At 40.5% G+C, this 72,089-nt stretch overlaps 3 protein-coding genes across 4 annotated transcripts; 2 read left to right on the top strand and 1 right to left on the bottom strand.

Moving 5' to 3' along the window:
* Positions 1-4,091: 4,091 nt before the first annotated feature.
* Positions 4,092-5,051, top strand: LOC128505241 (olfactory receptor 49-like). Its single transcript, XM_053475583.1, has one exon. It carries the CDS (start codon positions 4,092-4,094, stop codon positions 5,049-5,051), a length of 960 nt encoding a protein of 319 aa, XP_053331558.1.
* A 16,711-nt stretch (positions 5,052-21,762) lies between these two features.
* LOC128498515 (immunoglobulin superfamily member 1-like) lies at positions 21,763-31,312 on the bottom strand. 2 transcript variants are annotated; one of them, XM_053468489.1, is made up of 9 exons: positions 31,180-31,312; positions 30,769-30,913; positions 29,522-29,812; positions 28,301-28,588; positions 27,308-27,598; positions 26,586-26,888; positions 25,880-25,981; positions 24,007-24,050; positions 21,763-22,048 (listed from the first exon to the last, which is right to left on the bottom strand). In XM_053468489.1, the coding sequence occupies exons 2-9, from the start codon at positions 30,836-30,838 to the stop codon at positions 22,004-22,006; spliced, it is 1,434 nt and encodes a 477-aa protein (XP_053324464.1). In that variant the 5' UTR covers positions 30,839-30,913; positions 31,180-31,312; the 3' UTR covers positions 21,763-22,003. The 2 variants fall into 2 exon arrangements, with proteins under 2 accessions (XP_053324464.1, XP_053324465.1); XM_053468490.1 differs by having other exon boundaries at positions 27,383-27,598.
* A 20,126-nt stretch (positions 31,313-51,438) lies between these two features.
* LOC128505142 (uncharacterized) lies at positions 51,439-64,631 on the top strand. The gene is made up of 7 exons (XM_053475479.1): positions 51,439-51,793; positions 53,004-53,282; positions 54,902-54,985; positions 56,062-56,145; positions 58,645-58,743; positions 60,205-60,236; positions 64,368-64,631. The coding sequence occupies exons 1-7, from the start codon at positions 51,574-51,576 to the stop codon at positions 64,629-64,631; spliced, it is 1,062 nt and encodes a 353-aa protein (XP_053331454.1). The 5' UTR covers positions 51,439-51,573.
* Positions 64,632-72,089: the final 7,458 nt, after the last annotated feature.

The following is a 72,089-nucleotide window of genomic DNA, read 5'->3' as shown; positions in this document are numbered from 1 at the left end:
TATATGTGTACGTGTGTGTGGACAGTGTATATGTGTATGGGCAGTGTATATGTGTACGTGTGTGTGGACAGTGTATATGTGTATGGGCAGTGTATATGTGTACGTGTGTATGGGCAGTGTATATGTGTATGGGCAGTGTATATGTGTATGGGCAGTGTATATGTGTACGTGTGTGTGGGCAGTGTATATGTGTATGGGCAGTGTACGTGTGTATGGGCAGTGTATATGTGTATGTGTGTGTATGGGCAGTGTATATGTGTACGTGTGTATGGGCAGTGTATATGTGTATGTGTGTATGGGCAGTGTATGTGTGTATGGGCAGTGTATATGTGTACGTGTGTATGGGCAGTGTATATGTGTACGTGTGTATGGGCAGTGTATATGTGTACGTGTGTATGGGCAGTGTATATGTGTACGTGTGTATGGGCAGTGTATATGTGTACGTGTGTATGGGCAGTGTATATGTGTACGTCTGTATGGGCAGTGTATATGTGTGTGTATATAAGGAGTGTATTTGTCTTATAGTGTATACGTCTGTGTAAGTATGTGCAAAGGCAGTGTATATTTATGGGGAGGCGTGTGTGTGTGTGAGCAGTTTATGTATGTTTGGGCAGGCGTGTATAAGGGTAGTGCATATGTGTGAGTACTGGCAAGTGTGTATGTGCAGGCAATTGCAGTGTATGTGTGTGTTTTTGTGGGCAGGCATGCGTAAGGGCAGTGCATATGTGTGTATGGATAGTGTATATGTGTGTATGGATAGTGTATATGTGTGTATGGATAGTGTATATGTGTGTATGAGCAGGCATGTCGTACTTAAAGGGAAGATTATGATTCCCTGTAACACATGTTTAACTCAGGGGCACCTAGGGTTAAATCCAGGCCTATTTCTGGTTAAAATGAGTATGTGTGTCACTGTATGTCACAGCATTCGGACACAAGAGAATATTTCGGGGTGCTACTTGGTCTAGGGCATCACTAATACAAAGCACCACGAGTTAATCTAGGGGTAGGCAGAGTAAGTGAAGGATGTGTTTGCGTGTCTGGGTGTGATAGCGTATGTTTGTGGGTTTGTTATTGTGCACATCTGTTTTTATGGGTATGATAGTATGTTTCCAGGTGTGTTATGGTGGGCATGTGTCTAGGTATATTAGGGTGGGAATGTTTTGGGGTGTATTATTGTGTGCGTGTGTATGTTATTCAAGTGTTTAAGTGTGTGGATCTGTTCCTGTGTGCATGACGTGTTAGGAGTCTTAGATGGATCCTTCAATACATCATAGTAGTCTCTGTGGCCGTGTCCAGTGGGGTCCATCTGTGGTTGTAAGATTTTTCTGTTTCTGTGGGAATTTTCTCCCATTCATCCAGTAGAACGTTTTATGAGCTGTAGGTGATATACCTTTTTGGACAGCACTATGCTTCTAACTTTGTGGGAACGGTTTTGGGGAAGGTCCTTTTCTATTCCATCATGACTGCCCCAGTGTACAAAACAAGGCCCATAAAGGCATGGCTGCAAAAATTCCCCACAGAAACTCTCCAAAATCTTGTGGAAATCGTTCCCAGATGAGTGAAAGCCGTTATAGCGGCAAAGGGGGACCAACTTCATATTAATGTCTATGTATTTATAATGTGATGTCATAAAGTCCCTGTTGGTGAAATGGTCAGGTATACCCTACCAGAAAAAATGCTATCCCCCCAGATTTTTAGGGGTTCCTACGCCCATGGCTATGAGGCATATGGATGAATTCAACATTTCTTTATTAAGTTTTTGAAGACAGTGACAAATATCCTCTGACTGTTACTTGAGGAGGATCGAACCTAAAAATAACAAGTGAGAAACATATTTCTGGCTTTAACTTTAATAATAATACATTGCATATTTGTAACCCTACAGAACTGTGAGTATCATTGAATTTAGTGTATGTAATATTAAGGTACCTCTGAGTTTTGAATGATATCCTAAAATTGTTTTAGAGAATTATGATACACCAGGATGATTTAGCTATATTGAAGATGTAAGGTGGTTTAATTGTCAGAGTGTTACTTCTATTTAATGATGTGCCTCTGCTAATATATTACAATAAAAGTAATATAATTATTACTAAATGCAGATCAAATGGAAACGTATTCTATGTTTTTAATTCTTGTTTTCCCATGTTTAGTTAAATCATTATCATCTGTTTGTAGTAAGCTTTTGACAGTTAAAATTCCCCTCTCTCCGCTGCACAAAACTTCCCCAGACTCATTCCCAGACTGCATTAAGGTGACTAGATTGTTCGTCAACCAATATCGGATGCTATTAGTAGACATCAATAGAGCAGAACTTTGAATTTCATAACAAAATGTCTGAACAATATAAAAATTATTTATATGTGTGCAGTTTACATTACAATAGATAAAATCATTATTATTTCTAATTTAAGGAAAACAATCTATATATTATCTCTATTATTAATAAATAGTCAGCATCATGCATAACAATGCAGTATTTTTAAGCTTTTTTACTTACAGAATTCAACAAAGTAATAATTGGACGTGCAGGAATAATTCTTCATTAATACTTATGTGTATGTACTGAAGCTGTAATGAATTCCTATTCTTACCCTACTGTCTACCAATGCAGGATTATGAAACTCATTAAACCAAAGAACAACAAATTTAAATAGATGCAGTAGTACAGTATTTTGGCCAAAACAAATATGCTTACTGGTCATGTTAAATCACAGATACCTATGGTGTGTGGCGATGTGGCAGATGAGCTCATGTGCTTTGGCTAAAATACATGGGCATAGTTTATATTAGACTTGGGCACTGGCCAACTCTTCGTGTTCGTCTTCGTGTTCGCCTTCGTGGGGGAAAAAATCTTCGTATTCCGCGAATATTCGCCCGTTCCTGTTTTTAGTTCGGGCAAATATTTGTGTACATTCTTTGTGTTCGTTTTTTTCTTCGCTCTTTGTAGAAGGGGTTAATACGGGGTTAACGCGGTACGGACTACGCAGCAGCTTTGGCGCCAGGATTTTAAATATGTGTACGAGCAACACCTGTACTTCATTGGTTGATGGCAGATGAGCCCCCTGCGACCAATAGAGTCGTTCGCATGCAGGGCCCCTTAACCACTGCCGGTGAACCCACGGATTTCCGCTTCCACCAACCCCTGCAATGCTGTGTAGATAAGGTAGGCTAGATGGGGAAGGGACCAGGGAGATTTGTAGACCAAGACGAACATGAAGATTCTTTGTGTTGTGTGTCTTTGGCTTCATTTACGTTTTACCGCCTCCACTGTCGTTTCTTAGTTTTTCGGTTTGAACGATGAAAACGCACTATTCGAAAACGAATGCACAAGTTTATATAGCTACTGCTAGGGGAGGGAAGATTGACAAACACAGAAAGGGATTAAACAATTAATACATATTACAGGGGACCATTCAAGCAACTATGCAGACATCATTGGTGCCAGACTAATCACCTCACACATTGAATAATGGCAAATACACAACAGAGGTGAAGGGATTAGGGAAGAAATAACACTTTTAGGTAGACTAGGCGCCGAAGCATTCTTAATATACAGAGAACTGGAAATCAGGGTGAAAATACAAAATGTTACAGTCCCAATAATACTTACTTACCAACATTATAACTACAACCAACTAAACAAATACACAGTAATTTATATGCCACCTTGAACTGTTCTGTTGATGTGGAAACCCAGCATTCTGAATCTCGTACGTGTGTGTGTAGAGATGTCTATTCATTTAAGGACAAAGGTGATGAAGTGCTTACATCTGTAAATTTACACTAATGCGTGACCATGTGTGTATGTTTGTTTGTTTTGGATGACCGTTTTAGTATTATGAAACCAGCAGTTATTAATACATCTTCAGGAAAACAGCAATTCCTGAATCATACCGTGGAGTAGACTTACAGTCTTTGTAGTTTTGAATATATATATATTCATATTTTCTCAAGGCTATTATTCTTCATTAAGCAATCTCAAATTATTTTAGAACATGGTCATAAAGCTGTTTAAGTAGATTACTAAAATACAAACACCTGATAATAATACTAATTCATATTTATGCCTAGGTCACCTTTTAAGGATGGGCTTTGAAAATGTATCATTGGTGACAGAATTTATACTGTTGGGGTTACCTCTCTCCTATCAACTACAAACACTTATTTTCGTGATTCTTTCTGTTTGTTATGTAGTTACTTTAGTAGGGAATGCAACAATTATTATTGTCAGTCTGAGTAATGCTCAGCTTCATACTCCAATGTACTTCTTTCTCAGCAATTTAGCATTACTGGATATCAGCTTTACCACGGCCATTGTCCCCAAAGTGCTTTTGAATTTAATCAGTGGGAATAAAACCATCTCTTTTCATGGATGCCTTGTACAATCGTATGTGTATTTTCTCTTGGGGACCACAGAGTTTCTGCTGCTGGCGATCATGTCTTTTGACCGATACATGGCTATATGCAATCCCTTGCGTTATGGGACAATCATGAGTTCGAAGCTTTGTATGAAGCTGATTGCTTGTTCCTGGATTGGTGGATTTATGGACACAATTGTCCAAACGGTCCTCACATTTCGGTTACCATTTTGTGGCCCAAATGTTATCAACCACTACTTTTGTGATGTAGCACCTTTACTAAAGTTGGCATGTGCTGAGACACATCTAATTGGGATGCTGGACTTTATACTTGCTTCTTTTTTAGTTTTGGGATCTCTCTTCTTCTCATTAGTATCATATGGTTGCATCATATCTGCTATTACAAAAATCTCATCAACTGCTGGACGAACAAAAACATTTTCTACATGTGCCTCTCACCTCACTGTGGTTTTTATTGTTTATGGCAGTTGTATCTTTATGTGTGTTCGTCCTGCAAAGAGCTCCAAAATAGATTCCACCAAAATTGTTGCGTTACTTAACAGCATCCTGACCCCACTTCTTAATCCCTTTATCTATAGTTTTAGGAACAAGGCTTTTAAAGATGCTCTTAGCCACAAAATGAATTCAAAAATGCTTTGGAAGAATGAGAAAAATGTTAGATTGTGAATGAACGTTATTCACTACAAAGGATAAATGAACAATGGTCCAAATCTTGTACTCAACTGAATGTCATTGACTGTGTTTAATCCAGAAAACCCGCTCTTACCTGAAAAGTAAACCTGATTAACAGAAATGCAGAAAACAAAGTGCTGGCTGCCCTATTAGGCAAAGGAATACAGGTTTAGCATTTTTCGGCAATGAATCAACTACAGAAATAGGAGAAGAGATCACATTCATAAAGAACCTGCGCCTAGTAAAAAGCTATCATCCTAAGTGCACTTACTATACCATTATAACTATCGTATGAATGCTTAGAGATCTGGATTAGTTCATTGCTAATAGAGTATACAGTTAAAATATCCTACCAATACCAAGGTTACTTTTGTGTTTAAGAAGAAATTTACATCCATTCAGAATATTTCCATCATCAAATTTTAGAGTAAAATTGTTTAGAGGCTCAGTTATGTCAACATTGTGTAATTAGCTGTAGGTTTTGCTGTATGTACTGAAGAAGTGGCCTTTAAATCGAATGTCTTTAACAGCTCACATCTTTCAAAATGACCAGTATGGTATGTTTGGGTGACTATAATAAAAGCATTTTAGGATTTGTGGTTTCAGAACATCTGGTGAGCTATGAGCTTTTTTGTGTACACATACTGGTCACAGTTGCCTACTTAAAAAAAAAAAGAGTTAGACCGGCCCTGCATAGACTATAGTTTAAATTAGTAAGATTTCTTCAATCTTTTCACCCTTTAAAATAAATATTATGGAGGATCAGTTCAGCCCTTCTGGCTAGAGGAACCTGCCATTGTTTTCCCTTCATAATGAATAGTGAAGTGAAGGAGTTGAAAGCCCTCCATTTAGTGAATGGATCCTAATAAGTCTCACATTCCTCTAGATATAATAAATCATCATGGATTCAATTAATTGTATCTAGCAAGTCAAATTGACATACACTTACATCAGGTATTATTTTTCAATAAAAAAACATGAGTATCCATTTAATTTAGATGATTAAAATGAGACACATGAACCACATGCTATAGGCTATTTACACATATTTGATTAGATTAAAAACTGGAAAAGGGACAGTAGAAACTGCTGGAATATTACTGTAAGAAAAGCATGGTTACTAAAATGAATTTGTTTAGTCATTATACAGAATGCATCATCAACATAAAAATTTGGCACAAGCAGTCTGTTTCAGGGGCAGATGCAGAGGTCTCCACCCCCCCATCTCCCTATTTACCCTCTCCACCCCTCTGTCTCCATATCTACCCTCTCCACCCCGTCTCCCTATCTACCTTCTCCACCGTTTGAAGTTCACTTACCTTGTAGAAGTCCTGCATGGGATCGTGAGGCCCCTGTCTCCCTGCTCTGCCGCGGCACGCGCTGCTTCACTGCTGAGTGCCCTCTCTCTCCCATTTCACTATCTCCCCTCTCCCCTCCTTGAAGTTCACTTACCTTATAGAGATCCTGGGTGGGAGTGCGAGGCCTCTGTCTCCCTGCTCTGCCGCGGTGCGCGCTGCTGAGTGCTGCAACATGACATCATATTCCGGCGCTCAGCATGAAATGCTGGCACCACGACCAAGACAGAGGCCTCGCAGAGGAGAGTGAGAGGCGCCGATCTGTTGCTGACAACGTAATCATGACCGACCGCTTGGCCCCTCTCTCTCTCTCTTCTCCGGCTGCGCAAAAAAAAAAAAAAGAAGATCGTGTTTCAATTGAGGGGGCACACGGGGGGCACAGCATGATGTAGGGGGGGCATGGCCCCCTCTGCCCAGCCTGCCGATGCCACTGGTCACCCCTATGGACCTCCTTCTGTACCATATACATGCACACAAAGTTACATTGACACCCAGTCACAAATTGTACATCCACATAGTCACACACACACAGAGACAGTGACACACAGTCCGTCACTGCTCCATGCTTGTGTAGGGAAGGACAAATTAGGTCACCAGAACAAGGCTGCTTCGGGTGCCACCTGGGCCAACCTAACCTGCGCTAAGTTGCAGGCATAGATTACAGCCTTACCTTAATGTTTCATGAAAGTACTCACCTAGCTCTGATCTCCTGGAGATCAGCCCACTGCAGCATCACATGCGACACAAGCAGCTGCAATATGTGGCTTCAGGTATTGGGTGTCTGACATATTTCCACCTCATCAGGTCCAAAGTCCAACTGGGAGAGGTGCAGCTGAAGGGCTATAAAGAAGCATGTGTATAAACTGTACACATGAAGGGAACCAGAAAGGGCTGCGTGACTGAGCCTGAACCAGGGAGACTGTAAATAAGGGTCCGAGGGTTGGGTATGTGCCAACAGTGCGGCCGGGACAGAACCTTTTGGACCCTAAGTGGAAGAGGAGGCCTGAGTGACATATATAATGGGGGGGGTAGATCCCAGGGAAGATCCTCTTTGGATGTAGAAAGAGAAGAAAGGTGTCCTGCACCTGAGCTGATCGTTGGTATTTAAGGGTGGTTCTAGTGTTTTTTTTCTGGCAGAGTGGGTCCTTCACAAGAGGAAGAAGTTTGACTGTTAAAGTGGGCATTGTCTTCAATTGGAAGGTGACATGTTGGTGTTTGGTTTCCGTACAGGCCGGGTCCTGAGGGAGACTTTGTTCTAAGGCAGCCCATGAAATTGCTGGTGTAGACTTTATGGCTCCTTAGTGTTATGATCATTAATATTTTTTATGATCTTGGAATCAGTTTAAACGTTTATGTAATGTTGTCATACTGGGTTTTGATGAAGCATAATAAAAGTACAACATGGATGTCACAATTAAAATGTTTGCCTCTGTATTTAGTTTTTTTGATGAATTGCAGGATCCATTCAGCAGTGCATGGTCATGCTATTCATGAAAAATTTCAGATACGTTTTAAAGAACACTGCTTCATCTAACGTCATTTATCTGTACAGGTTTTCTTTGAACTGGATGATATTCACTTGCCGGAGGGCTGGATACCCATATACTAGAGACACCACAGGTAGATGCTTAGGATACCAAGTCAGGTACACAGGACAGGTAGTAAGTTCGATACACTAATCATAGTCAGACATAGCCAAAGTCAATACACAGAGCAGTTAGTCAGGGAAGCAAAGTATGGTACACAGAATAGGCCAGCAAAGTACAAAGATGCTTGGCAGAGAGTAGTCACACAGGCCAGGAGTGAAACACAGCTACAAGATACAGATTTGCCAGGAAACAATCAGAAGCTGCGGCGGTACAGCCATAAGCCCGTCTAGACACCCTCTGCGTAAAGAACTCGCTCTGGCCAGCAGCAGCTTGGCTGTGGGTAGAAGATCTCTGTTATGTGACAAATGCATGTTGTATGTAGTGTGAATTGTAAAGAAAATTAGACACCAGGTAGAGAATATATATAAATTTATTTTATATTTTATAATATAGGAGACAAGTGGAGTTTGAATGATACCTTTATTGGCTGAGTAAATATAGATTGCAAGCTTTCAAGACCTCTCAGGTCCCTTCATCAGGCATGTTATACAATAATGTGAAAGACCTCTCTTTAAGTATCAGTCAAATAACATGGTTAAGAATGGGAAGCAGATAACATCAACATGTCTAAGGCAAGGTTCTTTGATTATATAATATATAAGAAACAGACTTTACTTAAATAATTTCATCCATTCTTATATTTTTTCTGTTTCCTGAAATACCAAAATCCTTAAATTAGTTATAAGAAAACATCGTGGAAGTCATAGAACAGGCACCTAGCACGGTCTTCAAATGCTCTAAGATGCAAATCGCTAACTAGTATTTTACCTTTAAACTCGTTATCTCATTACAACTATAACAAGGTGGCCAAAGTTGGTTCTCAGAAGCCAACGGTACACCATCTAATTCACCAAGGGTGGACTGGCAACATTCAGTGTGTGCGCCCAAAATACATTTTGCAGACATCTGGCTCACTGTGCGATAAAACTACTCCTGCACAAATCATGCTTAACCCCTTAACGACAATCCCCGTACATGTACGGGGTTGCCGTGCAACGTGTTAACGATAATGCCCGTACATGTACGGGCTGCCGTTAAATAGCTGCATCGCCGTTTTCGCCACGATCGGCGGCTTTGCAGCATCCACGGAAGCCTCACAAGTGAGGCTGACCGTGGATCCGGGGAGGGCAGCCCTTGGCAGCCCTCCCCGGAAGAAAAGTGGCCGCCGCACCGATCATGAAAGATCGCGGCGGCGCCCGGCTAAAACAGCTTAGGAAGCGATCGGAATCGCTTCCTAAGCATAAACTGTGTTGCTGACATGCCTCAGTATCGAGGCATGTCAGCAACACTACCACCCTACCCCAATCGCCTTGTGATTGCTCCGAGGAGCAACCACAAGTGCCATCCTGTGAATGACGTTGCCGTCATTCACAGGATGGCATTAACAATAGATCTGAGTTCACAGAGGGTCTATCCAGACCCTCTTGTGAACTCTCGAGCTCCTCCTGCAGGTTGAATGCAGGTACTGCATCCAACCATGCAAGGTCAATGGAGCCCAGCTCACTAATGAGAGTGACTGGTAATAAAAAAAAAAAAAAAAATTGGTCAAAAATGTTTAAAAAAAATTAAAAAAATATTGTAACATGTAAAAATCCCCACTGTCATCAAAAAAAAAAAAAAGTTTTTAATAAGCAAGTCCTAAAATTCTTTATCATTACAAAAATTCCAGCATGGAAAGAGTTAAAATATTGGCATTACAAATGCCCATAGGGTGTCTAGTATTAAAAAATATATGATTTAATGGGGTAAATTGATTTGGCCGGGTTCAAAGATGTCCCAAATATGGGACATGGGGCAGATGTCTAAATGGCAAAAAAATACACACCTCACAAAGGCGGCATTTTACCTCCCAAATAACCCTACAAACCCATGCATGGGGGGTATCACTGCGCTCAGGAGATGTTACTGAACACATATTGGGGTGTTGTTTGACACGGACATAGACCAGGAGCGATAAATTTATACCTGAAGTACAACATGTGTGAAAAAAATACAAAAAAAATTTACTACCATAAAGTTTCACTAAGGGTGGTGGTAAAATGGGTGCATGGAAAGGGTTAAAATACCAGCATTTCAGATACCTTGGGGTGTCTAGTTTTTAAAAATATATGATTTGATGGGGTAAATTTCATTGGCCGGCTTCAAAGATACCCGAAATGGCACATGGGGGGAATAATGACCAGATTTGGAAAAAATGGTTTTGAAATGGCAAAACGCTACCTGTACTTATTGCCCCATAACGTGCAGAAAAAAAGCAAAAAAACATAAAAACATTGGGTATTTCTAAACTCAGGACAAATAGTAGAATCTATTTAGCAGGTTTTTTCATTAGTTTTTGCAGATGAGTAAAAGTTTTCTGTTTAAAAAGTGAGAAAAAGTAATTTTTTAACAAAAAATCCCCATATTTTATCATTTTTTTTATAGTAAATTAGATGATATGATAAATGAATGGTATCTAAAGAAAGCCCTGTTTGTCCTGGAAAAAACAATATATAATATGTGTGGGAGCACGAAATGAGAAAGAAGAAAATCACAGCTAAACAGTAACACTGAAAAACGTCAAAAGAGCCATTGTCCCGCAATATACTACGAGTAAAAACCGCTATTGTCCTTAAGGGGTTAAAGAAATTAAATGCACAGAAAAAAATAACCACAGAATGTATATTTAACTATGCATTATGTATGGTAAACTCTGAAAGTTTCATTTTCCAGAAAGGGCTGAGCTGCACTGGAAAGTGTATTGTTCAATAGGAGAGGGTATTGTCCTCACTGATTTAACTGTGCATTATACCGAGTTCATTTGTCCCTTCTTGTAGCTCTTCATAAACCTTAGAGAAATTGGTATAATGTTACTGCAACTCAGCTGCAATCTCCCACTTTAATGAAAAGATTTTTTAAAACGTTAAGTCTTTTATGTACTTATCTATAGTTAATTTTTGTTTATTTTTTTCTGCTTATGTTTTACCATCACTTAAATAAAGCAAAAAATCAATATATTAAATTTATCAAAACTCACTGAGATCATGTTGATTTTTGCCAGATCGCCTTGAAAAGATATCAACATTGTTGGTAATTAATAACTCTGTACTAACCAGCAGGTAAATGGTATCCACAGTAGAGAAATGTTATGGAAATCCTCATTAACAATCAATTGGTTTTTTTGGTGGTGCTGACTGCTGGAGTGTCAGAGTGATACCAGTTACCAGACTCTGTTACCATTATTATTCATTATTTGTTGATTTATATAGCATCACCATATTCCTCAGCACTGTACAATTGGATAGATCTGCAAATGAAATATACATACATGATATATACCGTATATATATATATATATATATATATATATATATATATATATATATATATTATATGTCATTTAAAGACGTTGTCAAAGTGGCCATTGATCTTAATTTGGAAAAATATTCACAACAGCCACCATTTGTTAAATGTGTAATTTTGATTTAAATTAACTAGACGAATTAAACTAAATTAAGCAAGAAGGCATCATGGTTATTTATTTATTAAGAATGAAACAACCCAAAAGAACAATAGATCCCAAAGACCTTGTAGACAAAATTAAAGTTTGTTAGAGCTTAGTAGAAGAGAAAAAATTCACATATGATCAACAAGTTGTAAAATGATGCATATAATAGTAATGTTTTAGTATCTTCTTAGCAAATGTTAATTTATTTTTCTTTTTGCTATTTAGTGTTATTGCCTACTGCTCAGGACTATTTACTTCTATTTTATGTTTTAATATTATTTTGTTTAAAAAATGATTTAGACATATATTGTAATAAGCCCAGCGTTGTCTTATATTATGCCAAAGTGTTTCATTACTGTTCTTGTAAAGTAACAGTTGTTTTTAGACAACATTTACCTCTTAAACTTTTCTGGACTATGTTGTTCCTCAAGGTATATATAAATGGATTCAGACATGGCCCTAAAATACTATTTAGGATGGCCACAGACTTCTGTAGACTGGTAGCATTAGTTCCTGCAGGTCGAACATAGATGCAAATGCAACTTCCATAACTAATTAAAATAACTACAAGATGTGAAGAACAGGTAGAGAATGTCTTGTTTCTGCCAGTGCTTGATGAAATAGAAATGATTGTTAAGAGAATAAAACAATAGGAACAAACATTTGGAATAAGGGAACCTAATATAGCAAAGGAAGCAAAACTGAAAACCATCATTTCGGCCACATTTGTATCAGAGCAAGACACATGCAAGAGTGCTGACCCATCGCAGAAGAAGTGGTTAATGAAACTGGGTCTATTACACCATTTTAACTGAGTTGTCAGATAGATAGCAGGAATAAACTCCACAAATCCAAATATCCATGAACAGATGATAAGTCTTCTGCAGAGAGGACCTGTCATAATTGCAGTATAGCGTAAAGGATGGCAAATGGCAAGGTACCGATCAAGCGACATTAGAGTTAAAAGGAAAAACTCTGTGCCACCAATATAGAAATAGAAGTAGAATTGAAACATGCAAGCATATAGAGATATAGCGTTGTTACCACTCAGTAACATGTAGAGAAGGTTGGGAGTAGTGACAGAAATTAAGAAGATGTCCAAGGCTGCCAGATTACTGAGGAAGAAATACATTGGGCTCTGAAGTTGCTGGTCTAAGCAGGTGACAATAATAACGAGAAAGTTACCTAAAAGTGAGATTATATAAACAAAGAATAGAGCAAAAAACACACATAACTGTGCATGTGGCGTAAGGTAAAACCCAACAAGGAAAAATCGTGTCTGGTTAGAAAAAGTCATCTCTGGAGCACCACCTTACAATTAAATAGGAGGAAATGAGAGCCGACAGAAAACATCTCCATTTAATCCAACACATTCTCTTAGTGAAAAAAAGACGTAATAGAAAAGTTCAGCCTCTCGATCAGCATTTTTGTATAAAGAAAACATAATTTGTACATGAATATTTGAATTTAAGTTGAGTTGTCTTATATTATCTATGTAAACCCTCTATTGGGAGTATTCACAAGTTCTTTTAGGCACCCCCTAAGGACTTGATAAAAATGGCAACAAAATGTGATTTGTAAATATATTTAGTATTAGTGTTCATTTTTCACCTATACCAAGATTGTACCACAAATTTGAAAACAAAACCCTTAATTTATAAAAAACATATATGTATAGAAAAAAAAATAAACTATGTAGGATAGTACTAAAAAGAATGGAAAATCAGGCATATTAAAAGCAACAAGGATATATGACATAATGATAGTGTATGTGCACCGACTGTCTTCAGACCATAATGTTTGCATTAGTAATGCACTCATGTGATGGCACCCGTACCTCCCCATTATTATACTGTAACTTGTAAAGCATTTGTTAGAGCTATATAAAATGCATACATATTTTTACACATACACTATATGGACAGGGACACCTGGTCATTACAACAGGATCTTTTTCTAAATACATAGATAAGATTATGTGATCCTGTCACGGTCCCGGGTCCCGTCGCCGGCAGGCAGGTATCTACTCGCAGACGACTCCTGCTCAAGTCTCCACCACCGGCGGTCAGAAGTCCTCCCGCCGGCATGGGAGGATACTTACTCGTTCTCGGTCAGGAAAGGCTTCTCTCTGGCACCCTGTTGTGGTCCATTCTCGTGTTGTGGTCCATCAGCCTGTACTGCTGATCTCTGATGTTTTGACCCTTGGCGTGTTTGACAATTCTCTGCTTAGCGAATCTGCACCTTTGCCTGGATTTCTCGTGTACCAGTCCTGCTCGTCCGACTACCTGCTTAGTGTTTTTACCTCTGGCTCGTATGACTACCCGCTCTGTGTACCAACCCGGCTATCCTGTTTGTGTTAACCCCTACTGTGCTGACTACCTGTGTGTATCCTGTCTGAAACTGATCCTTACCTTGCTGCTTGACTCAGTACCTATATTACCTGCCTGCGCTAGGCCTCCTTGGTGTTGGGATCATCTAAGTCCTGGATTATCATTACTAAGGGCCCCTTTCTTGGTAGTGGTATTCTGGGCAGAACAACTTCTGTGGTGAGTGCCATTATTGTGGGTGCATGTGACAGTTCCTGTGGGAATATTTAACCATTCATCCACTAGAGCATTTGCAAGGACAGGCACAGATGTTGGAAGAGAAGACCTGGCTCGCAGTCTCCAATCTAGTTCATCCCAAAGGTAGGGATGAGGCCAGGGCTCTGTGCTGGATCTTCCACAACATCCATCCAACCATGTCTTTATGGACCTTGCTTTGTGTACTGGGACAGAGTCATGCTGGAATAGAAAAGGGCCATCCCTAGGGCCCCTCAGTCATGGGTCCCTGCGTCCATTTCTCTCCCTCCAGGGCTGTGCTTATGTAAACACACTTACACAAATTACACACAGTTACTCATACTCACTAACATACACTCCATCTCACCCTAGTTACAGAATTAAACATCCATGCTCACACACATACACAAGTACACATCCATGCTCACACACACAAGTACACACAGAAGTACACATCCATGCTCAAACACACACGCAGAAGCACACAAGCATGCTCACGCTCACACAAGTACACATCCATGCTCACACACACAAGTACACATGCATGCTTACACACACACAGAAGTACACATCCATGCTCAAACACACACACAGAAGTACACAAGCATGCTCACACCCACACAAGTACACATCCAAGTATATATATGCGACCCCTGTAGCTAAGCCAGTGCATGAAACACATCATTAAGACCCGCTCCTCCCTGAGCCTTAAACACAAATGCCTGGGTCGACATCCTATGATTTGGACACTGAAGCCCCAGATGTAAATAACCATAACAAAATCTCCAGGCTACCTCGTAGGGACTCTCAACTTGCACACAGAAATCACACTATTCATGCCAAACCTTTCTTAAGATCTTCTAAGTTGAGGGCTCTGTCCACCTTTAAGTCCAGATAGTAAAATCACTCCCAATGCAAACAAGCTGATTTGCCAACTGTTCACCTCGGATTTTGACGTCATAATGCGGTGCTCGGCAGCGAAGCGCCGCGCGCCGCGGCAGAGCAGGGAGACTGAGGCATTGTGCTCCCACCGCAGGACATCTGAATGGTAAGTCCAAAACCTGTTTACCTTTAACAACAAAGGGGAGAGGGTAGATAGTGAGAAATGAGGGAGAGGGGGGTAGATAGTGAGACAAGAGGGGGATAGATAGTGAGAAGCGAGGGAGAGGGGGTAGATAATGAGATGGGGGTAGATAGTGAGAAGGGGGTAGATAGTGAGAGGGGGTAGATAGTGAGAAGGGAGGGAAAGGGGGTAGATAGTGAAAAGGGAGGGAGAGGGGATAGATAGTGAGAAGGGAGAGGGGGTAGATAGTGAGAGGGGGTAGATAGTGAGGGGGTAGATAGTGAGAAGGGAGTTAGATAGCGAGAAGGGAGGGAGAGGGGGGCAGATAGTGAGAAGGGAGGGAGAGGGGGGTAGATAGCGAGAAGGGAGGGAGAGGGGGGTAGATAGTGAGAAAGGAGGCAGAGGGGGATAGTGAGAAGCGAGGGAGAGGGGGCTAGATAGTGAAAAAGAGGGTAGTAAGTATATTGAAATAAATAAACACTGAGAATGAGTGAGAGAATGAATGAATTAATGTGTGGATGCATTGTGTGAATGAGTGAGAATGAAATAATAAGTGGATGAATTGTCTGAATGAGGGAGATAATTAATGAGTTTGTGAGAATGCATTAATGAATGTGTAAATTATTTGTGTGAATGAGTGAGAGAATACATGATTGTGTGAATTAATTATGTGAATGAAAGTGTAAATTAGTGAGTGACTGTTTGTGTGTATCATAGATGTATAATTGATTTGTGGAAAGGTAAAGAGACCAAGATGACACAGGCAGGGTGTTTATGGTAGAAAGATGGCACTTTGTTATTGTTAATTAATTATTTTGTCCAATTTTGATGTGTTACTTACTTAAGTAAGTAAGAGAGAATTCCCTGCAGCGCTGCGGGGAACTCTCCTCTCTGACAGCCGGGGAAGGTCTGCGCGATGGACTCAGACAACCCCCGCTGCTAACCGCACCTCCTTCTGGCTGCAGCAGAAGTTCCCTACGCAAATCACATAGACGTCTACCCGCTGCCCTGACTACACACCAGGGAGTCAGAAGCACCGGGGAGGGGAGAGTGTTAAATGGGGGGCATAAGACAGGAGGATCCGGGTCCCCTGCAGCGCTGCGGGGGATCTGGATCTTAGTCTCATAGTCAAACCTCTATTTGAGGTCTGATTATAAGATGACCCCGATTATAAGACGAGGGGTATTTTTCCGAAAGAAACCTTGTCTTATAATCGAGCGAGTACGGTACTATGTTACTGCATCTCTGTGAGCTGTTGTCCAGCCTCTCCAGATAAAAGCTTTCAGGTCCCAATAACTTACCGGGTCAGCAGTAGAAAGCAGTGTCCATTCTTTAAGGTAGGCTTTAATAATTTCTGAGGAGCTCGTTTGACTTTGGGAAGCTTGGGTGGTACCCACCAAAAATCATGGCTGCTGCTGTGGTGAATCAAGCAATACTGCTCTAAATGTGGAGCTACTGCCGCTGCTGGGAGTTTCCATTTACAACTTCTATGTCATGTCCATCCAATTTTTAAACGTATTACTTTTGAGGGACGTTTTACCATTAACCCTAACAGTGTGTGACAGGCTTAAACTGGCAGTCATTGAATTCTTAAATTCTAAATTAAAATCTCTCAATGTCTTCATGCCTTCACTATCTGCCCCATTAATGCCCATTCCCCTCTGCCCAATTTACTGGACACTCCAATGTTCTGCTAAGAGGACATAAAGTGAGGAGCCCGCTTCTGCCCTAGGATGCTCTCCATCAAGTCCAGGATGGAGTTGCAGCGGGAGATTATGTGCTGATGTAGACCGTGCTAGTGTACACAAGGCAGTTGTTGTGCTCTTCCCTCAGCTGGTGGCTTGCCTTCATGCCTTCATGCTGCAGAGAAAGTGCGCAGCAATCTTATGGCACCGTTCAATGATTTTCAACAGTCTGGACTGTGAATAACTGCCCTAACTACCAGATGCAGTATGTATATACGGTATATATATATATATATATATATATATATATATATATATATATATATATATATATATATATTGTGACATTCATGTAGGATTGGTGGTGGAAGGGAGGTATGTTTCTCCTAGATTCCTTTCCTATGTGAAGTAACACCAGAGTCTTCCACCTGCTATGTGCCATGTGTTCTCCAGGTAAGCGAAGTACTGGCACCTGGCCATCCATGTCATGTAAAAGACAAAGTGATTCATCAGACCAGGCCACCTTCTTCCACTGTTCCTTGGGCCAGTTCTTATGCTCACCTGTCCATTCTAGACACTTTCGACAGTGGCCAGGGGTCAGCATGGGTGCCCAGACTGGTCTGCAGCTACTCAGCCCCATACGCATTAACTTTTTTAGCAACTTGAGCTACAGTAGTTCGTCTGTTGCATTTGACCACACTGGCAAGCCTTCGCCCCCCCCCAAGTGATCCTCAATGATCCTTGGCCGCCCACTACCCCATCCCCACTTCAACGCTTTTCCTTCCTTGGACCACTTTTGATAGGTATGACCACTGGAGACCGGAAACACCCCACAAAAACAGAAGTTTTGGAGATGCTCTGACCCAGTCATCTAGCCATCACAATGTGGCCCCTGTCAAAGTTGCTCAAATCCTTACGCTTGCCCATTTTTCCTGCTTCTAACACATTAACTTTGGAGATTAAATTTCACTTGCTGCCTAATATACCCCACCTACTCATGGGTCGGTGTATATGGCCATGTTGCTTGAAAGCTTTAGATTTTTGATCATCCATTCTTGATCATTCAAAAAAAATACCTCTATACTCTATATATGCATGTCCTTGAACGGCATCTAAGCCGATCAAGCCCTCCGGTGTCCCACTGCACAATCAGCCCGTTACATGGGATGGTTTTCATCTTCCAATCCTGCCTATTTACACCATTGGGGCAGTGCCTAATAAGTAAAAGTGATCTATCTGAGGGCACTGTGTGAAGAACTGGGACACAACCCTTAATTATTGAATTCAGGTGTTTCAATCAGACCTATTGCCACAAGTGTATAAAATTAAGCACCCAGCCATGCAATCTGCATTTACAAAATGGGTCATTCTGAAGAGCTCAGTGAATTCAGCCGTGGTACTGTGATAGGATGCCATGAAATTTCATCCCTGCTAGAGATTCCACGGTCAACTGTAAGTGGTGCTATTGCAAAGTGGAAGTGTTTAAAAACAGCAGTAACTCGGCCACAAAGTGGAAGACCATGTAAAGCCACAGGGCCGGGTCACAGAGTGCTGGGGCGCATGCTGCCTAAAAGTTGCCCACAATCTACTGATTCCATAGCTGAGTTTCAAACTTCAGCTGGCATTAATATCAGCACAAAAACTGTGTGGCGGGAGCTTCATGGAATGGGTTTCCATGGCCAAGCAGCTGCATGCAAGTCTCACATCATGAAGTACAGTGCCAAGCGTGGGATTGCGTGGTGTAAAGCAAGCCGCCACTGGACTCTGGAGCAGTGGAAATGTGTTCAGTGGAGTGACGAATCATACTTCTCTGTTTGGCAGTCTGAATGTCTGCGTTTGGCAGAGAATGTTACCTGCCTGACTGCATTGTACCAACTGTAAAGTTTGGTGGAGGAGGGATAATGGTTTGGGATTGTTTTTCAGGGGTTGGGCTAGGCCTCTTCCTGTAAAGGGAAATCTTAATGATTCATGATACCAAGACATTTTGGACAGTGCTATACTTCCAACTTTGTGGGAACAGTTTAGGGAAGGCCCTTTTCTATTGAAGCATGACTGTGTCCCAGTGTACAAAGCAAGGTCCATAAAGACATGGTTGGATGAGTTTGGTGTAGAAGAACTTGACTGGCCTGCACAGAGCCCTGACCTCAACCCCATTGAACACCTTTGGGATGCACTGAAACACAGATTGCGAACGAAGCCTTCTCGTCCAACATCAGTGCATCACCTCACCAATGTTCTACTGAATGAAAGGGGGGACCAACTACATTAATGCCTATGAATTTAAATGCTATGTCACAAAAGTTCCTGTTGGTATTATGGTTAGGTGTCCCAATACTGTTGTCCATATACAGTAGTGTGCATATCTGTGCCTGTGGCTTAAGCGGAAACCTAAAAAGAAAAAACTGTGTTAGGTTAGGAACGATCATCTCCATATGTTTTTAATGTTCATTCATTTACAGAAACAAATGCTAAAAGACATCAGCATCCAACACATTAAACTTGAAGCAGAATGTAATTGCAGTTTTTATTCGTACAGAACAGAAAATGTAGGCTTGAACCATACATATGTACCATGCAGTCAGACTCTTTTTAAGCATATACTTTATTAAATGTTTTGCAGGTTTACAAAAATGAAGACAGAATTACATTGAATGTCAGCACAAGACTAGTATGTTAATCAACAGCACTTTTCTTTTTAACCTAGTAGGTGTGAAAAAAACAACCTTCTTTAATTTACAAGGGAACAGTGTATGACACCTCTAAATTCTGTGTAGAAAACAGGTATTGCCAGTTGATCTCCACAGGGATTAAGTAAGGGTGTACTTGTCCAAGCAATGGATATGGAAACAAAAGAAAGACAAAAGAAACACCTAATACACATCAAACCAAACTAACATAATACCACCTACTCCTGGTAAAGATTTTACTATGGTAGTTCTGTCCATATGAGCCCATTTGTAAAGGTGTTAGCTCCCTTTCTCTTGTGTGTTTTTTCTAGCTCTTGCATTGAGGACACATATTATTATTATTATTATCTTAACATATATCCCCTCATATCAAAATGCTAAAATGTATCACCCAAAACCTTAAACAAGGTGTCATGCCAACGCATGAGTTGGCCTGTCTAGGCTTCTGGTAATCAAAAGTTAAGCCCAGTATGTGTCTTTTGTTGTAGTTTTGATCTAGGGGCATCCAGGATATTCCTCAATCATCAGTCTTTAACTAAGTGTCCAGTCCTAGCCCATAAATCAAATCAGCAGATAGCTTCATCAGAGCTGGACTTAGAGTGACACAAAATATACTGGGACATCTGCTCCAGTGGGTTATCCAGGGGGCAGCAACATAATATGAAATATTGAGAGTGTGTTTATATTTTGTTGAAAGGTTCAATATAAATATATATATTTAGAATACCAAGGTTTTATACTTGGATAACAAACATGCCCAATGAGATGTGTTCCTGTTATGAGTTACGAGAAACAAGCACTTAAATCTGGAGTATTTGATGTCCAGATATCCACAAAAAATGAGGTAGAATGTGATTATGCTAAAGAACACCTTTACTACTTCCAGATGAATTAAGATGCTAAGTAGCAGACGTGCTGCTAATCAAATGCCCTTGATTAATTGATCATCAGGAAGTGTGACCACCTCCATGAAAGCCGAGAGGTTTTCTGGTCCGGAGCATTCAGGTGTGTGTTCACGCAATTCCAAGTTAGAAAGACATCTGCAGTGATCTTAAAGATGCAATTGTTGCAGCCCATCAATATAGGAAGGGTTATAAGGTAATTTCCAAACAATTTAAAGTCCATCATTCTACAATGAGAAATATTATTCAAAACTGGAAAACATTTAAGACAGTTGCCAATCTTCCCAGAAGTTTGCCCCAGCAAATTTACCCCAAGGTTAGAACATGCAATGCTAAGAGAAACTGAAAAAACCCAAGAGTTACTTCTCAGACTCTACAGGCCTGTTACCACGTTAAATGTTAAAATTGCAAGGAGAAAGCCTCTTCTCTCTTAAAAGAACATGGCAGCACAGGTTATGTTTGCAAAGTTGCATCTGAACAAACCACAATACTTTTAAAACAATGTTCTTTGGGCAGACAAGGCAAAAGTTGAGATGTTTGGCCATAATGCACATTGCCACATTTGGCAAAAAACAAACACAGCATATAAGAACAAACTGTCAATCACGGTGGTGGAGGGTTGAATATTTGGGCTTGTTTAGCAGCCCCAGGACCTGGCAACCTTACAGTCGTAGAGTCGTCCAACAGCTAAAGCATGGCCGAAATTGGGCCATGCAAAAAGACAATGGAATGAAAAAGAAAAGAATCAAGGTGTTGCAATGGCCTAGTCAATGTCCAAACTTCCATCCGATTAAAGTACTGTGGAGGGACCTTAATAGAGCTCTGGATAAACAACTGCCCGCAAACCTTAACTGAAGCAAAGTTGTAAGAAGAATGTGCCAAAATTCCTCCACAACAATGTGAGAGACTGATAGTCATAAAGAAAATGATTACTTCAAGTTATTGCTACTAAAGGTGGTTTTACAAGCTATTAAATCATAATTTTTCACACAGTTTTTCACACAAGGCGTCTCCTTTTTGGCTTTATTTTTGTTGAATAACTCATAACATGGTGTAATATGTCACGTGTTATTGTTCATCTGAAGTTGTATTTACCTAATTTTTAGACCTGCTGAGGAACAAATGATTCTTATTATGTCCTGATATGCAAAACCATTGAATTCACAGTTGATGTACTTTCCTTGTTGGTGAGAGAGATGCATTGGCTTCAATATGAGTACATAATAAACGTGACATTATGATCAGTGGAATAGGAGGGTGCTCTTTAAAAAAGAGAATGTCTGCAATATTTTAGATCCTAAAAAAACTGTCAATGTATAAAAGAAATTGTGTCATTAATTAACCTGCATATATAGATTGATAAAGGCATATATGCGGTTTATAGTATGGTTTGCTGGGCAGACATCTTACTCAGTAAAAGCATTTTTACAATGTATAGTGAGATTACAAAATACAGAAGGCTCAACTTGAGGTAGTCATTAAAAAGTGTGTGTAATAAGGGAACTCTTCATTCATTGGCCAGATGTCCACATTGTAAATTATTAATACACGTTTGTCTTAACATTTGTCTTGAGATCTTGATGAGATGAATTTTCCACTGTCCTATGGGAAAAGAGTATTGGACAGATACGTTTATGAAATATATTATGATGTTTTAAGTTACTTTTTAGATAACACCTACTGTGGGTCATGAAAAAACTTCACAAAAATAACCCTCGAAAGCTTCAATAAATGTCATAGATACTGTAGTGTCTGTAAGAAAATTGTAAAAGCTAAGGTTTAACAACCAGTTTGAACAATGTATGTTCTGTGTTTTAGTCCTGTACCAGACAAATAATCCAAGAATCCCCACTCATGAAAATATGTAGTGATTTATGTATTTATTATTTATGATTAGGTACATCCCTGGACTAAAGCCCAACTTGCAAATTCACATGTCAAAAAAATCCCAACAGCACTCAACTCACATACACTCGACTGCAGGAGAGTGGGGTTCTTTTGAGCTGGAAAAAACCTGACAGATTCATCAAATACAAGTTGCAATCTATACATTTTACAATTACATAAAAATATTATTAAAAGAGCAAAGCAAGGTTTCCAGGACCCCCTGTTAGGTGCAGTGCTATTAACCTCAATTGATGGGGAGTCCTGGTTAGCCCAGTTCATAATGTATTGATTTTTGTTTTAATTTGTTGTAGAGTGGTTTCTTATTTGTGCAAGTTTCAAATGAACCTACAAGTTGCACACACTCGTATGCAACAGCAACAATTTTCCTTACATTCATTTCAGTGTATATACATGCAGGTGCGACCAGCCTCCCCCCCCCAATCTAGGGCACCTGTCTGTCCCTTTAAAGCTGCTAATTGCGGGCAATACAGACAGTTAGCAGCACGGAGAGTGTAGAGATCATCTGATGATCCCCCACACACTCCATGCACGCTGTGTCTGACTGATCCAGCATGCGGGAAGTGGCATCACATCTACTTCCTGCATGCTGGATCAATCTGCACACAGCATGGAGGAATAGAGACACACTACTTCTGCAGGTAAGTAAATTGAGTAGAGGCAGGCTGTTTGGAGGCAAAGATGGAAAAGGCTGGCTGTTTGGGGACAAAGGCAAACATGGCTGAGGCATTTTTTCAGGGCACCTTCAAGCTGTTTGGTGGCACAGACAATTTATTTGGAGGCACTTGGGACAAAGATGGCACAAAGATGGCACAAAGAAGCTGTGTGGGCCAACAATGGCACAGGCAGGCAACAAAATGTTGGGAAAGTAGTCACAAGTACTGCCTATAATACTGTATTTATCTCATACTGGGCTGGGCTGACATGTTATTTGTATATACTTAATGGTAGAATATTTTACAATATTGATATTACTAATTGTGCTGACTTTTCTTTACGTGATGAGATGACATGCATCCTCTGTTGTACCTGGTCAATTAAATTAACTCATAATCATGGACAGATTAAAGAGCTTTAGGCCTTGGAGCAACTATACAGGAAGGCTCCCTTCTCTGGGTTCCCTGCCTTTAACAAGCTCTTTTTTTCTCTACTTTCTGCCTCTTTTGTTTTCCAGTCTGTTCTATTCTTTCCTCTTTTCTTTTTTTCTCGTCATATCATTTTAGCACCTCAATTGCTGACATAATTTCTTCACTTGAAATGCATTTAACTTCTGCGCTGCCCAAGGCCCGACATTGTAAAGTGAAAATAACAAAACCCTTAGGAATCCTATTTGATCACTACTTTCATGCCAATTTGAATTCATTGAACAATAATAAACAAGATTAAATAATTCAGCAAAGGACCCATCAGTCAACCATTTCAACTACTTTACTACTACCAGAATTATTATTTAATTCAGTGTGTTTGTTGCAATGATGAACAAATTGCACAACAGCTTTTGACTACAGATCAACCTCAGCTATAGCTGGGTAGCCACAATGACAGTAATAGTTAGATAGATGGGAGCAATAACCAATAGCAAAATTATTTTCAAATGTTTTATATACCAGAAGTTATTACATCTCATACAGTGAGTGAGGCTTGGATATACTTACTTCAGAAGATACTTCAGGAGTCTTGGGAGCACTTTCAGTTTGGTCTGACAAAAAAAAAAAGGACTATGTGGCCAAATTCAGAGCATACTATAACTTCAGAGCATACTATAACTACAATATATTCTCTGCATGTTAACTGAGAGCTAAGAGTCAACAGACTGAAGTAAGTAAAAATACATCCTTCTGTAGAATGTACACTGCTCAAAATAATAAAGAGAACACTTAAACAACACAATGTAACTCAAAGTCAATCACACTTCTGTGAAATCACACTGTCCACTCAGGAAGCAACACTGATGGACAATCAATTTCACATGCTGTTGTGCAAATGGAACAGACAACAGGTGGAAATTATAGGCAATTAGCAAGACACCCCCAATAAAGGAGTGGTTCTGCAGATGGTGACCACAGACCACTTCTCAGTTCCTATCCTTCCTGGCTGATGTTTTGGTCACTTTTGAATGCTGGCGGTGCTTTCACTCTAGTGGTAGCATGAGGCGGAGTCTACAACCCACACAAGTGGCTCAGGTAGTGCAGCATCCAGGATGGCACATCAATGTGAGCTGTGGCAAGAAGGTTTGCTGTGTCTGTAAGCGTAGTGTCCAGAGCATGGAGGCGCTACCAGGAGACAGGCCAGTACACCAGGAGACGTGGAGGAGGCCGTAGGAGGGCAACAACCCAGCAGCAGGACCGCTACCTCCACCTTTGTGCAAGGAGGAGCAGGAGGAGCACTGCCAGAGCCATGCAAAATGACCTCCAGCAGGCCACAAATGTGCATGTGTCCACTCAAACAGTCAGAAACAGACTCTATGAGGGTGGTATGAGGGCACGCCGTCCACAGCTGGGGGTTGTGCTTACAGCCCAACACCGTGCAGGACGTTTGGCATTTGCCAGAGAACACCAGGATTGGCATATTCGCCACTGGCGCCCTATGCTCTTCACAGATGAAAGCAGGTTCACACAGAGCACATATGACAGACGTGACAGAGTCTGGAGACGCTGTGGAGAACGTTCTGCTGCCTGCAACATCCTCCAGCATGGCCGGTTTGGCGGTGGGTCAGTAATGGTGTGGGGTGGCATTTCTTTGGGGGGCCGCACAGCCCCATGTGCTTGCCAGAGGTAGCCTGACTGCCATTAGGTACCGAGATGAGATCCTCAGACCCCTTGTGAGACCATATGCTGGTGCGGTTGGCCCTGGGTTCCTCCTAATGCAAGACAATGCTAGACCTCATGTGGCTGGAGTGTGTCAGCAGTTCCTGCAAGAGGAAGGCATTGATGCTATGGACTGGCCCGCCCGTTCCCCATACCTGAATCCGATTGAGCACATCTGGGACATCATGTTTCGCTCCATCCACCAACGCCACGTTGCACCACAGACTGTCCAGGAGTTGGCGGATGCTTTAGTCCAGATCTGGGAGGACATCCCTCAGGAGACCATCCGCAACCTCATCAGGAGCATGCCCAGGCATTGTAGGGAGGTCATACGGGCTCGTGGAGGCCACACACACTACTGAGCCTCATTGTGACTTGTTTTAAGGACATTACATCAAAGTTGGATCAGCCTGTAGTGTGGTTTTCCATTTTGATTTTGAGTGTGACTCCATATCCAGACCTCCATGGGTTGATAAATTTGATTTGCATTGAGGATTTTTGTGTGATTTTGTTATCAGCACATTCAACTATGTAAAGACACAAGTATGTCATTCATTCAGATCTAGGATGTGTAATTTTAGTGTTCCCTTTATTAATTTGAGCAGTGTATAAGAAAGAAAGAAGAAGTTAAATAATTAAAATGTATAGAAAAAGGAATAGCCATAACAGTAACGGGAATTGAAACATAGTGCCAAAGATACACTAAGCATAATGGTCTTACCTATTCTGGAACGTAGAACCCAGTAGAGCAGAAGAATCATTATAAATAATACAACAATTCCAGCAACAACTCCTGCAGCTATCAGCCAGAATACCGAGCCAGCTAGAGAGAAAACATAAATAATTGAGGCATGGTTTGCGAGAAACATAGAACATTATAACAAATGTATATAAGTATCTAACTATTGAAAACTATTTCCTTACACCGATCATCACCAATTACAATACCAGGGAACCTTTAGGGTTTGACCCTGAGTCTAAGGGAATATGCTCCAATCTCAGGGTCTCAAGATGAAGGGGCAAATTCTCAGGGTCAGACACTCTACAGCTGACTCCTTCCTATTCTACATTGCTGTGATCATATTAAGTTTAGCAATTAAGTGTATATTTACATTTTCCATGAGTACCATCAACACATTTGTCGCTACATAGAATCTGCATAATGGGCCATTGAAGGGTTAAAGAGTTTGAGGTTCAGCAAATTTAGAACGTTCCCAGGTATGCCAATTATCTGTTCTTCCCATTTTTTTCTTCCTGTATGATTAGAATTCCTTCTTCCTATATACTGCCCATGTGATCTCTATTTTGGTCTTTCAGTAAAGTGCTGTTTAGTTGTGAAGAGTGGAAAAGACTGGTCTCAGGGTTTTTTTGCATATGCAACTTATTATCTACACAATATATAGTTATATATAAAACTTTCTTCATACTTATCACAGTTATTTCAGCTTGAGAGCTCTTAGGTGAAAGTAACAAACGTCCATTGATTTCCACTGTGTACTGACAAAAGTATTTGGCTGCAGTAGCATTGCTCTTCCGAACTGTAATGGTTATTGACTTTCTTGTCTCTGTTTTATTGGTGGACACACTCAATATTTCTTCTTTCTCAGTAAGAAAATGAAAGGTAGTCCTTTCAAAATGAGAAAGTATGGTGCAGAATAAAGTCACATTTCCTCCATCCCAAATCCGACCATTGGGAGGATCTAGAGAGAGTAAGGGTGGAAGCAGTGGAGCTGAAGTGGAAGATAGGATAATATTAGGCATATATAAAAGTCACCAAAGTAACAAAAATTAAAAGCGAAACGAACATGCACTCATATGCAAAATATTCTAACAAATGACAGACTATCATTAGCACATGCACAAATATTTAAGGTTAATCAAGTAAGGCATTGTGCAATAAGGACACCAACTGAACTCCTATCAATACTAACACTGAATGTAAGAGGCAGCTTAATGAGTTATCTAGTCAAACAACATCACATGGAGTCTAAAGTTGCCTGAATTTTCATCAGCGTCTGATTACACAATTAACTATTTATCTTTCTATTACCATATCTCTCAATTTCCAGTAGGGAGAATGGCAGCATTGGGCACCTATGGGTGGTTGTACCATGGGCAGCTCTGTGCTACACATACATAGCATCCTCACCTATCACATTGAACTTTCTTGCTGTACTCTGAGTGGATGGAATTTCTCTCTGGCCTTTTGTGCTCCAGTACATACATGTATACTCTCCTTGGTCTTCTTTGGTGACATTATAAAGTGTGTGCCTTCCAGAGTGTGGGTTTGGAGAACCTATCATCTCCCTTCCCTCTTTGTACAAGCGAAACAAAGTAACAGGAACAGGAGAAGGAGCCACACACTCCAAGGTGAGATTTTCTCCCAAAATAAATGTTGAATATGGAGGCTGGAAATTAAGGACTGGTGAAGCGGAAAGATCTGCAACAAGAGTTTTAACGTACATTAATGTTACATCTGTACAGTGATATTTATCTTAAGGCAATTCATAGAAACATAGAATTTGATGGCAGATGAGAACCATCTAAGGTGCTCATTTGCTAAAGGCTCAGACGTTGGTCATTCCGTGGTCTCATCTTTAGAAGAAGAATAGCAATATGCTATACACTTAAATCAAGAAACTAATTATTTTAAAAGTAAATATAACATATAAAGTAACAATTGCCAGATTATAAAGGAAACAATTTTATGTTTTTAAGTTAGTGGCATATCGAAAACCTATGCCTTCGTACCATTTTTATTCAAGTGAAGAAAATTGTCAATAACAATAATCTGGGTGAACACCTGAAATGAAAATTTAATGGTATTTATTCACACATTGTTTAGACCAATATTTTTCATCGACAAGAGTAAGTGCCCCAATCAATGACTACTTATGTTTAAAACATTTAATTTTTTATTGAGCTAAAACTACATATTTAAACTTAGTGAATAAACCTCTAAAGTTTTAAACTAGGACAAAAGATAGATATACAAATATATTTACAAATAGCATCATATATACCAAAGCCCACTCATTGAAAATAAGGCCTTAACATCTATAGAAAGTCATAGCTCAACAAGTAGCAAAAGTTATACACAAGCAAAATACGCAGATTCTTAAGCAATCCAGCTGCATCATACCTGTCACATAAAGTTTTTGGGAGACACTTCTGGATGAGATAATCCTCCTTGGGTGTCCTGTTAGCCAGTACTGGCAGTCATATGCTCCAGAATCCTTAGTGCTCAGGTGAGAAAAGCGGAGCTCAGATTGCAGCAAATCCCTGTGCGGTAACTCTGTGCCATCTTTCTGAAAGCTATAAACAAGCTGGGAATTGACATGTGGGTGGTCACAAACCAGGGTCACAGATTCTCCCACAAAATAGAGAAGATGTTTGGGCTTGATTAGTAGTACAGGTGTGGAGGGTTGGTCTAAAAAAAAGAAAAAAAATGAGCAGGCAAATATTTATAAGGAACATATTGATCATACTAACTGGTAAAAACAGACAGATTTTAGATATTTTTTTTTCCTCTTGCTATATATTGGCTGCAGAAAAACTTATTGGAAGTTTTCAAATTTGACAGGTTACACTATCATCGTCTGACTTGAGAATCACTAAAGGAAATCGATCAAATATCACTCCACCTGTCTACACATACAAATAATGTTTGGTGTGATATAGCAGGTCAGGAGCAAAACAAGCTGAGGCATAGATACCGGTCAACAGTCATTGTGACACATGTGAAAATTGCATTCACTAGCTTTCTAAAGTTCTACATTCTAAAACCAAAATACAAGTCTTTAAAGTGGATCTCTGAGCTATCCACCTATATGTCTTTTTCTTTAAAATGCAAATTAGTGTTATTGACATTTGTTAATAATACTATTAAATTTGCACCTCTTGTTATGTGTGTAATACATCGCCTTTTTCTTCAGAAAGGCCCAAGTTTTTTTCTTTAGACAGGCATCAAAAAAATAAAACATCTAGTTTAGCTTACCTACACACAAAATAGACCAATCTGCTAGTATAAAGTAATCTTGGGACAGTGCTATGCAAAATGGCATAAAGAGCTACAAGGAAACTAAGTCAATGTATGCTATTATATCGACAAAATATATATGCTATATATATATATCTAGAAAATACATATGTAAAACTGTCAAGCCACTAAATAAATTTCAAGACAGGATAGAGAGTGTTTTTATGGTTAATTTATTCACATAATGTTGTCTTTAGGTTGTCTTTAGCTAGACAGTAGTTCCAATCTTTGGTCTGCTAGCAAAATATGTAATCCAGTTTCTGGGTAACTTCATAAAATGGTGACCTTTTTTATCCCCCCAAAAATATAATTACCCATCCTTACCCAGGACTGAGAGGGTCACAGGGGGGCTGTGTGAAGATGTCTGCAACCCCCTAGAGTCAGACACCCAATAAATACAGGTGTATGATCCAGCGTGGTCTGTGTTCACCATATTTATTGTAAACTGATTCCCAAAGGATCCCATTGTGCTCTGCACCTCTTGGTTGTTTTTGAAGAAGCGGTACCCGTGGACAGTGAGAGTACTATTAGCAAGGCATTGAAGGTACACTGGCTCTCCAATAAGGTAAGTGGCATAGCCAGCTGAGAATGAGAGAAATGGAGAAGGAAGGGCAGCTGTAAAGAGAAATAAGAATAAATGTAACGTGATTTTATTTGGTGTAATCTGAAATTACTTTGTGTGTCCACATATTTATCCATATATATTATAAATCTGTACATGAAATAAGAAACAAGGGTTGTTTTTTTACAGGAAATTTTATGATATTATAATTATATGATTAAACAAAGGCAAGTCCATTATTTTATGGGAGGAGAAAGAATACATAAGGTTTCAATGTACACATACATACAAAAACAGATTCATTATCCTTATGGAAACATCCTGCATTATTGTTCAATGTATAAAAGACCTAGCCCTTATCTATATCCTGACCTATTACACTGTTTTGCTATTACAAACACAACAGCAGCAGCAGCAGCAGCAGCAGCAGCAGCTTTTTTCCACTAGGGAACTCAAATACATAACAGAAAATACAGATACAAAATGGGTAATATAGTCAAGATCATGTTTAATTCTTGTCTGAGCTATCAAGTTACTGAATATACCTCTTCAACAGGGATACATAAGAGATGAATAAATAGTAAATTCCCTCTATTTATTTTTTTGTTGTTGTTTGTTTCAAAATCAAAAATTATTTGTGCCGGTTGGTATTTTGGTTGGAAATAGAGGCTATATTTAACGTAAGAATCATTTGCAAAACATTAAAAGCAAGGATATCACCTTTTAAAGGGAGATTTGCACACAAATTGAATTCAAGTATGTTCTGGTGAGTCTAATATTGCATTTTATGTACCAGTTGATTATTTTTTCCCTGTGATAGTAAGAAACCATGTGTAGTAATGGTTATAATTCCACACAAGTTTAGCTGTAAATCTTAAAACCTTAAGACCTTGTATCGGATGATAGAGGAGAGCAACGTTAAATTACTTTTCCTCTAAGGTATAGGATATCATCAAGAATAACAACAATAAAGGTGCTGTTAAGTGTCTATAAAATCATGTACACTGACCTCCACACAGTCTGTACATCCCCAGTAGACAAACTAAGAGGCAGCACCTTACTGGGAGGATGATGGACATGGCAAAGAGATTTTTCTTGGTCCTGATTACTCAGATATATCCAAAGAGTGCCATAGAGGACGGTCCCCTGGATCCCTAGACAAGGAAAACAGTAGAATTAGGATTACAATCTTGCTGTAACAGATTATTTAATCTCTTTGGTCTGCTTCTACCCATATGTGGTTTTCATTTATACCCCAATACTGTTTTCGTTCCCCTTTATATATATCTTTCCTTAATCTAGGCTTAATCCTGTAATTGTACTTGTGACCATAATACATCCTTGAATTATATAATTGGTAAGTTAACGCTGCAGCTAGTCACAGATGTATATACCTGTTTTATATGTAAATTTAGGTTACCTTAGTGCTGATCACACAGTCAGTTGCCACAAATTGAAAGCTTGTTGCATCCTAGGCTTCTGGGACTGATAGCCACAGCCCTTTTCCTCTTTTGCATAGCTGGGACAAAAGCCAGGAGCAGGACAAGGTCTGGAGAAGCTGCATTGTTATAAAGGAATCTCGTGCTGGCATGTTCAGGCTCTAGGAACAAAACAGGAAGGGAAGAGCGTCAGAGGAAACTTCAGACCTACAATGCAGTATATCATATACACACTTATACATCATACACACAACTACACACCCTCTCAGAAGGAGAGTATACAAATGGTTAAAGGAAACATATTCCATTTCAAGTGAATACAGAATCAGGATATAGGGATGTATCCCTGGACACAGGCAGCAATAACCCTATATGAAGACATGCATTAAACAACTAGAGGCATAATTGCCATTGATAAGTTACATTGTAAAGGTTAAATACATAATGCACTTCTTAACCCCTTCAAGGATTTTTCTTTTAAGTTATTTCTTTAAACATTTTGAATGCCCCTCAAAAATGTGTGTAACCAGAAAAAAAGTTAAATGACTCCAGGGGAGGGCTGACAGTCTAAGGTCTGGTGGGAGTCTAATCAAGTGGCCCGTTGCACCACCGAATCAGCCCACCATCCATGACCCTCTTTTCCTAATCCTTTTTAATAAAATATGCTGATTGAAATAGAATAAATACCAGAAAACCTTTACTTTTCCTCTCACTGATTTCTGGGCCTCAAAAGTTTTGTACTCTGAAGTGAATGCAAATTCAGGAGGGTGTATTATCTCCAGATAAGTTAGTTCAATTTGTTCCTACAGTAAGTAAAGTGCCAGGAAACAGATGACCAAGCACACTCACCAGGCCAGGCTCTGCCACACCAACACCCAAACACACACACACCAGGACACACCAGGACAGGCTCTGCCACACCGAAACCCAAACACACACACACCAGGACACACCAGGACAGGCTCTGCCACACCGAAACCCAAACAAAACACACCAGGACAGGCTCTGCCACACAGACACCAACACATACACCAGGACAGGCTCTGCCACACTGAAACCCAAACGCACACACCAGGACAGGCTCTGCCACACTGAAACCCAAACAAACACACCAGGACAGGCTCTGCCACACCAACACCCAAACACACACACCAGGACAGGCTCTGCCACACCGACACCCAAACACACACACAACGGCAGGCTTTGCCACACCGACACCTAAGCAAACACACCAGGACAGGCTCTGCCACCTGCATCATTTCATGTATTGCCTCATGTGCATGTGTGCCCCCAGCCAGCCCTCTTTGTGCATTTATGCCAATGCAGCCAATTTTTACAGCAGCCATAAAACTGCCTAGCTGTCTAGAGCTGTCTAATTGCAGGCATCACACCTAAATGTTTTAAGACAAATTTTTAACAAGATTTTCAAATCTGCCATATCTGAAGTTAAAGTGGTCTAGACATCTGGGAAGTTAAATTAGGGTACATAAAGTACAAGAAACTACACCCCTTGGAGCTTCAAATGAGGGGCTACATGTATTTCTAGGACAAAAGTTCATCCAGGGATGAGATGGTTACTCACCTACCACACAGGCTAAATGGCTGATTTTAATAATATATGCAGTTCATTTACAGTTCATCAGGATTCAAAAATTGCCTCCCTCTCCCATTGAATGTGACTTTTCATAGCTATATGATCACTGTGGTAACGTTGGCTCCCACAGTGATCATTTAGCTAGAATACATAAACTTTTTTTTTTAAGTTAAACTAGTTTATGTTTAGATAATTTAATTTGGGGGTCTCAAGGCAATTTTGATCTTTATTTATCTGCCTTAAGAGACCCCCAAACCATTTTTTTAAACTTTTTTTATATTTTTACTTTTTTAACTTAATATTTTTTATTCTTTTTTTACAAAGTTAGTTAGCACCTGACCGGGACTGCTAGCAACTGTACTATGCCGTCGTTAGCAATCAAGGGGTTATGTTATTTTTTACATATAGGGCCACCCCTCCCCTTTGTTGCCCTTCCTGTCTTTTATATATAAAGGGTACCCCGGGACTGATATGTTCAAGTCATTTTTCTAATTATACCATGTCTCAGTAACAGCCACTCACTGTACTCACTATCTGTACTCACCTTTTTGCAATCCATTTCCATTAGTTTTGTCTGAAATGGTCCTCATTTTCATGGCTTCTTACAGGCAATTTTTGTTAAAAATAAAGTTTGTACGAAAACAAATGCACAAGTCTAGTAACTTATACACCAGAAAGGAGCTGTTGATATAGCATATCTAGATTTCAATAAAGTATTCACACTGTCCACCCTTGTGGACCCATCCCTTCCCCAAGACTGCCTTGAGTGAAAGGATGAGCCTGCAAGGGGGGTGATGGCAGCTTGAGAGGTGATGGGCCCTCAAAAGCAGAGCTGGCCTTAGGTGTTCAGGCGCCCTGTGCGGACTACTTCTCTGGCGCCCCCCTTGACAAAAAAGAAAAGGAAAAAAACTTGTAACAAACAACTATTTTTAATTAGAGATTATTTATGTGCAAGTGCCAACAAGTACAATAATATATAACTGGAAACACTGGTAACAATAATGCACCTTAAATACATTAAATATAGGGGGGGGCAATCTTTGTAACAAAAACAATTTTCTTTTAAATATTTAAAAATGGCCCCAGGCAATTATTTCCTTGGGCCCCGCTCCACGCACCCTAGCATGCAATCACTCCCTCGCTCCCACACCAAAAAAAAATATCTGCCACACTGACTGCAGATTTCTTTGTTTGTATGCAGATTAGGGGAAGTCAGTGCAGTCTTCCCTCCTTCTGACTCTACCCTGACTTTGAAAGGTCCTCTCCCCTGGAATCATCCCATTAGTCCCTTTGTCCCCTCATTCACTATACCCCATCTCTTTTCCTTCCTTCCTGTAATTCAGGTATAGATCAAATAAACAACAAATGTAAACAACACTTGTATAGTCCAACAAAGTAACACACAAACCCAGCTTTGCAGGCATAGATCAACTGGGGATCACATGTAAACTCAGCAATGAAGGTATAGATCAAATAAGCAACTCATGGAAATAGCACTGCAGGTATAGATCAACTAAATAAGATATACAAACCCAGGCATACATAAATAATGTATGGAAACATAGCATATCAGATATAGATCAACAGAATAACACACAAATCCGGCTTTGCAGGTATAGATCAACTATCAATCACATATAAACTCAGCATTAAAGGTATAGAGAAAAAAACCCTAAATTACAGGCATAGATCACAGGTTGCACAACCCCAAAACCAGCTCTGGTGTCCACATAGAACTTGACCAGCACCCAGATTACACACACAAATTACAGCCCAGCCTGGGCCATTTTTTTCCCAAACAGCCAAGCGTGAGCCATTTTTGTCCCCAAACAGCCCAGCATAAGACATTTTTGTCCCCAAACAGCCCAACAGAAGACATCTTTGTCCCCAAACAGCCTGCCCTGTGTCATCTTTGTCCCATAAACACCCTGCCCGTGCCATCTTGGTCCCCAAAGCTGAAACACCCTGCGTGTGCCATCTTTGCCTTTTCCCAAATCACTTATACATCTATCAAACACACAAAACACTTATACAGTCGCTCATTCACTCAATTTCATTTACACAATTCCTTCACACAATTATTCATTCTCTCACTCATTCACACAAATCATTTACACATATTCATTAATGCATTCTCACAATCCTTTCTCACCATTCATTCACACATTAATTAATTCTCTAATTCATTCACACAATTCATCCACACATTAATTCATTAATTCTCTCTCATTCACACAATTTATCCACATATTAATTTATACTCTCACTCACTCATGCAATTCATCCACACATTAATTCATTAATTATCTCCCACATTCACACAATTTATACAGACATTAATTCATTTATCTCACTCATTCACACAATTCATCCACACATCAATTCATTCATTCTCACTCTTTCTTTCAAGATTCTTACTATCCTTCTTTCTCACGATCTCTTCCCACTTCTTACTATCTACCCTTTCTCCTCCCTTTCTCACAATTTTCTCCCCCTTCTCACTATCTACCCACTCCCCCTACTCACTGCTGACCCCCTCTACTACCCTTCTCACTATCTACCCTTCTTAGTACCTATCCCCTCTCACCCCTTCTTACTATCTACCCACACCCCCTACTCACTGTCTTCCCCCACTACTACCCTTCTCACTATCTACTTCCTCTCCCATACTCACTTTCTACCCCCTCTCCTCCCTCTACTCACTATCTACCCTTCTTACTATCTATCCCCTCTCACCCCTTCTTACTATTTATCCCCTCTCACCCCTTCTTACTATATATGCCCTCTCACCCCTTCTTACTATCAACCCTCCCCTTGCAGTTCACTTACCCTGTGGTGGGAGCGTGAGGCCTCAGTCTCGCTGTCCTGCCGCAGCATGCGCAGCTTCACAGCTGAGCGTCAGAATATGACTTAATATTCCCACACTCATCATGAAGTGCTGTACCGCGACCAAGGCCTTGAGCTCCCACCACCATAGTCAGGGCAGTGTTAGGGAGCAGAGGAGACAAAGGGGGCTGAGCGGTTGCCAAAAACTTTTTCATGTGCGACCACTCGGCGCCCCTTTCTCTCCTCCTCTCCTTGCTGCCTCGGCCCTGGCCTTGGTGATGGGATGGCCGCATAGCGCCCCTCCTGCCATGGCGCCCTGTGCGGCCGCACAGCTTGCACAGCCCTAAGGCCGGCCCTGCTCAAAAGGATGTCATTCAAGACACCCACTTGAGCCGTAAATATAGGCAAACAAACAAAACATTTCATTTTGCAATTGGTTTTCGTGTCTAAAGTCAGAATGTCCGCACAGTAAGTTGAGTAATGGATCACTCGAGCAGGAGCAACTTTCTGCACAAAATGAGAATAAAATCATGGAAGCCACGCACAGCAGAAAAGGGGAACAGCCAGAGGAATGGTCAGATGGTCCAGAGGTCAAAGTCAAGGAGTGATGTTTATCGTCCTTTCTTTTGTATGCAGATTGGGCTTTAGGAAGAGTGGCCTGTAGTAGCAAAAAACAGATGTCAATTGTCGTAAATGCTCAGCAGTGGAAAGGATAGAACAATTCATCTGGAGGCCAGGAGTGGCTGTAGGATGTCTATTTGTCCAGGAGTGTGGAATACAGAAGAGAGAGTACGTTGGATATCCAACTGTACCTCCTATCGGATAAAATGGAGTTGGGGATTCCAAGAAGTCAAAAAACGTGCTTTTTCATCCGTGGTGTGTACTGCCAGGCAAAGGACGAATTGTGCCATTTTGGTGAGTCTATCTACATTCACCGTAATCATGGAATGTCCTTGGGAAGGAGCTAAGTCAACAATAAAGTCCACAGTGATCTCTTCCCATGGACGAGATGATATAGGCAGTGGTTGAAGTCCCATCGGTCTCTGGTGTAGAGTCTTGTTGCGAGCACATGGGTTTTGTGCCTGTACATATGAAGCATGATGGAGTTTAGGCCACCAGAAGGAACAACAGACTAGCTCTAAGGTTTTTTGGACACTGCCATGACCGCCTGTGGGAAGAACATGTAAGTCCAAAAAAAGCCTTGGGTCAAAAGGCTTCGGGTACGTGTAAATGATCTCCTTCATAGAAAAAAAACTTGTTTTGGAGTTAGTCCTTTAGGCATAGCAGAGTTTGGTCATACACAGTTTTTACTTCTTCAAAAAGAAGCAAGGAAATGGAATGATGGTAGGATACACTGAAGTTTCAGCATCCTCATATAATCTGGACATGGCGTTCGCATTCTAATGGAAAGAAGTTTCTGGTCTCCTATTGCGTATTTTGCTCAGTCAGAGTCAGCTTTTTTGAGAAAAATGACACAGAATGTAGCTTTGCATTACATCCCGGCCTTTAGGATAGGACAGCTCCTACTGCTATTTCAGAGGCGTCCACTTCTAATATGAATCGATATACTCGGTCAGGGATGACAGGACAGGTGCTGTGATGAAGCGTTGTTTCAGATCAGTGAATATTTGTTGTTTTTTTCGTGTCCACTGAAAAGGATTCGTTTTTTTGAAAAGAGAAGTCAGTGGCTGTACTATTTTGGAGAAGTCTCGGATGAACTGTTGATAAAAATGAGCAAACCCAAGAAATTGTTGAACTTTTGGAATAGGCTAGTGAGAAATAGCCTCCACCCTCTTGGGATCCGTTTGAATGTTGCCAGGTGACAGGATGTATCCAAAAAATTCAAAGGATGTTGTTTTTTATAATTTATTTTAAATCTTTGCTTAAAGGGGATGGTCAAGCAATCTAGTGATAACAAATTTTTGATATTTGTTGAGTCTTGGCAGGGATGCGCTGGAGACCAATAGCAGGATGGATAGACAAAAGGACAAACAGCAAAAGCAGCAAGCAGTAGTCGAGGACAATCCAGAAGATTGGGACAGGCAGCAAAGGAGCGACACGAAAAATCTGTGGTCAAGCCGAGGTCAGGTCAGGAGAGAGTACGGGAATCCAGAAGTCAAGCCAATATCAAAAACCAGGAGAGCAAGCAATAACAAAAATGGACACTAAAGTAAAGACCTTAGCAGCTCAATATACAAGCACCTACTGAAGTAGGTGCAAGAGTTTTATGGGGTTGTAGGTCCCAGTCCCGCCCATCAGCACCAGTTAGGTCCTACCCTTTTCCATAGTGGACTATGGCACTATGGTCCTCTTTCTCCACCTCCTCAACCACCTCCAATGGAGACATCACGGGACACCCCCGCCGACTGCACCATGGAGGCACTCACAACTCGCGGTGCACAAGGTACTCAAAGCCGCAGATGCAGCCTAGCACGCAGCAGCGCTGATCCTGGATAGGCAACCGAGGAAGCAGGGACAGTTCTGGGAGGTAGGGACTCCCTGCCTGGAGCAGTAGCGGGGCCTAGAAGCCTGACAAGAAGTGTCATATGTTGTCTGTGCTTTTCCAGGATGGAAAATAGATGTTTGTTGTCCAGATATATTATGACGAATACATCCAACATATCCCAAAAGATATTATTTAACCCTTGATGACAATTGACGGTCCGGGCACGTCACGTGAAAACAAGCAGTTAAGGACAATTGAGGTGCCAGGACCGCCATGACTTCAAACGGGTGCAGAAAGCGAACGACGTTCACTTTCTGCACCCAAATGGTGTTGCTGTAATCCCTCGATGTCAAGACATTCAGCAACACCGAGATCAGCATTGGGGCCATGTCTGGCCCCTCCCCGGGGCATCAACATCCACCATACACTATATGATGGCGGACACCCGTTTTAAAAGAGTCAACGATCGCCTCCTAAACTTCAATGGTGTTGCTGAGATGCCTCGATAGCGAGGCATTCAGCAACACCGAAGACCCACCCCAGGACGCGCTGTGACACGCTCCGGAGAGTGGTCACACCCGCCACTGCGAGTGATTTTGCCACTTGCAAGATGAAGGCACGTCCTGTAAACAAAAAAGAAGGTTGCAGGTTGAATACAGGTTGAATGTAATTAGTAAAATAAATGTAAATTTTTTTTTTAAATGGTAACATGTGAAAAAATAATTTCGCACTGATTTCACCATCAGGGGAACCTTCCAGTTCCAAAAAATATATATATTTATTTATTTAGTCCTTAAATAAGCGTTTTATTTTCTCACATGGAAAGAGTTAAAATACTGGAAAGAGTTAAAATAAAATGTTAAATGCCCATGGGGTTAAAAAATGAATGATTTGATGGGGTAAATTCAATTGGCCCGGGTTCAACAATGTCCCAATTACTACACGGAGAACGCATGTCTAATTTCCAATTTGAAAAATGCACACTTCCCAAATGTGGCTGCAAATGCCTAGTACAAGTACAACGTGTGTGGGAAAAATACACACAAAAAAATACCACTGCAAACAAAGGCTGGTGGTAGAATTAGTGCATGGGAAAAGTTAAAATACCAGCATTTGAAATACCCTGGGGTGTCTAGTTTTCAAAAAATATATGGTTTTATAGGGCACACTGAATTGTCCGAGCTCAAAGATGTACCAAATAGGGCATGGTCAGTGGATCACCAAATAAAGTTCAACATTTGAAAATGTGCATGCCCCAAATGTGGCCTTTTTGCCCCAAAACAGCCAGGCAAACCCATGCATGGGTGGTATCATTGTACCCAGGAGATATTGCTGAACACATATACGGGTTTTGTGTGACAGTGACATATACCAGGACCCGTTAATTCATACATACAAAAAATGCAAAAAAATTACTACCACAAAGTTTGACAAAGACTGGTGGCAGAATTAGTGCATGGAAAGAATAAAAATACTAGCATTAATACTAGCATTTGAAATACCCTGGGGTGTCTAGTCTTTAAAAATATATGGTTTAATGGGGTAAATTGCATTGGCCAGCTTCAAAGATACTCGAAATAGCGCATGGGGGAAGAATTACCGGATTTGGAAAAAAAGTTTTGAAATAGCAAAACGCTACCTGTACTTATTGCCCCATAACGTGTAATTCTTCTCATGACCCCACAACGTGTAATTCTTCTCATGACCCCACACCAAAGACATACGTATAGACAAATGGGGAGCCAATCCACCAAGCAACACAAAGTCACTGGACAAGAAAGGCTTATGTTTGGGTACTGGAGGTTGTTCTGTACAGTCTTTCTCCATGTGTCCATCTTGGCCACAGTACAGACAGAGGTTGAGTTTTCTATGTCTGGCCTTTTCTGATACAGAGAGGGCCACGGACTAGTGCAATTTACAATCTCGTAAACAATATGACAGGCACGGGTAAGGGCAGGCGGCGACAATCTCACAAACAATATGACAAGCATGAGCCGGGGCAGGCAGCAGGTAACACAATCAGGAGACGGTCCAAGACTCAAAAAACGAACACAGGCAGTAATAAAGCAAAATAGGGACAGGAAACGGGTAAAGGGGAGCAGAGGATGACAGGACGCAACCACTGGGGAGCTGGTATAACAAGCAATGATGGATTTGCTTGGTACACTTTTATAAGGACAACTGATAATGTTTTGCACACTCTCGGGGTCTGTCTCCTATTCTCTGTATGGGGAATAGGTGTGCATGCTCTGTAACGTGCACATGCCACACTAGTAGAGGCCTGTGATGAAGCCTTATATGGAAATATAACTTATTTTTAAACCTTGATATGTAAGTATGTATATATTTTTTCTTATACCCTTGCAGTTGGCATGTGGGTACATTAATTATTTACCAATTCAAAATATGCACCCTTGGGTGGGAAAACTCTTAATTCCTGCAAATTTAAAATGGTTTCAGACAGAAAAAAACTAACCTTCAGACATGAAATTATCTCACGTTTTCTACATGGAATGTGGTGGCAGGATGAGGAAGTGGGCGCTAGCTATCAGACAGTGCACTTGTCATATAATACTGCATTTTTGAAATTAGATGAGTGTTAAGAGAATGAGAAGTGCGGGTTTCTGTTCTTCTAATCACAGAAGTACTTTTTTGCAGGTATGGGACATATTATTTTATAGGCGCGTATTAGACAATAGTAATAGTATTATTTTAAAAAGTTGTACCTTGTGATAAGAAAACCAAGGCACATATTTTATCATAACATAGTTTGCAAATGTAATTTTTTTCTGTAGAATAAAGATTTGTAACTGTAGGCTCTATTATTAATTAATATGCATATATGTCAAAGGCAAGGTGTAAGACCAGGTATTCTGTATAATTTCCAATAGTCCATCATTGAGCAGAATTGTTTTGAAGAAGGAAAGAAGTCAGTATGATAAATTGGAAATGATTGTCGATGAGCATAAGAAGGTTTTTTACTCTTGGATTATTTTGAAGTTACGATCCCCAGATCTTTTTTTAACATCCCATCCAATAATTATTATTTTTTCAACTATACCATACAATGTTGCCTATCTAACTATGGGTAGATACATGGGTGATACAGCAGCTTAGAGCTAGCAAACCGTTTTAAAATAGTGTCACACACAATGCTATTTTATAAGTTATTTTGTTCAAATATTATTGTACTGTATTGTGGCTATGTATATTTTTATCACTTATGTATGAAGTAAAACATAGAAATTTGTCTTTGAATCTGAGGTACTCCATAGATTGATAGACAAATCTAAAATTATTTCACTAAAGTATTGAAACACTTAATATATTTAGGTCGCATATTTTGTTTTTAAGTTACTTCCCTCTTCCAGTGAACAGTATGATTGGCACCCTGAACATGCTGCTATCCTGTGTTGCCTTGACTTGTAAGTATATTTTTGGGAGGTATATGTTATGAAAAAGGTAATGAGGGCACACGTAAAAAAAAGAGCTTACAATGGTGACATATGTAACCACATATGTGTAAATATGTATGTGTATAAGAAAATGTTAAGTACAATGGCAAAAACAGGATTAAATAAGGAAACTTAGTAAATCTTGTCTTAACATTTAAGTGGTGCATACTTTCCCAAGAGTTTGGATCTGATTTTATTATACTTATTTTCTCTATGAATTTGGTCAGTTTCACTTGCATACTTTATGTTATATTTAACATGATTTTGCTTTGGTTTTCTGGGTATAAAACTGCAGCAAGCTTATTGTATGGTGGTCAGAGCCAAGCCATTGCCAAAAGTCTTCAAACATGTTTTAGTGTGAGAGTGTATAGGTGTGTTAGTGTAAGTATGTGTTAGATTTAGAGTGTAAACATGTGTGTTTGTAAGTGTGTTACATCAGTTACAGTGACTGATGGGTCACATGGCTTTACCTGCATGTCCAAAAGCATGCCCCCCAGCTGTCCCGATTTTGGGACTCTGTCCCGCAGATTCCTACCTCTGTCCAGCTTTGCAGGGGCTGAGGAAGGGTGAGGCGAGAGTGGTAGTCACCTCGGGTGCAGCTGCGAGGGGGCGCACAGCCGCACAATCAGCAGCTGCAGCCTGCAATCACAATCTCCCTCTAGTCGGCTCAACATTAGGGAGTGTGAGGTCTGTCACTTCAGGCTGGCATCAATAGCCGTCCCGTAGTGATGAGGGAGCAGTAAAACGAGGTCAGAAGTAGTAATGGGAAGTTCGGATCAGCAAAGTGAATTGGTTCATTTCGAGTGATTCATTGAAATGAACCGATTCATCGAATCACTCAATGTCACTCACAGCAGTTACTGCTTCCCAGTCCCTCCCTGCAGTCACACTGATGATTAGCCCCGCCCCTTTCATTATAGTCTATTAATCCTCCTACTCAGCAACTAAACAGTAAATATAAGATTAATGTTTGGGGTTCTGAAAGTTAGGGAAGGTGGGGGTTAATTTAGGGACAGTCTTTAGGGTTAATTTAATGGTGAGGACTGAGGAGTTAAATTCATTTAATAAGGCTAACTTTAGGAGCAGTTAGAGGTAAAGGGGTGCAAACTAAAGATAATCTAAATCCTGGGGCAGTGAGGTATAATTGTGTCATTGTACTGTATACTGATAGCTCAGAGCTGCTTTGAACGGTTCTTTGAATCAATGAACTGATGAATCAGAGTTACTCTGAGTCTGAACGAGTCTGTGAATCTATGAGTCATAGTTCCTCTGAACGAGTCAGTGAATCGAGGAGCTGTAGCCTGATCCCATAGTCTGTGTGCTGTGCAGATGACTCACTCTAGGATCATATTACAACTGCAGTTCATGATTCACAGACTGAACTGTTACAAATGAATCGTTTAGCCCACTGAACTGATTCATCCGGATCATTGAAAAGAATCGCTTCAAAAGAACGATTTGTTCACGAACCGGACATCACTAGTCTGAAGTGACAGACCTCGCTCTCTCCCACCACAGGATGGAGGAAGAAGGATGGAGGAAGAGGTAAGAGATGGGGAGAAAGGGGTGTAAAGGCAGTGTATGTATATTAGCAGGTGTGTAAGAGCAGTATAGGTTTTTGTAAGCTGGTGTGTAAGGGCAGTGTATGTGTAAATATGTGTGTACAGGCATGTGTGTGTGAGGGCAGTGTATGTATATATGTGAGTGTAAAGGCAGGTGTGGGTAAGGGCAGTTAATGTGTATATGTGTATGTGTAAAGGCAGTGTATCTGTAGATATGTGTGTAAAGGCAGGTGTGTGTAAGGGCAGTGTATATGTGTGTGTAAAGGCAGTGTATGTGTATATGTGTGTGTGTAAAGGCAGTGTATGTGTATATGTGTGTGTGTAAAGGCAGGTGTGTGTGTAAAGGCAGGTGTGTCCAAGGGCAGTGTATGTATATATGTGTGTAAAGACAGGTGTGTGTAAGGGCAGTGAATGTGTATGTGTAAAGGCAGTGTATGTGTATATGTGTGTGTAAAGGCAGGTGTGTGTAAGGGCAGTGTATGTGTACATGTGTGTAAAGGCAGGTGTGTGTAAGGGCAGTGTATGTGTATATGTGTGTGTGTAAAGGTAGGTGTGTATAAGGGCAATGTACATGTATATGTGTTTGTGTAAGGGCAGTGCACATGTATATGTGTGTGTAAAAGCAGGTGTGTGTAATGGCAGTGTATGTATATATATGTGTGTAATAGTGCAGTATATATGTGTGTTTATGAGCAGGTGTGTGTAAGGACAGTGTACATGTATATCTGTGTGTGTGTAAGGGCAGTGTATGTGTATATGTGTGTTTATGGGCTGGTGTGTGTAAAGGCAGTGTGTAAGAGTCCTAGGAGGGAGGCTAGCATTAGCCTTTTTTTCAATTAAAAAAAATCTTTGCCGCTGTTGACTACTCTTCCAATGATTCTCAGCCAGTATTATGATGGACACCTGGCTGGCTCGCTGAGCATCATTGGGATTGTAATTCACAGGTAACATCTGCAGCTTTATCTACTGTTAACTGCACTTCCCATGATGCTCAGCCAGCATCATGGAAGTAGTATGTCCGGCTGAGCCTCATGGGAATTCAATTCAATGGGTTGGTTATTTTTAATACGCATGACTGTGCTGACAAAAATGAAGCATGTTTTTTTTTTTAACACTTGAAGTTTATTGGTTTTGCAAACAAGAAAAATACAGAAATATAAGTAAATCAGGGTATGGGAAAAAAAAGTCCAATATGGGTCACAATATACGTCAGCATACCAACATAAAAATAAGGAACAGAGAAAGACACATGCACCAGGACACCAGAAGCACCCGGTCAAGACAGAAGAAGGAGGACGACACAAAAAGAGGCAAGGGCAAAACGAAGGAAGACGGGGAAAAGAGGGGACAGCAAGAGTGAAAAAAGGATGGCCGCATCAACGTCGCCTGCGTAGAGCTTAGGAAGCCGTAGTGGCCTTTATAAACCACGGCGTACGTAGAGATCCCAATATAAAGCCTGAAGAGGTATGGCCAAACTGACTGTGATAAAACTGGATCCAACAATCCCATGTCTCCTCAAAAATATGCGCCGTGTTAGTTGCAAAATGAGCCGCTCTCTCGTATTGACACGTCGTAGTAAGGGAATACAGGACGTCATGGATAGTAGGGGAAGACGAAGACTTCCACTTCCTGGCAATACAAATCTTCACTGCAATGAGAACATGAGCCAGCAGCTTACGTTGAGGGCCAGAGAGGTCGTCAGGAAACATATCGAATAAGGCAATTTCAATAGATCGCGGTATCGGTATAGAGAGAAGATGTGTACTGAGAGCACATACGTCGCTCCAATAGCAACATAACTCGGGGCAGTCCCACCAGATATGCGTCATCGTACCCGGAGCACCACAGTTACGCCAGCACAAAGGGGAAACAGTCGGATATATGGACGCCAGCTTAGACGGGACATAATACCAACGAAACAATATCTTCCTATTGGTTTCAAAATGAGTCACGTTCTTCGAAACACCTTGCATCGTGGAGAGAGCCCGAAACCACTCAGAAACTTCGAAAACACGACCCACTTCACGTTCCCAAGCAATCATGTAGGGGAGCTTAGCGTCTGAGGCAGGATTCAGCAGAGCCGAATAGCACAGGGAAATAGCCTTGGGAACAAACGGAGCCCGGAGGCACATCTGGACAACCGGAGCAGGCGGATCAGTAGATGCAAATCTCTGAAGAGCAGAGCGAAGCTGGAGGTATTTGAAAAAATCCTGTCGAGGAAGAAGAAATTCGTCACACAATTCCTGGAACGAGCGCATATGAGAATGTGTAAAAAGCTGCGATATGGACCTAACACCACTACGGATCCAATTATCCAAGGAAACGTGAGGCAAAAGAGGCTTCATGGCAGCGAGAGGAGCGAGCCGAGGTACTAAAGTTGGAAAACGAAGAGCGGATCTATGCTTGTCCCAGACAACAAGAGACCGTTTTGTGGTGGGCAAGACGTCAGGTAGAGATGGACGAAGCGATTTAGGGAGCCATAGTAGATCACCAATCCGATATGGTTGCGTAAACAAAGCCTCTTGATCGACCCACGCCACCTGGGAGACACCAGAAAAAAACAGTAGAGCCTGAGCAAGAGTCGCCGCTAAATAGTAAAAATGGACATTCGGGACTCCCAGACCTCCCGAGAGTTTGGGCCGCTGCAGAAGCTTCGTTGACAAACGAGGGCGTTTATTGGACCAAATAAACTTAATCAAACGGGACCGAATAGATCTAAAAAAGGTAGCTGAGAGCACAACAGGAATCGTACGAAAAAAATATAAAAGTTTAGGGAGAGAGTTCATCTTAAATGCAGTGATACGCCCCAGCCAGGAGACCTCCAACTTCGACCATCGATTGAGATCTTCCTGAATCCGGCTCCATAGTGGAAGGAAGTTATGCTTGAACAGAGTAGAAGCTGACTTGGTAACACGGATCCCTAGGTAGGGAAGGAAGTCAGATCTCCAGTCGTAAGGGAAGGAAGACGAAAGCATAGTCACCAATGAGGAGGGATAGCCAATATTCAGGGCCTGGGATTTGCTCCAATTTATTTTGTAGTAGGAGACAGCACTAAAAGAGTCCAACAGTGCATGCAGCCGTGGTAGAGACGTCAGAGGATCAGTGATCGTCAGGAGCACATCGTCCGCATATAAGCTGATTTTGAACTCCGTAGCATGTGTGGAGAACCCTTTGATCCCCGGGTCCTCACGGATCGCAATCGCCAAGGGTTCCATAGCCAAAGCAAACAAAAGCGGAGACAGCGGGCACCCCTGGCGTGTACCATTTTGTATGAGGAATGGCTTAGAGAGGAATCCAGAGGAGCACACCCTGGCGAAGGGGCCACTATAGAGAAGGAGGACAGCGTTAATAAATGCATCTGGAAGGTTAAACGCCTGCATGGTAGCCTTCAGGTAGCCCCAGTGGAGACGGTCAAACGCCTTCTCCGCATCCAAGGACAGGAGAAGGCACGGTGAGTTAGTAATATTGGCCAAGTGAACCACGTTAATGATTTTGCGAGTGTTATCGGACGGTTGACGCCCAAGGACAAAGCCCACCTGGTCATTCGAAATCAGTGATGGGAGAAGACCATTCAGACGAAGGGCTAGAAAACGTGAATAAAGCTTCGTATCTGTGTTCAACAGTGAAATTGGTCGATAGTTAGCACAAACGGTGGGAGATTTGCCAGATGAAGCATGTTTTAAGTGGTGATGCAAGCACGACATTGTAAAGTGCAATTGCTTGTATTGGTGAGTTCTGCGAGAGTGAGAAAAAAAAAGTGTCCCTCTTTCACATTTTGAAATGTTGGGAGGGCCAGCAGTCTCCTGATGGTGGCACTACATCAGTGCATTCGTGAAACACAGACACCAGGATCATCATTCTTATAGAAATAACGACAATGCAGACAACTATATTGACAGTATAAAGATAAGCAGCACACTGAACAATACAGGATACATACATGTTTAAAAAGACAAAACATAATAACACCATGCCGTTATGTTGTTTAGAATGGTAAGGTTGTACATTATAATGAGAAGACAGTATGATGTAATACAGAGTCAACCAGGTTAGAAACATAAGATTAGATCAAGAAATCATACAATGTAAATAAATAGTAAGCATATTTAGCCAGGGAATCCAATACATAGGTTTTAAAATTATTTTTTAACAATTTATCTAGTGTGTATTGTGGCCATAGGAACTCAACATTTGTCAAATCTAGTAGATTGTCCTGGCTTTAATTTTGCTAACATAAAACCATAATATTAATTACTATTGTATTTTACAAATGTTTTTTTATTTTTTTAGCCCAAGGTGCTTCACTGTCCCTCTTTACCTCTATTACAGATGCTATATCTACCCCACATCTTTCCGTTTCTCCTGATTATTCTGTGTATCTCAGAGGCGAAGCTGTCACCCTCCAATGCTCTGTTTCTGATGGACATTTGAACAGACACTTTTCATTTTACAAGAACTCAGACTACATTACGGCTGTAAAAAGCTACATATATTACATACCAAGTCTGGACTATGGACATATAGGGTATTATACCTGTGAATACTGGGATGGAAGTAGCAGCTCACCGAGAAGTAATGCAATCTACATATGGTTACTTGGTAAGAGATCTTACTATACAGGCAATTTAAGTAGAATGCCAGTAAAATGTCACGGTGATTCAGTAAAATTGATTTGCATTGTTTTAGCCTATAGAATGTATTTGAACTCTCCTCAGTTTCAATGGACATCCTTTTGTTTGGGTCCCATATGTTTTAAAATATAGAAACCATATAAAAACAGTAAAAAGAGCGCACAAATTATAAAAACCTATAAATAAAATAAAAATGCAATAAGAAAAAAATAATAATAAAAAAATAAGAGATAAAAAAAATAGTTATGAGGTTATCTGGTGTGTCTTTGATTTAGGACGGCATTCAGGAGGTGTTTCCAAATGGGGGCGATCCCTAAGACCTTCTGGACTCACCTTTCATTATAGAGATTTAAAAAAAAGTTCCCCCAGAGTTGTATGTAGAAGAAGTAGTAGGGCACTGGGCCTCAGCAGGCAGACACTGGCAGACGATAGGCACATGCAGCCCAATGGAACAGGACTGAATTTCCCCAGTATTATATACTATACCTATTCACCAATTTTCACCAATATTTATCAATGAAGGATAATAGATGATAAAGGTTACAGGTTTGGCAGCATAACCGTCTGAATCAGCTAAACTCTACTGAGGGACAGGGGGAAAAAATATCTGCTGCAGTCCCTGGAAGTAGTATATAAATTAAATACATACACTAGAGTAGTCCCTACAGCTTCTCCAATGCACTCTACAACAGTAAATGCTCTGCACCAGAATAAACTATTAATTAACTTGCAGTATGGTAGGTGAGCAATGACCACTTATCTCAGCCTCTGCTAACCTAATTGTCACACTCCAACTCTCATCAGTCTGTAACTGCTGCTATTGACAAGATGAAATGGTGTCAACACACTTATGTTTGTCCCTTCCTCTTGTAAATGCTAATTGGTGAAATTATAAGGAAAAACTTCCACAGGTTGTTGGACCCATTAATCACAGCCATTACCAGCTTTCATTTTTTGGCTACTTCAAATGGACAAATCATGACAAATTTTCTGAAAGTTCGTTTCCGTCAGTGTTGTCGGAGAAAAAATAACGTTCCTACGAAATTGAATGCACAAGTCTAATATATATATATATATAAACAAATTATAACACCAAATGCCAAAGCAAAATAAGAAGGCCAATGACCACACTTGCTTATGATGGTGGGTAAGATGGGAATAGTATTTCTGCAAATCCAAAATAGGTAAATAAAATGAAACATATAAATATGCATGTGAAAAGCTTAAAGCTATCCTGTTTATGACCAAGGACCATGTATGACTTTCTAATAGTAGAAATAAATGGCAGACTACATAGACAGAAATAAAGGTGGACAGACACTGGCGAATCGCAAAACCTGAGTCACTGCTGAAGCCAAACTCTATTCAGACACACAAAACGAGCAAAAGGCCATAGTTGAGGCCAACTAGCACTACACTACGCTTTAAGAATTGGGCCAGCCAGAAGTCTGAACGGTTCTTATATAAATATACAGTCACATTCGATATTTCTATGTATGTATATATATATACATCTCATATATAAAAGATGAGAGAGGCCTGTAATTTTCACCATAGATACACTTCAACTATGAGAGACAGAATGGGGGGAAAGAATACAGGAAATCACATTGTAGGATTTCTAATGAATTCATTGGTAAATTCCTCGGTAAAATAAGTATTTGGTCACCTACAAACAAGCAAGATATCTGGCTCTCACAGACCTGTAACATCTTCTTTAAGAGTCTCCTCTGTCCTCCACTCGTCACCTGTATTAATGGCACCTGTTTGAACTTGTTATCAGTATAAAAGACACCTGTCCAGATCCTCAAACAGTCACACTCCAAACCCCACTATGGCCAAGGCCAAAGAGCTGTCAAAGGACACCAGAAACAAAATTGTAGACCTGCACCAGACTGTGAAGACAGAATCTGCAATAGGCAAGCAGCTTGGTGTGAAGAAATCAACTGTGGGAGCAATTATTCGAAAATGGAAGACATACAGGACCACTGATAATCTCCCTCGACCCCAGAAAAAAATCCCAGAACCACACGGGGGGGACCTAGTGAATGATCTGCAGAGAGCTGGGACCAAAGTAACAAAGGCTACCATCAGTAACACACTACGCCGCCAGGGACTCAAATCATGCAATGCCAGACGTGTCCCCCTGCTTAAGCCAGTACATGTCCGGGCCCGTCTGAAGTTTGCTAGAGAGCATTTGGATGATCTAGAAGAGGATTGGGCGAATGTCATATGGTCAGATGAAACCAAGGTAGAACTTTTTGGTAGAAACTCAACTCGTCGTGTTTGGAGGAGAAAGAATGCTGAGTTGCATCCAAAGAACACCATACCTACAGTGAAGCATGGGGTGGAAACATCATGCTTTGGGGCTGTTTTTCTGGCAAGGGACCAGGACGACTGATCTGTGTAAAGGAAAGAATGAATGGGGCCATGTATCGTGAGATTTTGAGTGAAAACCTCCTTCCATCAGCAAGGGCATTGAAGATGAAACGTGGCTTGGTCTTTCAGCATGACAATGATCCCAAATACACCGCCCGGGCAACGAAGGAGTGGCTTCGTAAGAAGCATTTCAAGGTCCTAGAGTGGCATAGCCAGTCTCCAGATCTCAACCCCATAGAAAACCTTTGGAGGGAGTTGAAAGTCCGTGTTTTATCATACATCTTCCTTTTTGGACTTTTTGATTTTGCTCTCTTAATAATACTTACTTTTTTTTATTTGAAGATCTGGTAACATAGGGAGTATTTGTACATTATTAGAGCACTAACTGCACACAAAGTAAATACTATTAACCAATTTTTACATTTATTTTACTCTTTTCTATTTGTTACAGACCATTTTCCAGCACCAACACTCTATGTGGGGTCTCCACAGGCTCTATACTTTAAAGGACAGTCTATTACTATGATTTGTTCTATTCCTTCTGGAGACTTTGTAGTGAAAAGTATTCGATATTTTAACAACAGAAAAGAGGTTCACTTAGTTGAAGCAAACACAAAGAAAGGAAAATATGTGCTTTCCAGACTTTCCATGGATGATTCTGGGGAATATTCTTGTGGGTACTCGATTTGCATAAATAAAAGAGAGATCTTGTCATTTGGCAGTAACACAATTATGATCAACATTTCAGGCAAGTTGTTATTTTATTTTAAGTATGTATTTTTTTAAAATATGTATTTATTTTACATATGTATTTTTTATGCTGCACATAAAAACTGAAATGTGCTAAAATAGTTTCTACAAATTCATATTTAAATGAGCGCAAGCTTTAATAATTTAAAGCAGGTGCTCAAAGTTTGTTGTTATGGAATTCTTATGTGATTCGACCTTCAGATGAAAGAACTAAACCCAATGATGTTTATTTGCTGAACATACTAGTGTGATAACTGCTTTGTATAAGTGGAACATCAACTTTGACATAACTAGACAAAAAGTTGTTTTTTGTCTAGACTTGGCTGTGTCTTAGTCATGAAAGTTTATGTAAAAGTACCTAAACTTTCATGACTAAGACATAGCCAAGTCCCTCTCCCACGCCACCTACCCATAAATAATTGCATAGAACAACAAATGGTTGGATTGAGAAGGCCACAGCTTTATTAAATTACAGAAATTAAATTATAAGCCTTAACTGATATGTGAAGTGTATGTTGGGGGACAAGTGTACAACTTGTTGTTATGGGGAATAGTTCATCCACTCTGATCAAAAAGATAATTATTCTCACTGAACCACTTTGTTTCACTATGAATAACTTACACATTTTATATCTTCGTGTATGAAAAAATTCTGCTGCAGAACTACCAGCTATCTCTATTTCTGTATGGCCCTCTTACCCTGTCTTCATCAAAGGAGAGAATATCACTATAATGTGTTCCATTGATCCGGAAATCACTGCAATGAGGGGCGTCCAGTACTTTAAGGAGGGTAAAGAAATTGCAACAGAATTGCAAGAAAATACAGCCAAATATTTTATATTTGCATCAGACAAGGAATCATCTGGTAACTACTACTGTGCAATTTGGGTTGAATTACCCCATAATCAGAAAATTATGTTGCAAAGTGATAGACTTGCAGTCAGAGTGACAGGTGAGTTTGACATAACCTTATTACCACCACTGTCCATGCTTTATCATATAATGATCTTACTTTATTGTCCTATGGCCCATCTTAAGCATTTTTATGACCCTGCTTATTTCTACTGGGAAATCTTTATCACGTCTCACTTTCGCTTCAGGAGACTTAAAGTCAACAGGCTACATTTGTAGGTGTAAAATTAGAGAACTTCTAAAGCAAACCAATATATTTTCAACAACTATCACAGTAACCAGTGGGTGAACCTACAAATGTTCCTAAATGTAGTATTTCAACAATTAACTTATTTAGTTTTAATTGTATAAATACAGTCATTTTTCCTTTCCCTAACTGTGTGTTCTTCTTTTCCAATTTCATTATACATTTCTGGTTGCTGGAACCTCTTTTGTTGACACATTGTGGTATATACGGTAGCTTTTGAAACTCTGTTCTACTCAAACTCACATCTCTCATGGATTATTAGGGTTTGTCTTGGATAGCATGTCCTCAAGATAATCATTTTCTGGCCTATGTTTTTAAGCAACTCATATATATTGGTTTTAATAATACAGTTGCAAACCATAAGATATTTATAAATTTTCCTCCATAAACAAAATACTTAAGAGATGTCTATTATGGCACAAATTAGCATTTTCAAATCTTAAGAAAAGAGTAATGTGTATGAGGCAATGACGAAAGTGAGTAACAAGAATTAATGTGGGCAATCTGTCTGCCTATTTTATTGTCTTACTGTAAGATAGATGGTAATACCTGTTCTGAATATTCGGAATGTATCTTCAGATAAAAGGAACATTAACTTTTTTAACTTGAATAAAATGATAATAAAATAGTAATAAATAATCATTATTAGTAGTATTATTAATATTAAAAAATAATTGCACAGGTTAAGTCAGTGTGGACACATTTTTTTCATGGGAGCATCAATTGCTAAATAATAGCATGAATAGTTTTTGAATGCTGTACTAAATGTTAATGCTAACAGTCTTGAAATGCTCCTCAGAATTGTGCTTCTATGGAGTAAAATTAGCAATAACATTAAAATTGACAATATACAAAATATACAATAATATCAACACACTAAAACATATTGGTGAAGAGGGCCCTCTTCATTTAAGATTCTTCTTCTGATAGCAAGACCTGTCATGTAAAATTTCTATAGGTCTACAATTTGTATAGGTCTAAAATCTAAATTAATTTTTTACAGACCCCCTTCCAGCTCCATACATCTCGTACACATCCACGAGGGATGGTATCACTGTGACATGTTCTGTTGCCAGTTCAAAAACTGTAACGAGGAAATTCCAGTATTTACAGAATGGAAAAGAGATGCACATAATAAACTTAAATGGTAACGTAGCCACATACATGATTTACCAATCTGCCAAGGAAGCTGCTGGGATATATTCTTGTCGATACTGGGAAGAAAAACATGGAAGGCAGATCTCCTCATTGATCAGTAATAGTGTAGACATTACATTATTGGGTGAGTTTTCTATGTGTCCTCCAAACTAATGTTTGCCTCTTTGCATTTATGTAAGGCAGTTGTACAAATCTAGCGAGTCTTGTTGTGTGGCAATTGCTAAAAGAACAAATGCTAAAACCATAATTAGTATAAAGCAACTCCCTTGTGATATTCCACATGGATTATTGCAACTCCCTACTAACTGGTCTCACTCTCTCCCATCTTTCACCGCTCTAATCCGTCCTCAACACTGCAGCTACATTAATCTGTCACTGTTCCTCATCTGTAGCTCCTCTTTGCCAAATGCTGCACTGACTACCTATACCCTTCAGAGTCAAATTCAAACTTCTGACCGTGACCTACAGAGCCCTTAATAACTCCGCACCCACTTATATCTCTACCTTACTATTCAAATACACCCCCTAACCACCATCTTGCTTCCTCTCATGACCTTCGTCTCTCTTCTACCAGCCCCATGTCTAAGCCATCTGAACAGCCAACATCTTTGACAGCTCATCCTGACTCAACCAACTCATCCTCACCTAAACAGTCCTCTCCTACCGTTTCACTCCCCCCCATCCGATTAGATTGTAAGCTCACAAGAGCGGCCCACTCCTTTTGTACCAGTGTGTTATTGTTTGTGATTTTAAATGTATCCTACGGACTCTGGTTGTAAAGCGCTCCGGAATCTGCTGGCACTATATAAATAAATGTAATGTAATTCAACTTGTTGGGCACGTAGTGATGTAACAGATGCTAACTGCTCAACCTCTTAAATGTTTACTGCATGTAACCCTGAAACCTCTCACAATTTCAATGTAAAATCACTGCTTATCTAAGTAAATCAAAGAAAACCTCCTGGCAGCCAATTGAGGTCAACGTAACTGAACATTTAGGTTTAATTAAGGTAAACTAGCCATACAAACTCACAGATCCTCTTCATAAAAACTGTTTAATGGAATTTAATGGAACGGCATAAATATTACAATAACAATAATAATAATAACTGGAAAAGAGATCTTTAAACAAATGGACAAGTAGCGATGCATAGTGCGGGAAATGCAAATTGAAAAGGCAGTATTCATATATTATTACGTTTCATATTTAGTAGTTGATGTAGAACTGAGTTAGCCTTGACATGAATTAATACGCACTAGCATTGCAAAGGTTATTACCGGAAATAAACTACATTTTATTATGTGGCAGCATTGCAATAGTTATTTTTAAAATATGTTTTACCTGTGGCAGCATCGCCAAAGACTATTTTTAAAAAACATTTTTTACTTTGTTAGCTTTGTTCTTACTTCTGTCAATGATCATCAGTAAAAACAAAAATTTGTGTGCGTATGCTAAATGAGAAAGGTAAATTATATATACATAGCAGGAATGATGGAAAATGCTGTCATCCAGGTGGAAAAATGTTAAAGTGTACTTAAACAAGTCTGTGCATATGTTTTAAATTTTAACAGCAAGTTAAATGATTTAAGACCGGCCCACAAGTTTTTAAATGTGGATTTTGATCATCTATAAACTAACATGGTTATTTCTTTGTTATATGCATAAAGTGTGTAAAACATGTGTATTGACAATACAAACATGGTACATTTCAGTCTACTGAACTATAACAATTTTTCATGCAGGATCTACATCAGTTGACCTTGTTTTGCAGACATCCATTAAGAAACCATTTATGTTCACATCATCTCCCCCTCTGACATCTCAAGGTACACTCTGTGTTACAGGTTTCAAATAATAACCAGCCCTAGCACTACAAGACCAATGATTGATAAGTCATAGACTGGATATACGTAGTCTACTACTACGCCTTCATCCCCAGCCTTTACTGTAGATGTAAGTGTAGCCTGGGGCTGGGTGCCCAACAGGTGAACGCACTCTAAAGTATTACACCAACCACCTTAATGTCCTTAAATCGCTTGTGTGAGCTGTTATCCAGCATAAGCCCACCAGGTGTTTCCCTGGTGTGCGTGGAGACTAGTCTTGGCTCGTGTTAGCCATGGTAGTTCATACTGAGGGGAAAGGAACAAATGCTAAAATCATACTCAGTATAAAGCAATGTAACTCCTTGGGAACATAGTCAAGTAACCAATCCTAACTCCTCAGCCTCTTACATGTAACCCCTCACAATTTAAAATCACTGATTCTCTAGGTAGATCAAAACAATGCTCAAGGTAGCCAATTGAGGTCAAAGTAACTGAGCACTTAGGTTTAACTAAGTTAACTAGCCAAAAAACCTGGATCCGTTTGATAAGAAATTAAACGTCATACTTCGAGTAAACATTTGAAACCTTATGCATTATCTCGATATTAATGTAACTAATGCATAGATACGTGAGTAGTAATTATGGTAAATATGTGTAAATTATATATACAATTTGATGCAATCATATAAATGTAATAATGATAATTTGAAAAAAGGATCTCAGAACAAGTGGACAAGGAGAGCTTTAAGGCAAAAAAAGGTTTCATATTATCATTTACAACACAAGTAGTGGTTAATATTGTTTGGAATGCAAATTGTAAAGGCAGTATTCATAAATTATTAGGTTTCGTATTTATTAGTTGATGTAGAACCGAGTTAGCCTTAACTGTATATATTAACTTTTACTAATCAATTAGAAAAACAAATATGCATTAGCATTGCATATTGCTAATGTATATACTGTATTGTTGCTAATACCATTGCATGGTACATTTCAGTGTACTAAACTATAAATTTTAAAAAGTAACACATCCACAGGGCTTTTTAATCTTGCTGTTATTGTGCTTTTTTTTTATGCAGGATCTACAACAGTCGACTTTGTTTCACAAACATCTATTAGGAAACAATTGAAATTCACATCATCTCCCCCTCTGACATCTCAAGGTACACTCTGTATTACAGACTTCAAATAATAACCAGATTAATTCGGCAATATGTGAAGTTATTTTAACTGGGGAAACTGCAGTCTTTGCCTGTCTCTGCACATCTCCGTCTTCTTTTTGTATGGATTTTATATTCAATGTTCCTCCATCTCAGAATCATGTCGTAGATTGATTCATTAAGACAGGTTCTGCATGTTTCGAACATTGTTCACTTTCATGATGAACCCGAGGATTGATCATAATGGATAGTAGGAGGCATCAGTTCTTGAAATGTTTGAAGAACTAACTACCATCCCCAATCTAATGAGTATTTAGAAAGGAGGAACCAGACCTTGGAACAACAAATGCTTTACAATCCAGAGGTTCCATAGTCCTATAGTGCTTTAAGATTTCCTCCATAATATGGCACTTATGAAGATCACATATAACGTCCCAAGGTAGAGCCTCCAACGGCTCTTTGGTCTTAAGGCTCTGTGATCACAATCATATTTGATCAGGGAGGCTTCAAGATGTTGGAATCTCGATTTTGAGGGTTTCTTCGATATATGTAGGTTGAATTTCTTCTGAGATGCCACGTGTATTTAGATTGAATCTCCTACCCTGGTTATCCAAACCTTCCACTTGTCGTGCATACCTTGTACCGACGTACAGGTTTTTATGCTTTCTTCTTTCATGGCTATGACACATGTCATAGGTAATTTTTTATGTCCAGGAGGTTGCTGCAAATAATGATAATTATGTCTGCTTTAGTTGGCAGTTGTTTGAAGAAGCTCCTCCAGTTTTCGGTTGGAGGTTCCTCGGGTAGCATCATGTCCACAGAACATGAACTCACAGGGCTGGCGGGAGGCGATCCATTTTGGTGGCCTGTCCTCTTGGCCTAGTGATAAATCAAAAAAGTCCTTAATGAATGCATGTTTTGCTTTCAGTTTGTTCCCTTGTGACCTAGGTGTGTTTATCGGTCTGTTGGTCTTACCCATAATCTCCAAGTGGTTTGTTGAGGTGGGTAAGGAAAGAAGGAGCGAGAAACGCCTAGCTCACTCGTCGATCTTGTTGAGTTGGCAAAATATGCTCACTCATGTCAGAATTTACTACCACGGTCTTTGTCATTTTTGCCACGTATGGTTATCCTTATTCTCGGTTACCTAAGTATCCTCCTATCTCGAACGTTCCTGAGATTGCAAATTGGGTAATCTTTGTGCCTCCACTCTCTCAAAAGCTCTTTGTACTGTGCTTAGCAACAATATACATTATTTGCCAAAAAAAGCACTCCAAAACTCTCTGTAAAGGTGGAGGATGGGGTCTGTCATTACACATAACATCCTCATAATGTTGCTGACCTGTATGTGACCAGAAAATCAGTCCAAGATACAGGCATTCGTGTCTAACATAATGCATTTTGAGGGTGTTGATGCCATTCATGTCAGTTACTGCCACCTAGATCGAAGAATCGGGTGCAACCTCCACTGGGTGCTGGAAACTCGATAGGTGTGAATGAGAACTTTCTAGAAGCTGCCCAATTGTTCAGGTGTCACTACTAAGCTGTTTGAGGGCAAACATGGCAAAGACAAGCTGTCTGGGGACAAAGATTGAGCCGGTAAGATGTTTAGGCACAAGATTGCACTGTTAAGATCTTTAGGTACAAATATTACACTGTTAAGCTGTTTTGGGACAAATATAGCACTGTTAAGCTATTTGGGGAAAGAGATGGCAGAGACAAGTTCTTTAGGCAAAGAGATGGCAGGTTTGCTGGGTTGTGCCTAGCACAGGACTTGAACGTCGGACCTCAAATTTCCAGGCAGGTTCTCTGTTCTGCCTGAGACTTCTCTGGCTGTGCTGCTGATGCATAGTATTGCAGTTCACTTACTGCTCTTTTCTTTTGTTATCTACACTCTGGGTACTTCCACCTGGAGATTACAAATCTGTACTACCTGCCCTTGAATCTGGACCATCTGACTACATTTCTGGTTATCCTTCGGTACTGTGCTGCTGGACCTGGCTTTGTGCCTGCTCGCATAGCTTGTCTGACGTGTGGCCTGCAAGACTGTGCTTTGCAAGTGTGTGCACTCTCTGCCTACTTGTCTCCATTGCTAATTCAACCAACTTGAGCATCTGTGATCTTTCTAGTAAAGTTTACATGGATGACTGATCTTGAAAAATGGTTGAATTTAAACTCTTTGTTATTTTAATTAAAGATTATGATCTCTTAAAATAATAGGTAAAACATTTGAAATGGTGCATAACACAACAAAGTAGGTACTAGATGTCCACACTGAATATACAGAGAAGACGAGGTGGAGCTCAAAGAGGAAAATGTAGAACCTAAAGAAAAAAGGGTTGGGACCAAAAAAGGAAAGGTGGCATTTACCATGGAGGAGGTGTGGCCTGGTCAGGAATGGGTGGGGCAAATTATGATTAGGGGCCGAGTGAGTTTTGTCAGACCTAGGGAATCAAAAAACCTTAATACACCAATGCATATAATATAACCATGTTCTATTTTTAGGCTCAGTGGAACCTTGGATATATTACTTTATTGGAGGCTGCCTCTTCTTTGGCTTGATGAGTATTATTTTGTTTTTTCTACTTCGGGCTTACAGGAGACGTAAGTTCACACCACTCCAACATGTACTCTTCCCAGCACATTAGGCACATTGAAGCATTACTAAGACATATTTTATTGTGACTCATTTCAGTGCAAAATGGATCTTTCTCCTTTATTTCCTATATATATATATATATATATATATATATATATATATATATATATATATATATATATATATACATGGGACATACACTCACTGGCCACTTTATTAGGTACACCTGTTCAATTGCTTGTTAACACAAATAGCTAATCAGCCAATCACATGGCAGCAACTCAATGCAATTAGACATGTAGACGTGGTCAAGACAACTTGCTGAAGTTGAAACCGAGCACCAGAATGGGGATTTCAGTGACTTTGAACATGGCATGGTTGTTGATGCCAGATCGGCTGGTCTGAGTATTATAGAAACTGCTGATCTACTGGGATTTTCACGCACAACCATCTCTAGGGTTTGCAGAGAATGGTCCAAAAAGAGAAAATATCCAGTAAGCTGTAGTTGTATGGACGAAAATGCCTTGTTGATGTGAGAGGTCAGAGGAGAATGGGCAGACAGGGTTCCAGATGGCAGAAAGGCAACAGTAACTCGTTAACCACTCGTTACAACCAAGGTATGTAGAATACCATCTCTGAACACACAACACGTTGAACCTTGAAGCAGATGGGCTACAACAGCAGAAGACCACACAGGGTGCCACTCTTGTCAGCCAAGAACAGGAAACTGAGGCTACAATTCGCACAGGCTCACCAAAATTGGACAATGGAGACTGGAAGAAGGTTGCCTGGTCTGAATTTGACGCAAACAACATGAAAGCATGGATCCATCCTGCCTCGTATCAACGGTTCAGGCTGGTGGTGGTGTAATGCGTGATGCCATCATGTCCATATGGACCAAAATCTCTGAGGAATGTTTCCAGCACCTTGTAGAAAGTATACCACAAAGAAAGGCAGTTCTGAAGGCAAAAGGGGTCCAACCCGGTACTAGCAAAGTAAACCTAATAAAGTGGCCAGTGAGTATATATACCAACAGTAAAATAACCAAACAAATACATTTTCTGAACATCCCCCAGATCTCTAAGTAAAATGTATCTATCGTTCTGGCAGAAGGTAAAAAAAAAAAAATGTAAATGTTTATTTTGTTTCTACAATGTGACCTCACAGTTCCTAATCTATACATAGTAACAGGGATCAGACACTACATGCTGGCCAGCTGATCCCTCAATTGGACGGCTGTTGGCACTCTATTTTATACAGAACTGTTACAGTGGTAGCAGGCAGCAATATTAGGCTACATGCTCCATATTTTTGTTTTACTTCTTTCTCACTGACTGACAAGTAGTAATAGTACTTAAACACACAAGTGTGGGGGTGGTAAGGGAAGGTTTTTTAAAGCTCACATGTTTACTGCTTTTTCAGTTCCCAATAACATCTCAATTTTTTTGCAATTTTGTTTTCATTAGATAACCATCCACAAACAACCCTTACAACCACGGTAAGATGATTCTTTTCAGATGATTTATAGTTTCTAATTATCGATATGTAATGCTATAGTTTTCTTTCATATGCAACACAATGGTTTTTTGGATGCTAAATACATTTATGATACCATTACATGTAATGGTAAGTTCAAGTACACCCTCTTTGAATTTTATGGTTTACATAACAACCATCTGTTCCTTAGCAGGTCTACATTTAGCTAAATTCAACCTAAGATGAACAACAACACATGACATATTACACCGTGTCATGATTTATTCAAAAAAATAAAGTCAAAATGGAGGAGCCATGTGTAAAAAAAGTACACCCTTACTGCTTCCATAGGAATTAAGATGCTAGGTACCAGACAGGTGCTGCTAATAAAAAGTCCTTGATTAATTGACCATCAGCAAGTGTGACCACCTCTATAAAAGCTTTTAGCAGTTTGCTGGTCTGGAGCATTCAAGTGTGTGTTACCAAATAGGAAAGACATCAGCAGTGAAAGACAAGCAATTGTTGCTACCCATCAATCTGGAAAGGGTTATAAGGCCATTACCAAACAATGTAAAGCCCATTATTCTACAGGGAGAAAGATTATTAAAAGGTGAAAAGATTATTCAAGACATTTGCCAATCTTCCCAGGAGTACACGTCCCAGCAAATTCACCCCAAGATCAGATCGAGTAATTGCAAGGAAACCAAGAGTTATATTTCAGACTCTACAGGCCTTGGTTAGCGTGTTAAGTGTTAAAGTTCATGACAGTACAATTAGAAAAAGACTGAACAAGTATGGTTTGGTTGGAAGGGTTGCCAGGAGAAAGCCTTTTCTCTCAAAATAGAGCATGGCAGCACATATTAGGTTTGCAAAGTGGCATCTGAACAAACCACAAGGTTTCTGGAACAGAGGAGACCAAAGTGGAGGTGTTTGGCCCTACTGTACAGCCCACGTTTGGCAAAACAAATCACAGCACTTGGCCCAGTCAAAGTCCAGACCTCAACTTGATTGAAATGCTGTGGCAGGACCTTAAGAGAGCTGTGCATAAACAAATACCTGCAAACTGAATCAACGTTGTAAAGCAACGTGGTAAACGTGGTTCTACAAGTTATTGAATCATAAGGTGTACTTAGTATTTCAACATGGCTTCTCTATTTTAGCTTTATTTTTGTTGAATAAACCATGACATGGTGTAATTTGTCATGTGTTGCTGTTCATATGAGCTAGGACCATGCACAAACACTATGCAAATACTACATCTGTAACACTATGGTCATTTGCCAAAAATGCAAGGAAACAGATAAGGAATATCAAGGAGAGAACAGCTGCATGAGCAAAAAACTCATCCACCATCACACTCAACCCTTGGCTCCCTATGCCCATGGAGTCTGGGGCGGTATCAGGGCACGTCTGGGATCATTAGACACTGAGTAAGGCACGGAGTCCAAGGAGGTTGTGTGGGCTAAGCCAGGCAAACTAAAGGCTGGCAGAAGAGGTAGCCAAAGTCAAGGAACAAGCATGGTCAAGGACCAGGAGACAGATTGATCAAATAAGGACAGTGAACTAGCTAGCTCGCATAAGGGGAAATGCATACTAAATACACAAGTGCAAGTGCTGGGGTTATATTGATCTCCCATGGCTGCCCCTGCCTTCCTGTAGGGGAGCAGGGCTTAGTGACCAAAAGGGAGGAAGCTATAGTCAAGAGGCCACCCCCCTGCTGGCATTCACACCGCAGTGTGTGATCAACTCGAGGCTAAGGGATGCAGCCTATTTATCTGGGGAGGAGGACCAACTTTTGCTGGGGATGTGTCTTGCTGGGGATGTGTCTTTTGCTGGGCACTGTGTGTGGGATGATGGATAATAAGAGAGGTTCCCCACCCCCCTCCTCACCTACATCTACATCACTAGTTGCCACCTTATTACATCTGGCAGTCTCCAACTTCTCCTTTTTCCTCAGTTAATGCCACCATTTCATCAGCACATTAGTAGGCTCCCTGTCTATCTCTCCCATAGGAACCCCACTAGCTTTAAGGGACTGCGTCTACTAGACGGGTCTGACCACACATGGTGAGTGGCTTCACTGCCATTGTCTATGTGAAACTATAGGGGGGTATTCTTCAAAATTCCACAGTTCTCTCGATCTTCCTGCAGCTTGAGTTGAAGTGTATCCATTTGTACCCTCCCATATTCCATTAGCTCATCTTCCCCACTCCCTCTCCTGCAATACTTACACTAGTGTGGCTGGGCAATCCCTAACCTTGGCACTTTTACCTTTTACCGTTTGTGTAATACACCCTAACTCACTCTAGATGTTAAGCTCTTTTGAGCAGGGCCCTCCTAACCTGTTATTTCTGTAAGTCAAATTGTTATGTTACATACTACTTATGTCCTGTCTACCCATTGTATAGTTCCACAGTTCTCTCGATCTTCCTGCAGCTTGAGTTGAAGTGTATCCATTTGTACCCTCCCATATTCCATTAGCTCCTCTTCCCCACTCCCTCTCCTGCAATACTTACACTAGTGTGGCTGGGCAATCCCTAACCTTGGCACTTTTACCTTTTACCGTTTGTGTAATACACCCTAACTAACTCTAGATGTTAAGCTCCTTTGAGCAGGGCCCTCCTAACCTGTTGTTTCTGTAAGTCAAATTGTTATGTTACATACTACTTATGTCCTGTCTACCCATTGTACAGTGCTACGGAATTTAATGGCGCTATATAAAACAATAAATAATAATAATACCCTTTGGAGCTCCTGCTCATATATCCACAAGACAGACACATCGACCTTCAGCCTGTAGGGGGGTCATCCAGGTCATCTCCTACAACATACTTTCCTAGCATATGGGGTCCAGGGTCCATAACTAGACACATAACTAGACAGTGACCAGGACTCTTTGATACTCAATCCTTGAAAACCTGGTAATTAGGATCCCAAAGTTAAGACCAAGTGTAAGCCACCAGAAAAAATACCTTACATCAGCAACCTACTTCAGATCCCAAAACACCGCACACATGTCATGCAGTTCAATGTAAGTTATTGTTTCAAAAGACGTTTATGGTTAATGACGGAACCATTATCAACACTTTTGCCTTATACTTGTTCATCATCCTTTTCTCTTATTTAGATTACCCATATTAAAACATACACTATATGGACAAAATTATTGAGACACCTGACCATTACACCAAAAAACACTTTGATGACATCGCATTGTAAATATATAAACATTAATATGAAGTTACCCGCCCCCCTTTGCAGCTTCCACTCTTCTGGGAAGGCTTTGCACAAGATTCATCCATTCTTCCCCCATTTATCCCCATTCATCCAGTAGAGCATTTGTGAGGTCAGGCACTGATGTTGAACGAGAAGGCCTGGCTTTCAATTTCTGTTCCAGTTCATCCCAAAGGTGTTTAGTGGGATTGAGGTCAGACCTCTGTGTGGGCCAGTGAAGTTCTTTCACACCAACCTCATCCAACCAAGTCTTTATGAACCTTGCTTAGTGCACTGGGGGACAGTTATGCTGGAATAGAAAATATTTTTTTCCAAAACTGTTCTCGCAAAGTGGAAGGATAGCATTGTCCAAAATGTCTTGGGACCCCAAAGCATTAAGATTTTACTTCACTGGAAAAAGGGGCCTAGCCTAAACTCTGATATCAATAATGAAGAGGTGTGTCCCAATGGTGGACAAGGGTGGATGAGTTTAGTGTAGAAGACCTTGATTGGCCTGCACGCCTGATCGGGAGAGGAGGTCACAGAAAGTGCCTGAGTTCAAGTAAGGGCAAAATGACGTCACATTTGGTGACATCCTCTCCCATGAGGTTATGTGTGCAGAGATACCCTCCCATATTCCATTAGCTCATCTTCCCCACTCCCTCTCCTGCAATACTTACACTAGTATGGCTGGGCAATCCCTTACCTTGGCATGGAGGGGTCTGGCCTCGATTTTGTGGCTTTGTAACAATCACTGAATTTACAAAAATTCTGTAAATTTTCAATTTGTATGATTCCAAATGCACAAGTTTAATTATTACCCTTTTCCTTAGCACTCATGTAATTAGAAATCATGGACTAAAATATATTTTGATAACTAGAACACTATCGAGTTGGCTTCTCAAATTAACTTTTCTTTTGTATTTCTTCTGATTGGCAGGATAATATGGATCTGCAAAATACAATGATAGTACCTTACCCACCGGCCATACCATTACTGGTCAGAGAGGAGATGGAAAATCAGCCTGTGTATGAGGAAATTGACCAGCTCCAACCTCCTGTGAAGAATACTACATCTACACCAAAACCTTCTATCTCCAATGATTTTTCAAACTCAGGACAAACAATATATTCTAAAGCACAATCACCACCTCGCCTTCCGCCAGTTTATTATGCAATGTTCCCAAAACCAGCACAGACATGAAAATAGCTTTATTAAGGTTATGTCTAAAAAGTGCAAGAGTTATTTTTGTGTCCAGTTTACTTGGAAAAATCAGATTTTTTTTTAACTTTCTTTTTTTGTACTGCCCGTATATACGATAACGGAGATAAGGCACATTCCCTGTCTTGTTCCATTAGACCCCCTCTGTGACCCATTTGTGGTCAAGGGGTTAACATTTAGAACCTGTTCCTGAGTAGTTAAAGACAGTAGTCCATTTACGCTTGTACCAGCCAAATCTGTAATTTGTGGGCAAGTTATTTTTTTTATCACCTTTCTTTCATATTATCTATTATTCTTCACTGATAAATAAATATTGGTGAGAAAACCATTGTCTTTCAGCTGTTTAAAATTGAAAACCTGTTCCTGAGTAGTTTAAGCCAGTTGCCCATTTTTGCTACAACCAACTTGTAATTTAAGTTCATTTTTCTATTATCTTTCTATCCAGGGCCGGATTAATTTAGGGGCTGATGGAGCTGCAGCTCCAGGCCCCTACCTGAAAATAGGCCCAGTCAGGGCCGGACTGACTGGGCCTATGCGTGGCCGCCAGGCAGGGCCGGAATGGCCCATCTGGAAACCAGGAAATTTCCCGGTGGGCCGGCCGGTCCGTGGCAGACCAACATTCAAAGCTGCTGCCCGGCCACAAAGTTCAAAGCAGCCGTTGTGCGGCTGTAAGACCGCCTCTGCTGGCCGCTTTAACTTCATGGCCGGGCTGCCGCTTTGAAGACGTGACGTTCAAGGGGGTGGGCTCACAGAAGGTGTTCCTTGTGACAAGGAGAGGATTGTGACATCGGAGGAGAGCAGGAAAAAAGAGAAACAAAAATGTAAGTGTTACCAAAAAAATAGGGGACCCATATTCAAGGGAGGGGGTAGCTGGGTTTTGGCATTACAAAATCAATATAAACAGTGGGGGAAGTGGCTGGGGGTAATACACATGGCAGTGGGGGCATCACATTAACCAATACAAAAGGGGAGGGCGTTGGCTGGGGCATCACATAAATCAATACACAAGGGTGTGGGGGCATACATGCACAAAGGGGGAAAAACACAAGGTTGTGGGGGGGAGCATTAATCAATAGTAAAGGGAGCCTGTCTGGGGCATCAATACACGAGGGGCAAAAATACAAAAGGGGCAGTTAATGACAAAACAGTGTAGAAATTTTTTTATGCTTCAGTGTGGCAGAGCCTGTCCTAATGTGTGTGTGTGTTTGGGTGTCGGTGTGGCAGAGCCTGTCCTGGTGTGTGTTTGGGTGTCTGTGTGGCAGGCCCTGTCCTACCTAGTGTGTGTTTGGGTGTCTGTGTGGCAGAGCCTGTCCTGGTGTGTGTGTTTGGGTGTCAGTATGGCAGAGCCTGTCCTGGTGTGTGTGTTTGGGCGTCGGTGTGGCAGAGCCTGTCCTGGTGTGTGTGTTTGGATGTCGGTGTGGCAGAGCCTGTCCTGGTGTGTGTGTTTGGGCGTCGGTGTGGCAGAGCCTGTCCTGGTGTGTGTGTTTGGATGTCGGTGTGGCAGAGCCTGTCCTGGTGTGTGTGTTTAGGCATTGGTGTGGCAGTGCCTGTCCTGGTGTGTATTTGGTCATCTGTTTCCTTGCACTTTACTTACTGTAGGAATAAATTGAACTATTTAATTTTTATTTATCCAGAGATTAAACGCCCTCCTGAATTTGTAGTCACTTCAGAGGACAAAACATTCTAGGCCCAGAAATCAGTGAGAGGAAAAGTAAAGGTTTTGTATTTACTCTATTTCATTCTACATATTTTGTCAAAAAAGGATTAGTGGCAGTAAATTGTGGCTTCTGGTGTATCATGACTTTTTTTAGTGTATGGATATACTCCCAATCCCATCACATAAAATTCTATCTCATACATCTGCTGAGCTCTGATGTCATCTTTATCTATCACACATGGATCCCGAGGACTTAATATTCTGTCCATTCCCAGGTACTTATTTGGGCTTTTTAAATCCTGGGATTTTAATAATAATGCGGTATTCTGTTATCATAAAGAAAATTAATATAGTTTTAAAAAGAATGATTTATAGCTATTTGGATGGTAAATAGTGTAGTTTAGATAGGCGAGTGTAAGGGGTGTGGCTCAGATAATCGTGTGTAAGGGGTGTGACGTGTGGGCACAAGAGCTCGACCACGCAATACAATACATGGGGCTGGTGTCCAAATATTTCCAGGGCTGCTTTTCATTCCCAGTCCGGCCTTGCCGCCGGGGCCGTCTTTAATGCAGGCCGCTGCCCCTTGAGGAGCCGAGGAGTTAAGATTCTGCCTTTTCTGCTTATTTTATTTATTTCCATAAAAAGGCCCACCAAAATCCTCAGCACCAGGCCCATGATGCTCTTAATCCGGCCCTGTTTCTATCATATCATCTATTATTCTTCATTGATAAATAAACATTGGGTGACAAAAGTGATTTCAGTATTCGTGGGTTAGACTGAGCTGACAGTAGGGTGTATAAAAAAAGTAGTAGTCAGGTAGCCGCCGGTATACCAGTCCCTAGTAGGCAGAAGCCTTCTTGCATGGAGTCAGAAGTTGAACTACACCTACCACTAGTCGCATGCAGCAGCTGCAGCAATACCGACAAACATCCTCAATATACTACCATACTACCATATGGATATAATATCCACCCCACCTACCAAAGTAATGTGCAGTTTTAGTCACAATTACAACCGAGAACTCACTGAGGGGTAAGGATCCAGGGGAAAGATAACTTGCAAGTCATTTTATGGTGAAGCGTTGAATAAAACCACCACTACCAGTGCAACCACAACCACCCATGGGGCTACCACTACCACCCCTGGCAATACTACTAGTGTCAGCACTGACAGCACTCTCCATAGCAAAGAGGGGCAGCAAGCAGTGGCATTGTCAGATTATAGCAGCAGATCTATTTTTGCACCAGAAGATAGCGAGGAAGAAGAGGGAAGCTCTACTCTACAGCAGGAGTGGACTTTACTCAGCCTTCTGCCCAGGTGGAAAAGGATATGGTCATCTTTGATGACGATCTTGATGAGGACAATGACCTGGATTTAGGCCACATTTGGGACATACGCAATTCAATTTTTCAACTTGCATTTTGACATGTTGAAAATTCTACCCCATGTCTTATTCTTGATAAAGGGCCCTTAGAGGTCTGAAACTTAGATTCTGTGTGCTCCCATTCCTTTGGATATACACTATTGCAGTAATTTGAGACCGCACCAGGTTCCTGTGTATTGGTGAGTGTGCTGTGGGATTCCCTACAATTATATATACATATATAAGAATATGCTATATATCAGTCATGGAGAATTGCAATAAAAAAATAAACAAATATTAATAGAAAAAGTAAAAATGAGATCCAGTAGTGATCACCGCAGGGAATGGGAAGCCTAAAATGGCTGCTTGCTTGTATGGTAACCAACCCACATCAAACAAACTGAAAGTGGCAGAATAGTACCATGGCATTACAAGTCCCTCCCAACTATAAAGCCATATATTTTTTATTTTTTGTACCCTTTGTGGCCAAGGCTGTTTTAACCCTTTTGCAGTGCTCCAGTTTAACTGTAATTTTCTCCTACTATTTAGTGTACCCACATAAGTTATATATTGTTTTTTTTTCAAGGAGAAGAAGGGCTTTCTTTAGATACTATTTTTTTTATCATATCACCTAATGTCCATTTTCTCACTTTTATTTGGAAAATATTTTAGTCATCTAAAAAATCTAATAAAAAATAAGAAATATAGTCTACTATTTGTCCTGAGTTGAGAATAAACCTTTTTCTGCAAGTTATTGGGCAATAAGTACATGTAGCGTTTTGCTCTTTCATTTTTTTCAAATCTGTCTGCCCCAAGTGCTATGTAGGGTATCTTTGAAGCCGGCCAATGCAATTTACCCCATCGAATCGAATTTTTGAAAACTAGATACCTCAAGGTATTTAAAATGCTGGTATTTTAAGCATTTACAGTGGGGCAAAAAAGTATTTAGTCAGCCACCAATTGTGCAAGTTCTCCCACTTACAAAGATGAGAGAGGCCTGTAATTTTCACCATAGATACACTTCAACTATGAGAGACAGATTGGGGGGAAAGAATACAGGAAATCACATTGTAGGATTTCTAATGAATTCATTGGTAAATTCCTCTGTAAAATAAGTATTTGGTCACCTACAAACAAGCAAGATATCTGGCTCTCACAGACCTGTAACATCTTCTTTAAGAGTCTCCTCTGTCCTCCACTCGTTACATGTATTAATGGCACCTGTTTGAACTTGTTATCAGTATAAAAGACACCTGTCCACAACCTCAAACAGTCACACTCCAAACCCCACTATGGCCAAGACCAAAGAGCTGTCGAAGGACACCAGAAACAAAATTGTAGACCTGCACCAGGCTGGGAAGACTGAATCTGCAATTGGCAAGCAGCTTGGTGTGAAGAAATCAACTGTGGGAGCAATTATTCGAAAATGGAAGACATACAGGACCACTGATAATCTCCCTCGATCTGGGGCTCCACGCAAGATCTCACCCCGTGGTGTCAAAATGATCACAAGAACGGTGAGCACAAATCCCAGAACCACACGGGGGGACCTAGTGAATGACCTGCAGAGAGCTGGGACCAAAGTAACAAAGGCTACCATCAGTAACACACTACGCCGCCAGGGACTCAAATCATGCAGTGCCAGACGTGTCCCCCTGCTTAAGCCAGTACATGTCCGGGCCCGTCTGAAGTTTGCTAGAGAGCATTTGGATGATGCAGAAGAGGATTGGGCGAATGTCATATGGTCAGATGAAACCAAGATAGAACTTTTTGGTAGAAACTCAACTCGTCATATTTGTTGGAGAAAGAATGCTGAGTTGCATCCAAAGAACACCATACCTACAGTGAAGCATGGGGGTGGAAACATCATGCTTTGGGGCTGTTTTTCTGCAAAGGGACCAGGACGACTGATCCGTGTAAAGGAAAGAATGAATGGGGCCATGTATCGTGAGATTTTGAGTGAAAACCTCCTTCCATCAGCAAGGGCATTGAAGGTGAAATGTGGCTGGGTCTTTCAGCATGACAATGATCCCAAACACACCGTCCTGGAGTGGCCTGTGGTCCTGGAGTGGCCTAGCCAGTCTCCAGATCTCAACCCCATAGAAAACCTTTGGAGGGAGTTGAAAGTCCGTGTTGCCCAGTGACAGCCCCAATACATCACTGCTCTAGAGAAGATCTGCATGGAGGAATGGTCCAAAATACCAGCAACAGTGTGTGAAAACCTTGTGAAGACTTACAGAAAACGTTTGACCTCTGTCATTGCCAACAAAGGGTATATAACGAAGTATTGATATGAACTTTTGTTATTGAGCAATTACTTATTTTTCACTATAATTTGCAAATAAATTCTTTAAAAATCAGACAATGTGATTTATGGACTTTGTTGTCTCATTCTGTCTCTCAGAGTTGAAGTATACCTATGGTGAAAATTACAGGCCTCTCTCATCTTTGTAAGTGGGAGAACTTGCACAATTGGTGGCTGACTAAATACTTTTTTGCCCCACTGTACCTGAACTAATTCTACTACCACCCTTTGTCAAACTTTGTGGTAGTAATCTATTTGGGGGGGGGGTCACACAAATTGTACTTCAGGTATGGATGTAAAGCTCCTGGCATATGTCACTGTCACAAAACACCACAATATGTGTTCAGCAACATCTCCCGAATACAGTGATACCCCCCATGCATTGCTTTGTTCTGTTGTTTGGGAGGTAAAATTGCACATTTGGAAAGTCCGCATTTTTTAACTTGGAACTTTGACATCTGGTCCTACTGTCCCCATGTCCTAAGTGGTCCATTTTTTTAAGCCGGCTAATTCAAAGTGCCCCATCAAACCATACATTTTCGAAAACTAGACACCCCAAGTTATTTCAAATGCTGGTATTTCAACCCTTTCCATGCACTAGATTCTACCACCAGCCTACTTTGTTCACACAAATTATACTTCAGGTATGAATTTATAGCTCCTGGTATACGTCACTATCAAACAACACCAATATGTATTCAGCAACATCTTCCGAGTACAGTGATACCCCACATGCATGGGTTTATCGGGTTGTTTGGAAGGTAAAACACCACACTTGGGAAGTGAGAATTTTTTAACTTGGAGCCTAGACATATGGTCCTTCTGCCACCATTTTTAATTTACCCCATCAAATCATATATTTTTTAAAACTAAGCACCCCAGGGTATTTGAAATGACTGTATATTAACTCTTTCCATGCACTTATTTTACTACCAACCTTTGTCAAAATTATAGTGGTATTTTTTGTGGGGTTTTTTTCCACACACATAGTTCAGGTATGAATTTACCACTACTGGTATAATTCAATGTAAAGCAACACCCCAATATGTGTTCAGCAACATCTCTTGAGTACAGTGACACCCCACATGCATGGGTTTGTCTGGTTGTTTGGGGGCTAAAAGGCCATATTTGGAAAGTGTGCTTCTTTCCATTTTGGTCAGTCTGTGCCTATGCTCTATCTTTGAACCCGGAAACTCCAATTTATCCCATCAAACCATACATTTTTTTGGCCCAATCTCTCTCATGGAAAATGCACGACAATTCCCAGCTCTCAAAAGGTGACATGCTACACAAAAGTGCACACATAGATAAAGCTTTTGGAGTAGAAAGTCACAGCTAGGAGTGAGGAGAGGAAGGGAGAAGTCCCTACATGCTGGGCTGAGTTGCTGAGGTCTAAAGGGTGCCCTGACTGATAAAACAATGCTGAATAGCAAGTCCTGCAGAGTGACAGCCATCTGAGCAGTACAGACAGAGCAGTAGGATTCAGAAGCAAACAGAGTCTGTAGCACAAATAAAGCAAGTGCAGTCTACAAACAGAACTTTCTGAGAGTCAGAGAAAGAGAAGGCTGCGTAATTATTGCAAGTTCATTCTTTTCTCCAGACAGGGCACTGCAAACAGGGTGGCATACGTCTACTTAAAGGAGTTACCATTATACAACTTAAACGGCCCAACAAGTGCACCAACTTTAACTTGAGTAACGGAGGGAGGGTGAAGGAGTAACTTAGAAACGACTGAAAAACCAGAAGCTGCAGGAGCAATATGGATAATCGTAAGTGTACTATTGTTATGATGTTAGTTCCAAAAAGGGACCCTGCCAACATATATATATATACTAGGATTTGTATACACACACACACAGGCTGGTGACCAGCATTATGTCATTATGTTTTTATGACCACACGGTATGTGGCCAGGCATATCCAGCTGGTGGTCACTTACTACATCTTAAGACAGTTTATAAGATTGTTACCTAACTATCGCAAAACTATGAAAACTGGCTCAGCCTCCTTCAGGGAAAGTCTCCAGCTTTCATATTTGGGGGGGGGGGCAATTATAAAACACTACATTTACACTATATATATATATATATATATATATTTATATATATATATATA

This window comes from Spea bombifrons, chromosome 1 (genome assembly GCF_027358695.1).
Source record: "Spea bombifrons isolate aSpeBom1 chromosome 1, aSpeBom1.2.pri, whole genome shotgun sequence".
NCBI classification, from domain to species: domain Eukaryota; kingdom Metazoa; phylum Chordata; class Amphibia; order Anura; family Pelobatidae; genus Spea; species Spea bombifrons.
The sequence above is the reverse complement of the archived record's forward strand: the minus strand, read 5'-3'. Positions and strand labels throughout refer to the sequence as shown.

Excerpts from the sequence above, each read along its gene's own strand:
- LOC128498515 (XM_053468489.1), bottom strand. The coding sequence starts at position 30,838 with ATGTCCATCATCCTCCCAGTAAGGTGCTGCCTCTTAGTTTGTCTACTG. Across the intron at positions 28,589-29,521 it reads TGTGACCCTCTCAGTCCTGG|ACCAACCCTCCACACCTGTA; the intron begins GTAAGGATGGGT and ends TCTTTTTTTTAG. Across the intron at positions 24,051-25,879 it reads GGTTCTACGTTCCAGAATAG|ACCAAACTGAAAGTGCTCCC; the intron begins GTAAGACCATTA and ends TTTTTTTGTCAG.
- LOC128505241 (XM_053475583.1), top strand. The coding sequence starts at position 4,092 with ATGGGCTTTGAAAATGTATCATTGGTGACAGAATTTATACTGTTGGGG.
- LOC128505142 (XM_053475479.1), top strand. The coding sequence starts at position 51,574 with ATGTGTTCCATTGATCCGGAAATCACTGCAATGAGGGGCGTCCAGTAC. Across the intron at positions 53,283-54,901 it reads TGTAGACATTACATTATTGG|GATCTACATCAGTTGACCTT; the intron begins GTGAGTTTTCTA and ends TTTTTCATGCAG. Across the intron at positions 58,744-60,204 it reads ACTTCGGGCTTACAGGAGAC|ATAACCATCCACAAACAACC; the intron begins GTAAGTTCACAC and ends TGTTTTCATTAG.